Source organism: Lytechinus pictus, chromosome 11 (genome assembly GCF_037042905.1).
Source record: "Lytechinus pictus isolate F3 Inbred chromosome 11, Lp3.0, whole genome shotgun sequence".
NCBI lineage: Eukaryota > Metazoa > Echinodermata > Echinoidea > Temnopleuroida > Toxopneustidae > Lytechinus > Lytechinus pictus.
Window position 1 is genome coordinate 4,559,445 of NC_087255.1, and position 72,089 is coordinate 4,631,533.

Genomic DNA, 72,089 nt, shown 5'->3' on the forward strand with positions numbered 1-72,089 from the left:
AGTCTTGGCTTTCACATTCATTATCACGAATGTTTATAAATCGCATACATTCGTAACTCCGAAGCTTCGTAATTCCGAAGCTTCGTAATTCCGAAGGTTCGTATTTCCGAAGGTCCGTTATTCCGAAGGTATGTATTTCCTAAGGTTCGTTAATCCGAAAACGAAATAAGGTTCGTAATTCCGAAGGTCCGTTAGTCCGAAAACGAATTGAGGTTCATAATTCCGAAGGTTCGTCAGTCCGAAAACGAAATGAGGTTCGTAATTCCGAAGGTTCGTTAATCCGAAAACCAAAAAATTAGATAAAGTTCATATTTCCGAAAATGAAATTAATTCATTTTGGCAACAAAAACGGTGTTGTCATTACAAGATAACACGATATTATGCAATAATATTAATAGCATATTATTGCCCTTTTTGGCTTTCCCCCCCCCCCCCCAAAAGGAAAATACGTTCCACCGCCCCTGGTTGAAACATGCATCGTCTTCATGGCTAACTGCAAAAAGTCCTTAACATGTCCTTTTTCGATCAGGTCAGAGCTTATATTTCAAATGTCCGTTTGCGCTTCTTGCTCGCAGTTATTATCTAGTTACATAGGCATCTCGTTTTGAAGATCACAAACATATTGCCCATCATATCAAAAATTAAAAAAATGTAGCTCGCGCTTCGCGCTCGCATTATTTAAAAAGGGCTTATGGTGTTATTACATATTTACTTTATTTTATATAGGAATAAAGCTAATTATTGACTGTTAGGACTTCCCTTTCAAAGAAACAAACAAAAATCAACTTTGAGCTGCCGATCAGGGAAATATGGGTGAAAAAAAATTCGCCCCCCCCCTATTAGCGAAAGTTGGATCCGCCGGGGGGGGGGGGGCAGGGGGCACTTGTACCCCAAAAAGAAAAAAAAACAGGGAGAATGCTATTTTTCCAAAATGGGAAATTCCCTTTTTCCAAAAAAAAAACGTGCCGTTTTTTCGAAATAAAATACTCTTTTTAAAGTACTAGTATACATTTTAGATTAGTTTTCAGGCTGGAATATTACAAATTTTCAGCTCGCGCTTCGCACTCTCAATTATTATGCGAATGGTCAAATATGTATCCTAAAGAGGTCACTAAATGCATTCTTTAACAGGTTCCTTTTCTGGTCAGTATATTTAAGCTCGCGTTTTGCGCTCGTGTTAATTGTTTAGTTAGATGCACATCTTTTTATTGACAGCAGAATTTTCATTTCTTATTGAAATGCCCTAAAGTTTTAGCTTGTGATTCACGCTCGCGCAACACCTCGCAATAATGCAATTTTAATAATAATTGACACTAAAAAACGAGTTTTACAACTTCAGCTTTGAATTTTTTTCCAAGCCGCTCGCTCATTAGAGAACATGAGCAACTATCGCCCGATATCCAACCTCAGCTTCTTGAGCAAGACACTGGAGCGCGTCGTGATAAACCAGTTGAGTTCCTACATCACAGATAATTCTCTCCATGATACATTCCAGTCTGCCTATCGTGCCAATCATAGTGTCGAGACAGCAATCCTCAGAGTCCAGAATGATCCACTTTCCGGCATGAATCAAAAGAAGATATCGCTTCTAGTCCTACTGGACCTTTCAGTAGCATTCGACACTGTCGACCATGACATTCTTCTCCATCGACTTAGTGACCTATATGGAATCAGCGGAGTCGCACTACAGTGGTTTCGATCGTACCTGACAGGAAGGACGAGCTATGTTTCCGTCGACGGTGCCAGATCCGACTCATCAACGCTGAAGTATGGCGTTCCTCAAGGCTCTGTCCTCGGCCCGCAGTTGTTCAGCATGTACATTTCGCCCATATCTCACATCATCAAGAGGCACGGACTCCAGTATCACCGATATGCAGATGATACACAGATTTACTGTACCGTCAACTCATCTCAAAGTGAGGTCAATTTAGGACTTCAGCGCATTGAATCCTGTGTAGCTGACCTCCAGGAATGGCTGTCTAATAACTATCTTAAGATGAATAAGGACAAGACGGAATTCCTTGTTGTGGGATCTCGTCAACAACGAGCCAAAGTTACAATAAACCATCTAAGAATTGGCAACTCTTTAATCAAGCCTTCTGATCAAGTGAGAAACCTTGGAGTAGTGTTTGATTCCTCACTTACAATAGAGCAGCATGTCACAGGCACTTCCAAGGCTGCCTGTATCTCTATCCGTAATCTTGGAAGGATCCGCAAGCATGTAACTAAGAAAGTTGCTGAACTCCTTGTTCATGCCTTTGTAACAACCCGACTGGACATTTGCAACTCAATTTTGACTGGTTTGACTCAACATCAACTGCACAGACTTCAGCGTCTGCAGAACATGGCCGCACGTCTTGTGTCCCTTCAAAGAAAGAGAGTCCACATTACTCCAATTCTGCATGACCTACATTGGCTGCCTGTCAACCAGAGAATAGCCTATAAACTTGGGGTCTTCGTATTTAAAGCACTTAACGATAAATCTCCACCCTACATATCAGAGCTCTTATCTCAGCATAGACCAACACGCAGTCTCAGATCAGCAGATCAAGCATTGCTGAGAGAATCTCTCAGCCACACAACTTGGGGTGACAGAGCCTTCTACATCTCTGGACCAAAGCTGTGGAATAGCCTTCCCCAATTTATCAGGAGAGCAGAGACCCAATCAACTTTTGAGTCTTACCTGAAGACTTTTCTGTTCCCCACTCCAACATTATTGCAAGAATAACTCAATTTTAGCATTACTAGGACAGTACTTGAACTGAATGATGATCCTAAGCACTGTTTGAAGACATTGAAATTTGTGAGATATTTCCTATTTTTGAGCAAGCGCCATGAGCGCCCAGCTGAGGCGGATACCGGCGCTATACAAGAACCCATCATCATCATCATTATACTCTCTCGCGAAAAAAAGAGCCTAAATATACATCTTTCCATAATCAGAAGTCACTTCGAAAAGGCTTTTCTCTACTTAATTACTATAAAAACACACAATGACTTCACACAGATGATAATCTCGAGGTGAAAATATCACCAAAGTGCCTATTTTGACGTATGAGTTTCATTTTTGGCTTTGCCCCCTTCCCCAAACGAAAATTCGTTCGGCCGCCCTTGCCTTCCCATCTTCATAACAATTGAACAGCAACGGTGTTTCTCCCCCCCCCCCCCCCCCCCACTTGCCTCTGCTTTCCCCGGTTTTCATTTGTTGGATTAACGAACCTTCAGAATAAAGAACCTTATTTTGTTTTCGGATTAACGAACCTTCGGAACAACGAACCTTATTTTGTTTTCGGATTAACGAACCTTCGGAACAACGAACCTTATTTTGTTTTCGGATTAACGAACCTTCGGAACAACGAACCTTATTTCGTTTTCGGATTAACGAACCTTCAAAACAACGAACCTTATTTCGTTTTCGGATTAATGAACCTTCGGAACAACGAACCTTATTTCGTTTTCGGATTATCGAACCTTCGAACAACGAACCTTATTTCGTTTTCGGATTATCGAACCTTCGGAATAACGAACCTTCGGAATAACGCCACAAACGTTCGGATTAACGCACCCTTTTTCGTTTTCGGATTAACGAACATCGAGGTATAGGCAATTTACGTGTTTCGGAATTACGAACCTTCGGAATAAAGAACCTTCGGAATTACAAACCTTCGGAATTACGAAGTGTAACATTATATATATATAGAGAGAGAGAGAGAAGGGAGGGAGAGAGAGAGGGAGGGGGGGGGGAGAAAAGAGATAAAGAGTACATCTTTGCGAGATAATACAGACCGAAACTAACAGTGAAACTGACTAATAGTAAATGTATTACCTACATAGTACAACAATGTCAGTTGTATGCATATTCATTCACCTTTTGACAACTTAGTATTTTTCTTTAAAAAATCTCAAATTAACGGGCTTATATATGTTTCCGTGTACTTTCCATAGGCCTCAAGACCGTAACGTCAGGTTGTAAGTTGTGTTAGAAGCGTTTTTATTTCATAGATTTGTACGCTAAAAACTGGGTGATTTTTTCTGCTTTTCAGAATATAAACTCGATTTTTTTTTTGCAGAAGGAAATGGCATTGGAAAAATTATTAAGTGCTCAACATGAATGGAAACCAACAACAGGGCCCTGGGAATTATTTTTTTTACTGGGGGTGTGTTACACCCACAAATGTAATAATCGCCCACAAATGTAATAACGCCCACAAATGTAATAACACTTTACCCACAAATGTAATAACGCCCACAAGTGTAATAACACTTTACCCACAGTGTACTAATTTCATCCACAAGTGTAATAATGCACTTTACCCACAAATGTAATAATTTTTAATCGCCCACAAATGTAATAAATTTGAAGGGATTTTTGGCGAATCCGTTCCAAATAAAATCCTATAGTAATACGTTCATATAGCACAAAAGTGCAAAGTCTTTCCAATACCGGTTGTTTCAAAAATTATAATATAAGTCCAAAGTCTTTTTTCCAGACCCGGTTATTTCAAAAAATTATAATATAAGTCCAAACTAAAATACGATAATGATATTCCAGTGGAATAAAAATGAGATTCGAGCTTAGTCTTTTCTCCAGACCCATTTTTATTAAAACTGGTGGAATTAATGTCTTTGTTGTTGTTTTAACTAATACGGCGCGTAATGTAAATATATGCACTAAGAGTAAATTGAGAATCAAGCATCAAGCATAGTCTTTTCTCCAGACCCGGTAACTAAAAACTAAAACCCTAATAGTAATGCATTCATATAGCACAAAAGTGCAAAGTCTATTTTCCAGACCCGGTTAATTCCAAAAATATAATATAAGTCCAAAGTCTTTTTTGCAGACCCGGTTGTTAAAAAAATTATAATATAAGTCCAAAGTCTTTTTTACAGACCCGGTTACTTCAAAAATTGTAATATAAGTCCAAACTTAGATACGATAATGATATTCAGTGGAATAATATGAGAATCAAGCTTAGTTTTTTCTCCAGACCCAGTTAATTAAGACTGGTGGAATTAATGTCTTTGTTGTTGTTTTAACTTATACTAATAATAATAATAATAATGGTGGCTACTTATATAGCGCACAGGTCCATCTTTCGGTGCTCATGGCGCTTCAAGGAAAATAAACACAAACACAACAACAATAGAAAACAAAAAAGAATAGAATTTGAATTCTCCTGAATAAACACAATATTAAACTGCTAATGGGAGATTAAATAAGTTTTCAACTGGGACTTGAATGCTTCTGTTGATGAAATTTGGCGTAATTGGATAGGCAGTTGATTCCATAGCTTTGGTCCTATAACAGAGAATGCATGGTCCCCCCATTTGTGTTTTGTTCTGGGTGTCTGGAGCAATAGAGAATCAGATGATGAGCGAAGACTTCGTGAAGGCTGATATTTTGAGATAGAGCTGCTGAGATATGTGGGGAAGAGAGAATAAATTGAATGATGTATTAGTGAAAGAATTTTGAAGGTGATTCTTTTACAAACAGGCAGCCAATGTAAGGACTGGAGGATTGGCGAGATGGAGTCATACTTTTTAGTGTAGGTTAGGAGACGGGCAGCAGAGTTTTGTAGACGTTGAAGTTTTGTCAAATCTTTTTGTGGGAGGTTGCAGAACAATGAGTTTGAAAAATCTAAACGGAAGGAAATTAAAGCATGGATAAGTATCTCGGCTGTATGTTTAGACAGTGACTTTCTGATGAAACTCAAATTACGTAGTTGATATCTGACATTTTGTTGGACTTGAGTGATATGGTTGCGAAAAAAGTCATTTCCTGATCAAATATAACCCCAAGATTACGGGCTGTTTTAGACGGAGTGATACAAGAGCTACCAAGATGGACATGACATGACTGAAAGTCAATTTTACTAAGCATAAACTTCTATCCAAGTATTAAGAATTCTGATTTATCGTCATTCAGTTTCAGGCAATTAGATACAAGCCATGTCTTAAGGTCTTGTAGACATGCTTCAAGTTTTGTAATAGCAGAGTTTAGTGACGACATTGAAGGTTGAAAAGACAAATAGAGTTGTATGTCATCGGCATAACAATGGTATTTTATGCCATGTTTACGAAATATCTTGCTGATTGGTTGCATATAGAGGGAATAGAGCAGTGGACCTCCTACAGAGCCCTGGGGTACCCCAAACTTCAGAGTAGTTAAACCTGAGATGGAACTACCGATTCTAACATATTGAGATCGTTCTGATAGATAGGATATGAACCAAGCAAGGGCAGTCCCCTTGATACCTAATGAGTTAAGCCTTTCAATTAGGATAGTGTGATCTACTGTATCAAATGCTGAACTCATATCTACCATAATGAGTGCGGTAATGTTGCCATTATCCATTTCTCTATAAATAGTATCTGTTAAGTTAACTAGTAGTGTTTCTACACTATGACCAGGCTTGTACGCGGATTGATGTGGGCCAAGTAACTCATTATCTTGTAAATATGATGTTAGTTGTGAGAAAACAACTCTTTCCAGTAGTTTACCTAAAAAAGACAGGTTTGATATCGGGCGGTAATTTTTCAAACACTCTTGATCTAAGCCTGACTTTTTCAGCGTCGGATGGATGACAGCTTTTTTACAGACCTGTGGTACAACTCCCGAACTAAGACTTGTATTTACTATTCTAGTAATGACAGGCAACAGAACTGTGGAACATTTCTTAACCAAATCTGTTGGGATTGGGTCAAGTTCACATAGTTTGTTTGGAGAATTTTTTGTATTGTGAATATATGCGCTAAGAGTAAATTGAGAATCAAGCGTAGTCTTTTCTTCAGACCCGGTTACTTAAAACTAAAAGCTAAAACCCTTTACCCACATATGTAATAATTTCACCCACAAATGTAATAATGCACTTTACCCACAAATGTAATAATGACTTTACCCACAAATGTTATAAATTTGAAGGGATTTTTGGCGAATCCGTTCCAAATACAATCCTATAGTAATACGTTCATATAGCACAAAAGTGCAAAGTCTTTTTTCCAAACACGGTTGATTCAAAAATTATAATATAAGTCCAAAGTCTTTTTTCCAGACCCGGTTGTTTCAAAAATTATAATATAAGTCCAGACTCCAGACCCAGTTAATTAAAACTGGTGGAATTAATGTCTTTGTTGTTGTTTTAACCATATGCACTAAGCGTAAATTGAGAATCAAGCATAGTCTTTTCTCCAGACCCGGTAACTAAAAACTAAAACCCTATAGTAATGCATTCATATAGCACAAAAGTGCAAAGTCTTTTTTCCACACCCGGTTAATTCAAAAATTATAATATAAGTCCAAAGTCTTTTTTCCAGACCCGGTTGTTTAAAAAATTATGATATAAGTCCAAAGTCTTTTTTGCAGACCCGGTTGTTTCAAAAATTATAATATAAGTCCAAAGTCTTTTTTCCAGACCCGGTAACTTCAAAAATTGTCATATAAGTCCGAACTAAGATACGATAATGTTATTCCAGTGGAATAATATGAGAATCAAGCTTAGTTTTTCTCCAGACCCAGTTAATCAAAACTGGTGGAATTAATGTCTTTGTTGTTGTTTTAACTTATACGGCGCGTATTGTGAATATATGCGCTAAGAGTAAATTGAGAATCAAGCGTAGTCTTTTTTTCAGAAAATTATGATAAAAAAAAAAACAAAGACCCCACGATCTTATTAATGTTAAACGAAATGTAAATATAGCATAATCTTTCCTCCAGACCCAGTTATAAAAAATTCATTCAAAAACAAAACAACAACAACAACAACAACAACCAAAAACAGACCCCGCAATCTTTTAAACATTGAATAGCTGTTGATGTTGTTGTTGTTGTTTTAGATTATACGGCGCGTATCATTCAGTAGTGAATATTTGCGCCAAATCAGCATCAAAATATGGTTTAGTCTTTGTTCCAGCCCTGGTTATTACAAAATAGCAATTCTTAAAGAACAATATTAACAAAGACCCCACAATCTCATTGATGTTGAATAATTTGAAAATATAGCGTAGTCTTTCCTCCAGACCCAGTTATAAAAATCATTAAAAACACAACAACAACAACAAAACAAAGACCCTGCAATCTTATCAACATTGAATAGCATGGAAATATGATGTAGTCTTTACCAGACCCAGTTATTTCAAAATAGGAAATTATAAGAAACAATAAAAACAAACAATCAATATTAACAAAGACCCCACAATATCATTAATGTAGAATAACGTTGTTGTTGTTCTTATCTTGGGTTTTAAGGCGCGTATCATTCAGATATGAATATTTACGCCTATGAATAATTTGTCGTTTTTGTGGTGTGCGTTTTCACAGGGTTTTTTATAGTTTGGAAGATGCTGGGGTCTAAGTTTTAAGATTATTGTTTCGCTTAATTTGTATTTTTAAGAGAACTGGGCGTGGGGTAAAGACAACACTCTAAACTCAAGCATTTTAACTGGGTTTAATTTTGAAGATTGGTCTTACCTTTGATTTTTTTTTCAATATTTGTTTATCTTTTAAATAACCGGGTCTAGACGAAAGACTAAGCACGATACTCGTGTTTTTCCACAGGAATAAGAATATGACAAAGTCTTGTGTTTTTAAGATTGTTTAAATTAGTTTTTAAATGATTTGGTCTGGAATAAAGACAACGCTCTAAACGTGCTTTTCTACATGGTCTTAATTTGGAGGTTTGTTGGTTCTTAGATTTGTTGTTGGGGTTGGGTTTTATTGCTTTTTTGTTCTTGAAATAACTGTGTCTGGAGGAAAGTCTACAATCGATCTTTATGTTATTCCACAGTAATTAGATTATTGGGTATTCGTTTTAGAAAATTTGTAAAAACTATTTTATTTTTTTAAATAATAACCAAGTCTGGAGAAAGGATGTTTGCTTTTCCCATGCATTATTACAATATTTTGTAGGGGTCTTAGTATTATAAAAAAAAAACTGGGTGTGGTGTTTAGACATATTTTTTTTACTGGGTGTAACTTTTGAAGATTGGTCTTAGATTTGAAGTTTTTTAAATTCATTTTTTGAATAACCGGGTCTGGAGGAAAGAATACGTTTTAAAACTTGTGTTATTCCGCAAGAATAAGAATATGATAAGGTCTTACGTTAGAAGATTTTTTTTCATAATTTGTTTATGATAAGGTCTGGAATAAAGACATTGCTCTAAACCTCTTTTTAAAACAGGTTCTTAGGTTGACGGATTGTTTGGTCTTAGATTTTGAGGTTTTTTTTATTATTACTACTAGCGTTATTTTGAAAAAAAAATAACTGGGTCTAGCTGAAAGACTACGCTTTATGTCCATGTTATCCAGCATTAATAAGATTATGGGGTATTTATACTGTTTTTGATGTTATATTGTTATTTATAATTTTGGAATAACAAGGTTTTGGAGAAAAGACTAAGCTCGATTTTCATTTTTATTCCACTGGAATATCATTATCGTATCTAAGTTTGGACTTATATTATAATTTTTGAAATAACCGGGTCTGGAGAAAAGACTACACTTGATTCTCAATTTACTCTTAGCGCATATATTCACAATACGCGCCGTATAAGTTAAAACAACAACAAAGACATTAATTCCACCAGTTTTAATTAACTGGGTCCGGAGAGAAGACTAAGCTCGATTCTCATTTTTATTCCACTGGAATATCATTGTCGTATCTTAGTTTGGACTTATATCATAATTTTTGAAATTACCGGGCCTGGAAAAAAGACTTTGGACTTTTATTATAATTTTTGAAACAACCGGGTCTGGAAAAAAGATTTTGGCCTTATATTATAATCTTTGAAACAACCGGGTCTGGAAAAAGACTTTGGACTTATATTATAATATTTTAATTAACCGTTTCTGGAAAAAAAGACTTTGCTTTTTGTGCTATATGAACGCATTACTGTAGGATTTTAGTTTAGAACGGATTCGCCAAAAATCTCTTCAAATTTATTACATTTGTGGGTAAAGTCATTGTTACATTTGTGGGCGATCAAAAATTATAACATTTGTGGGTAAATTGCATTATTACATTTGTGGGTGAAATTATTACACTTGTGGGTAAAGTGTTATTACATTTGTGGGCGTTATTACATTTGTGGGTGCAACACCCCCCCCCCCCAAAAAAAAAAAAAAAAATGGCTCAAGCCTTCCCCCCAAAAAAAAAAATCAACCACAAAAAAAAATATATATATGTAGCCCCTTTAAGCATAATGTATTGAATAATGCAGTATTCCATTCATGTCATTGTGCTCTAAAATCAAAGTGTTTTAATATTCAAATCCGAAAATTTTCCGCTCGGTCGCTAAACGCTCCTTCGTAAAATAACCTCTAAATGCAGAAAACATTAACGCTCTCTTAAAGTGCGGGTATAGGAAGTCAATGATCCTCTACAATATAGTAAGCTGCCTTGCAACTTTTTTTCAAATTGACCTCTCTATATACTTCACCCATCACGAAAATAACAATACTAATGCCATAAAATTGACGTTTTAACTCTAAAACCTGTCTTTTGTTTGTCAAAAGCGCTTCAAATATTTGTCATTCTTTAGAACTTTTTTTATAGAAATAGCTCTGCCGCTATATACTCCCTGGGGCCCGTTGCATAAAACTTTTTACCTGAGAAAACTCTGGTAAAAACTGAAAACTAAGATTAGTCTGATTTCTGCCATTGACTTTAACACAGGGCAAAAACTCCGGTAAAAACAACCTTAGTTTTCTCAGGTAAAAGGTTTTATGCAACGGGCCCCTAATTGAGGCTAAACTGTTTTAATCTCAATTTACAAGGGCATGTGTGGTGACCGGGGAGAAAATATTTTGAAGTGAAACTTTGCATTTGGAGCACTTTATGAACTACTATAAGTAAAATAATGTGCATCTGCAACATCATTAAATTACTGAATGGGATATTTAACATGCATATATAGGCGGCAAAAGAAAATTACCCAATGATAAGCCAAGAAGCTATGAAAAATAAGCAACATGGTGAATTTTTTTTATTTTAATTTATGCGAGCTTTACAAAAGTGGATAGCGCTTTAGGCGTATCTTTGGATAATAATCAGTTGCCTGACGATTGCATCTACGCGTTGCGAAACCTCCATGAGTGAGCGAAGCTCCCGGGCGAAGCTTCCAAGGTAGACGTTTAATGTTATACAATTATGGAAAAGATGGAGGAATTTACCGATCACCAGCAGAACCATGATCTGTGTGAAATTGAAATGTGTATTCAGTTCCATTTTTTAAGAATATGAATAAAGTAAATTTTGAGTCAGACTCCGGATTAATATGCCTTTATTTGTTATACCTTACCTACAAAATCATATAAATCATACTTTTTGTAAGAATAAGAAAAATGTATGTGATTTCAATTGCAGGGCCCACCGGGAGAATAGTTCATAAGAACTGAAGCCGATACCATTTGTAGATTGGAATCGTTGTCAAATCAGGATTAAAAAGAAGGAACTAATGTTAGAAGCATAGCTTACAAACCGTCAGTCCCTTGTCGGGTTTGTTTGTTTGTTTATTTAGTTTCAATAAGGAATAAAAAGAAGTTAGACTGTCTTTCAGCAAGTTCGTAGGCCTATATAAAATCATTACAACAAAACACAAAGGCCCGTATTCTGAAGTCGTGTTTAACTTAAACTCAGGTTTAAAGTTGTGGTTTAAGTATGGATAGCCAATTGTTACCTAAATCACTAACAGTAGAGATATAATATTCCAGCTCATTTGGCTCTCAAATCATTCATAATTGTCTAGGAAGTATAAGTAGAAGATTGTCTTCACCATCGATGAATCAGGCAAGAGCATAGTAAACATAAGAAACATACAACTTAAAAAAAAAATTGACACTTTTGGCTTCCCAAAATTTTAGCACTGAGTTAGACCATGGTCTAAGTAAATAAAACCTGACTTCAGAATGCGGGCCAAAGATAACAAGAAATATGTTTTTAAAAAGATATGACTCGAACAAAACATTGGTATAGATAACTAATTGAATACACTGTACAGACGGGCTCTACTCAGGCCTTCCTTCCGAACTTACTCTGACTTAGCATCCTCCGACCGAGCTTCTTCCGACCCTTAATACTCGATCCGACCAAAACTGCCTACGTCTTGGTCGTGATAAGACGACCAACAATTGGAATCTTCATCCATGCATAAGAAAATTACACTCCGACTACCCACGTCTGATCGAGGCTTGCTATGGCCCTGATACGCTTCTGATATAAAAAAATGAATACTCTTGATTATAAGGTAACACGTGAATTACTGAAGTCTATTGATTTAACATACGAAGAGAAAACGACAGCGCACATACAGATAAACCAAGAGTGGAAGCGTTCCATTAAAAGCCTAATTATTCAGTGGAAGCGTTCCATTAAAAGACTAATCATTCAGTGATCTTATTCTTCACACTGCGTAATGTGTTCTAAGCCAATCAGATACAATGATTGCAGTACCTTGTAACAATACTCAGTGGATGCCACTGCTTATTTGTTTCATTACTGCTCTCTAAGATCTAAAAATGAGCATAATTATGGAAGACGAACCACAGGAGAGGATATCAATTTTCTACATTTAGTTAAAGAAGCCCATAGACCACTCCAAGTAAGGTCCTATCTCCTCTAATACCGCACAGAGAGAAGATTTGTATTAATGATATTGAAAATTTATTGCAGGTAAACTAATAAAATGTCTTCATGATTATTTACATGCAACACTGTGTATACAAAAACCATTACCATATTCTTTACTCTTGATTAAAAACACCATCACAATATTGATTTGTTGCTTATTAACAGTTTGACCTAAAAGCCCCCTCACACCTGACCGAATGTAGGCGGACGAAGGGTGACGAAAGGGAAATATGAACGAAATGCACGCGAATTCAACGAATTCAAATAAAATTTCCGTCAAATCATGCAATCAGTAACAATTGTCACATTTTATCAACGAGCGGTACAGCGAAGGATAAATATGTCATGCAAAGGATATCGATTTTTCGGCTCACCTCTTTGAGAAAATTGCGGCCGAAGGCGAGCGAAGGGTTGATATAACCAAATAAGACGAAGGTACAATGAGCAATGGTTTGACATTGCGTGCGATTAGAAACGAAGGCGAGGGAATATATCAGGCAATCTTGTTCGTTGTGTCATCGTGTTGCTTCGTTACGGGTTCTTTCGAGATCGGGCCACTTTGGCAAAAGCGCGAAGAGGGACGATGAGCGACAAAAACACACGAACGATAAACGAACGATTACCGCAGACTATATAAGAGATGCGAATTCAAACAGATGACCAACGATTTTTCAATTCGTCGGGAAATTTTGAACATGATCAAAATTTCCGCGCGAATTTGAATAATCGCAGCTGTTAGTTCAGAAGATGTACGAACCCAAACACGAAGGGTAAATATGATTTACTATCAGTTACCATTGAAAACGATTTTTGAAAAATGCCTTTCGCCAGCCATCGCAAGGCATATTTCAGGCAATTCGGTTAGGTGTGAGGGGGCCTTAAAGCTTACGTACAGTACACCCGGAGGAAATTCTAAACTTTTCAGGTGCCCTCATATCAAATGAGATATCAGATTGATTGGTTTTTGCCATAGAGACATAAAAATATATGCCGTCTCTGTGGTTTTACATATTTCTTTGTCAAAGAAACCAAATGTTAGTATAGGCTGACCATCTGTTTGTTCCTCGAGATCATGTCGATCTCTAACGTCTACAAATATGTTTATGTGTTTCTGTATTATGTGGATGTCTATTTCATATCTCTGAATTATCTCAGTTTCAGTTATTGTATCGTTAATTTATATTTTTGCTCAGTTAATTTAATAATGAATTTCCGTTATTCGCAAATTAGTTTGCATTAACTCTTTATAATACGATTTGATCGAGTATTTTTTTTTTCAAAGTCAAACACGAACACAAACCATTCTACATTTCAAAGGAGCCAAACGAAATTACTCCGCCCCACCATTAGTACTCGCGATTAGATGTGTAGGGAGGGGGCATTGCGGCTCGCATATCCATCGTCGACATGTATTCATGTTCCGTCTGCTTCTTATCTTCCATGCCCGACGTAGCAACTGATGAACCGGAAGGGTTCATCATGTTCATGGGGGAAACCTGGTTGATATTGGATATCTCATTAACAGCAGGGCGCTCGGCTGTGAAAACCTGTTGTTGGGCCCTCACAGTGTAGACGAGTGTTGGGCCAGCAGAAGTCTGGGCGGGGGCCGCCGGAGTTCTTTGGGGCTTGCGCGTCGCACTGTTGGTAGACATAAAGAAATAAAAATTTCTTAAAATGAAATTGAAGAAATGATGCACGACACTGAACTAATTGAAATCAACTTGCTTGTTTTCAACATCTGTCTTTAACCAACGGTAGCCCATACTCCTAAGACAGCAGAAATTCATTTGTAAAACTACTTGACTAGTGTATAATACATTACTGGAGTGCAGATGGGGGGGTGGACTTGGGAGCATAAAATTTCCATGACCAAGAAAAGGGGGGAAGGAAAAAACGTGAGATTATTTATTTGGTGAGGTATGTATATACGAGTCATTGCAAACAGTCCTTAACAGGTTCTAGCTTGTGTAGGTCAGCTATAAGCTAGCGTATCAAAAATTTAATCAGTCGCGCCTCGCCTAATCTCAGTTTAGTTGGATCATCTTGTCCATGATTACAAAAACTGCTCAGAATATTCAATATCGAGGTCGATTAATATGAAATCTCCCAAAATGTGAGCTCGCGCGCCACGCGCTCGCTTGATATAGGCCTTATCATGCTTATCTTGTTTGTAAGAATGAAGCTGAGATGTACCTACTTAAAATACAGTCTGATTATTAACCCCCTAAAAAGTAAATCAGCCAAAAAAAAAAATCGATTTTAATTTTTACAAAGGTCAAAACTTTTAGTAACCCACCCAATGCTGTGCCCCTCTTTCCCCCCCCCCCCCCCCATTATTCCACTTTAACTGCAAACAACTGATAAAAAAAATATCAGCTATCTGTTACAGTATGCTTATTACAGACGCATCAACATGTACAATATCATGATTAAGTGAAAAGCAACTGGATAAGAGCAAGGAGCTTTTGACGCTCCTTGATAAGAGGAAATGTGTGCAAAAGCGATAAAAAAAGAAATATTCAAAAAGCGCAATTCCATGTCCCAAATTATAATGCAGTATTATATTAATCCACTTCCGCCTTTGTTTTGTATTATTTCCTCTCACCTTTTCCTTCATTTTTGCGACTTATAGGAATATTTGTATTTGATAGAGTAAGCGTTCTAGGAATACTTTAGGTATTAATCACTGTTGTTGTACTTACCAGTAGACAATGACGCAAATCAACACCAAGAGCACTACTCCGCCAATAATCCCGCCGATTAATGCAGTCGATGGTCCTAGAACAATAACGATACAGTCAGTATTATTAGCAGTCTTGCGCGCAAAGGATACAACTTCAGAATAAAGGGTAAAAAACCCACCTAAAACAAGTTGACTTATCAATAATTCACAAAAATTAAAGCATCATGAACGAAAAGTTTTAGCAATTTCAAGTTCAAGTTGGCCTTGAATGTGACCCATTTAGAACTCTGATCAGGCACGGGACTGGGAAGATCAATACTTTGCCTTTCTAAAAAAGTTATGTTTTATAAAGAAAAGTGATAATACAACACGAAATGTTGATGCCACACACTCATCATTTTTTTTTGTATTTTAACACTGATTGAATATGACAAAGTTAAGGCATGAAACATCTAAAACAATACAAGGTTTAGGCTTGTACCTCATCACACTGCACGGAGCCAAAAAATAATGAACACTGCAAGTCAGATGCACTGCGCGCAACTGCGCGTCACATGCACTGTGCGTCAGATGAGGAGGAAAGGTCACTGTTACCGTGTTTACACTTATACCGTGTTTACACTTAATAATTAAGTGTAAACACGGTATTAATCGGCATTTGAATCGGCTCGCGGTTCAGAACCAGCAATTTGCACCACCAAAGTAGTAGGTTCTGAACTGCGAGCCGATGCAGAATCGGCTTTTTTACTACGTGTAAACAGAAAGCCGATTCTGCATCGGCAATTTGTGCGCATTTCATTTACTTTACCATTGTGACGTAATTGTAAGCGCACTGATCCAGCGTTGTCTTTATTATGACGTATATTGTTGGTGTGCGTATCATTTCAGGTTTTGCATCGGCTCGCGGTTCTGAACCACGAGCTGTAACAACGTGTAAACGCAAACCAAAAGCCGATTCTGCATCTGAACCAAATGCCGATTAAGTGTAAGCACGGTGAGGTTTTATTATATAGCGTCACTATATTTCTTCACATCAATTATCTAAACTGGAATATCGGTCGGTAATTTGACATAGGGCCTAAATTAGTTGACTGGAATCCAGATGAAAGGATATAGTGAAAACTAGCTATGTATACATGTAGGTACCAGTGCCGCCGGCAATGGTGAAATGATTCACTCATAGAAACCCATGCAAAAGACACCCCCCCCCCCCCCACACACACACATCCACCCAAAATTATATATACAAACACACGCGCGCGCTCCATAGGTAACCGAAGTGACACGACATTTGCTCAGGGCCGTAGCCAGAAGCATTTTGTTGGGGGGTGTACCAGCTAAATTTGCCAACTAAATTTGGCGTGACAGCGCCAACGTGAGCATAGGGGGAGTCTGATGGGGGATGTGCCCCCCCCCCTACAATAATCACGTGCTAAAAGATTTTGATTTTTTAGAATTGAATTGGTGGCATTTGGTGAATACTTTAAAGTAAATTATACAAAGATATACAAAGATATTTGCACTTTAAAAATAAACATTTTGGATCAAAATAGAAAGGCTAGTGTGCCGTAGTTGCTAACTTGCAGTATAATGATATACCCTATGCATTAATAATATCAAAATCAAAGATTTGTTAATTTTTAATTGACCTTCTGTGCAAGATGTCTCAACTAAAATTTCAAGAGTGCTACTGCTAACAGTTGCGTACAGTGGTTCACGGCATTGGGGGGGGGGGCACCAGCAAAAATTTAGAGTCATTAAGAGGGCGCCAGGTATACTGACCTGATAGAGACGTTTTAAGGACTGTGTCATTTAACGGATATGTATCTTAGTGATCAAATAATGCGAGCGCGAAGCGCGAGCTGAAAATGTTTGATATTCAGTCCTAAAACGGGACATTATAAGCAAAGTTTTGTAATCATGATACGTACCTGTCTTACAAAACAAACAATGCGAGCGCGAAGCGCGAGCTGAAATTTTTTGTATAACTTAACCCTAAAAAGGGACATTTTCAGGACTATCTTTTGGAATTTATGAAGTGCGTACGTATCTCATCATAGTCATCTAATGCGAGCGCCAAGCGCTTGCTGATTTTGTTAGAATTACACTGGCACATGAAGCACATTTTGTGTGGTCATTGTAATCATGAACATGATACGTATTTCACTAATGAAATATTGCGGGCGAGAAGCGCGAGCTGACAATTTTAGAAATTCAGACCTGAAGAGGGGCATTCTATGGCTTGTTTGTAGGAATTTACTATTTCACTAAGTAAGTGATGCGAGCGCGAAGCGCGAGCTGAAAATTTGTTATAATTAGATCAGAAAAAGGGACATTTTAAGGACTGTCTTTAGGAATTCGTGCGCTGCAAAAACGCTGGTGTTGATATAACACCAGCCCGGTATCTTTATCGGTCCACACCAATGCGAACGTAAGCACAGACTGGAAATGTTTTATTAAGGCCTTAAAAGGGGGCAATCACTTTAAGTATGTAGTCATGAAAAAAGCATATGTCACTACATAAAACAATGATAACTTGAAGTGCGAGGAGATAGTTTTTTGCATAATCTTTATGGACTTAAAATACAACAGGACTTAGTCAGACAATGCGAGCACCAGGAATGATGCAAGCCCAACCTGCCCCCATCCCCACCCTCAGCACCATCTGACACCATAAATAAAAAAAAAAGTTTAGTAAAAATAACTTAGAACATTTTTGTGTTTGTTGCCAACTGCAAACTTGTAGACAAGTCTACAAGTTGTAGACTTGTCTTCATGAATTTGCCAACTGCAGAGTTACCATTTTTTAAAGTCTTGTGTTCTGTTCTTTTCAGATCTGAAACGGGGCAGTGCCAGTACTTGTACATCACTTTGCTGACTGGTAGAGCGTATAGTGTTCTGCCACTTTAATAGACCCACTTTATAATTTGCCAACTATACTTTGGCTTTGATTATTCAACTTAAACCTTGGAAATTCATCCCACCCAATATTTATGTACCTAGTCTTGCCTCTAATTTTACAAAACTAATGTGTTTGTTAAATCGTCAATAATTGTGGTATAATTTGCAAACTAACAAGCTTGTTCATATTGGGGGAGGACCGGGGGCTTACTTTGTGTGTTATTATAGCTCCATCTGTTTTGTACTTAGTATTTTGCTGACTAGTAGGGCTCTAAGTCTGGCTACATGGACTTGGATTTGCCAATTGGTTGTCTTTACTCTAAAAGTCGTAACCTTCTTCGAAGTTAGTACCCCTATTTTTCTTTCCTTTTCTTTCTTTCTTTCTTTCTTTCTTTCTTTCTTTCTTTCTTTCTTTCTTTCTTTCTTTCTTTCTTTCTTTCTTTCTTTCTTTCTTTCTTTCTTTCTTTCTTTCTTTCTTTCTTTCTTTCTTTCTTTCTTTCTTTCTTTCTTTCTTTCTTTCTTTCTTTCTTTCTTTCTTTCTTTCTTTCTTTCTTTCTTTCTCTCCCCCCTCTCTCTCTCTTTCTTTCTTTCTTTTTCTCCCCTATCCTCCATTTTGCCAACTGGTACATGATTTTGCCGACTGCCACGAATGTTGGGGGGGTGTCACACCCCCCCCCCCCCCCACACCCCCCTCTAGCTACGGCCTTGCATTTGCTCCTGGCTTTATTTCGTCTAAGATGTAGGATTAGGGTTGCCATAGGTTTTTATGTTAGGTTTAAGCTTAGGTTTAGGATAAGGTATAGTCTGTGTTAAACTCAGGGTTGAAGTTGGCGATTCCATAAGTGTGTGTAATTCACAGCGGAGCAATTGTCGCAGGAGCAAATGTCATGGAACCAAAGTTCACATACCCTCTCACCCCCACACACACACACACGCACCTCCCCTCACATTCCCACACACACGCCCAAACCAGTAAGCCTTCACACATTGCCATTTCTTATTCAGATTTCTATCACTCCTAACATATATTCTGTTTGCTGACGATTCTAATATTTTTTTCTCCCATAAGGATCCACGCCATTTGCTTGCCACCATTAATCACGAACTAGTACATGTATCTGAATGGATCAAAGCTAATAAACTATCCCTTAATCTCCAAAAAACAAATTATATGCTCTTTAGTAATATCATAGATGAACTTCCAGGTAATATAATTTTCGAAAATACTAATTTACAAAGAGTTGGCAGTACTAAATTTCTTGGGGTAACCATTGATAATAATCTTTCCTGGAAAGAGCACGTTGATCACATTTGTAAAATTATTTCGAGAAATATTGGTATCATAAACAAAGTAAAATTTTTCTTTCCCACTCATATACTATTTAATTTGTATTCAACTTTGATCCTGCCTCATTTAAACTACGGTATAACAGCATGGGGGAATTGTGCTGACTGCCTCCTGAATAGAATTTTACTTTTACAGAAAAAGGCTATTCGTATTATTTGTCATGCAGATTTTCGTTCACACACTGACGAACTTTTCTATAAATATAATATTTTGAAGATTGGTGACTTGTATCGATACAATCTCGGAAAACTCATGTATAGTTTAGATAAAAATGAACTTCCAAATATTTTTTATTCCATGTTTACAAAAAATGTCGATATTCATCATTATCCTACTAGGTCCGCCGGGCTCTTTCATCCACCAAGAGCTAGAACCATCCTTTTAAATAAAACATTTATTTTTACAGGTATCAAACTTTGGAACTCCCTTATAGAATCATTACGTAACAAGCCAACACATTTAAGTTTCAGTCGAGGGTTAAAGAAAATTCTTATCCTTGGGTATAAACCCCAGAACTTAAACATTTCTGTATAAGCAGCTACCACCTCTTGTTCTTCTTCCCTTCTTATTTTCTTCCTTCTTCTCTTTCCCCCTCCCTCTCACATTTCTTTTTTTTCTCTCTCTCTCTTCCTATCACCTTAATGTCTAGTTCTATTGCTTTTCTTATTTTCCTGTTTGTCTATATTTCATAGTTTGTTTTGTTTTGTTTCTTTTCCTTTTTTTCTGTCTTGTCCTGTTTTGTTTTTGTTTGTGTGCCTTTTTTGTTTTTGTCTTTGTTTTGCTTTTAGTATCTGTCCTGTCTTGTCCAAGTGATTGTCTGTTCACACACTCCTGAACTCATGTATTTTTTTTTATACAGCAGGGGTATATATGATATAATATTTTTTGTTAATTGTAACATAGTAGGCATAAAAAGCTTGACCCCACTAGTATTCTTTTTCATTGTACAAACCTTTTTAATTTACGATTTGAATTTCATTGATCAAAGATATACTTTAATTAACTATTTATTGCAGGGAACCCATACTAACAAGCTTTGCTTTCCAGTGGGTTCCCTTTTTCATTTCTGTATATTATACTTTTGTGTTTTGCTATACATTGTAACTTTTGTTAAATTTTGGAATGAAAAAAAATAAATGCAATCAATCAAACATTTCGACATCTAATATTTTTCTCTTGTAAGTGCACACTATTATTATTAACATCTGTATCGTTATTTAATATGATGATGATAATTATGATTATCATTATTATGGTTATTATTATTTATTATTGCTATCCTAATTTTGAGTTTTAGTTTTGTATTAAGATTTGCGATACCTGCTGCTTCTGGAGAGCTGCAATCGATTGGTTCACGATCAAAATCCCCCGTATAACCGTTACAGATCCACTCAACTTGGTCATTGCCATTGTCACACACGACTGTCACTGTAGTACTTGATGAGTAGCTGTCGCTAGGGTTGACGAATGAGGCCATTGACGGGGGGTCTGGCAGGGTACACGTAACACCTGAAAATAGGGGCATGAAATATAATCAATATAATTATCTTTGGTGTTAAAAAAAACATTACCTAAGATGATAACTATATAGCATACACTTGCTTATACGCTAATTACTCACTTTATCAGAATTATCTAAGAGATCTACAACGATGCATCATTAACCTGGCTTTAGTAGTGCACCTGCACGCTTTGCGTTTAAAGGAATAGATTCTTGCCAGGTACCGATTTATTCATCACTTGTTTTGAGTGGAGCACAATTTCAGTAAATTTATAGCTGGAGAAAAATACACCATACACGCGAAAATCCAGACCCACCACGAAGTAGACTATTTTTTCTAATGCGGGCCATATAAGACCATGATTGCTAAATCGCATCGCATGTACGATAGTGATCCCCCCCCCCTCGATAGGGTTTCGAGAAAGAAACTACCGCATTATTACATTACCTGATCAGGGGTATCTCGAGAGAAACTACTGTAGTTACAATCCCCTGATCGGGTTTCTATAGAGAAACTAAGGCGCTTTTTGGAACCCTATACCTAATCAGAGATATCTCGAAAGATTGAACTATACCGCACATGAAATAGCTATACCTAATCAGGAGTTTTAGAGAGAAACTAACGCATGCGCGATCGGATCGTTGGAAGACCAGAGAATTTTCGAGAGACACTACCGCACATGAAGTAGATGAAACTATACCTGATCAGGGATTTCTAGAGAGAAACTAACGCACGGGGGATCTTTGGAACTCTACCTGATCAGTGATATCTCGAGAAACTGAAACTACCGCACATGCCATAGTTGGAACTACACCTGATCAGGGATTTCTAGAGAGAAACTAACGCACGCGGAATCGTTGGAACTCTACCTGATCAGAGAAACCTCGAGAGACAGAAACTACCGCACGTACATGCAATAGTTGGAAAAATACCTGATCAGGGATTTCTAGAGAGAAACTATACGCACGAGCGATCATTGGAATTAACTCTACTGATCAGGGATATCTCGAGAGACAGAAACTACCGCACATGCAATAGATGGAACAATACCTGATCAGGGTGTCTACAGAAAATGATAATAACGTACGCGCGATAGTTGAAACTCTTCCTGATCAGTGATATCTCGATAAACGGAAACAACAGCTCATGTAATAGTTGGAACTAAACCTGATCAGGATTTTCTAGAGATAGATCCCGCACGTGCGCATGTTAAGACCACCTGATCAGATGTTTCTAGATGTCGAGAATTCTTGCAAGTGCTCTTTAGCTAGGGCACCTATTAAAGGTTTCAGGGTAGTCAGGCCTGGCTCATTTGGATGTTTTGAACTGTACCACTACTATATACGATGCAAGTTTCATCATGAAGTCCTTCCCTAGCTAAGCCATGTTATCAAGTGTTTTGATAAGCACGGTTGCCGCACACGATTGAACTGCAATGAATCCATGCACTTACGTGTGAGACAGTTGAACCCCTCCCATCCAACTATGCAAACGCATTCTGGAGTATCATACGCGATCAACTGACATCGACTGTTACCAATGCAGGGTGTATCACAGGTTAAGTCTGGAGAGAGAGGGGGGAGGTGAGCAACAATAAATCATGTCAATGGGAGAGAAAAAGATACGTCGATCTTAATTGAAGTTATAGCCTATATACAACCAGAAGAATCATGTCTGATCTTCTTTTTTAATTCCCTGTTCATTGTAATGCCGATAGTCTCACTGATATCCTGGAAAATGATTATCGGTTAAAAAAGACCCGACCCACTCCCCCGTCCTTGTAATTGGGGAGCTATAAGCAAATAGTGATTTTTCATCGTTGACTATTGTTATAAGCTACCGAAAACCTTGCTCCTTAATGGCTGAGGCTACATAAAACACCCCCCTTTTCTCACCTGCATAGATCTTGACATGTGTAGGTGACCCTTCTGTAAATCCAGTAACCTCCCTGATATCCTCAACCCCGATTTCAGACGCATGAAGACCTCGCGACGAGAAGTCGGTAAAGTAGATTGAGTTGAAATAGAGTGAGATGCCAAAGAGGGTTAAGTCCCCACTTACGGCGTAAACGTGATCTCTCCGGTCGGATAAGTCATCGAGATCGATCGACTCTATGACATCATGAAAACCTTCCGTCCAGTACAAGCGTTGTTCTGTATACGAGAAGAGGTTTACATTATACCGGAGTTGGCAGAGGGTCTACGATTTAATTCAATTAATTTTTATTCAATCATTTAAAAATGAATATGCAAACCAAAATATATACAAATCATACATGAATGTACAAAATAGTTTGAATGATTAGGGTGCCCCTGGATAAGGGACCCTAGATATTAAGATGGTGCTGCTGGGTATGCAGTATGAGGAGATTGAAAACCGTGATTGAATCCAAATGCTCTAGCCAACACGGAATCAACGCAATTTTGTATGAATAATAAACTTTTAGGACAGAATTCCCACTCGCAGAAGGACTTTGAGATGCGGAAAATACTGTCTCCAAAAGCGTTGGCAAATCGTAAGCTCTCTTTAAATAATAATAAAATATGCGGAAGGAGGTTAGAGCCCAATGACATAATGTTTGACGTTGATAAGAAATTGGAAACGTTGGTTTCTAGTACATGTAGTTAATTTCAATAATAATAATTATAATAGGCATTTGTTTAGCACCATCTACCTAGAAACAATGTATTCCGAGGCGCATTGATATTAATGTCATTATTACCCTTGCTTTAGTTCGAGCTGCCTTTCAGCGCTCGTGCATTCAGACAATTATTCCTGCCGGGTCGGTTGCGAATTTCTTGCTGAAGGAAAACGCGCCATGGCTGGGATTCGAACCCACGACCCTGTGTTTGAAAGGCGAGAGTCAGATCCACTGGACCACGACGCGCCCACATTACTGTTCCTGGTCAGTCTTTAAAAGGCATGTCCTTTTGAATAACCATTATTAAGAAATCCTGAAACGTTAAGGTGAGGACATAATGAGCTTATAAATCAATTATGTTCATAAGATCACTTTCATTTTCTATCGAAATGTACAAAATGTGTGTAAACGCCTGGCTGGCATGTTCAGGACGTCACATTCCAGTCGGTTACTATTACTTTTGTCTGAATTTTGTTGTGGATGCCTTGCTTTGATGTATGTTTGCAGAGCGTGTTTCTCTTGACATAATCTATCAGTGAACAGAAAACGAGTTTGCTATATTATTCTTTCGCTGAGTTTAAAAGCGTTGGTCTGTTAGTTATTACGTTAAACTCATGTTCTGGAAAATACTTCGTGTTTCAACTCTAAATGCTTAAATGACTTTTAAAAAGCCATTGCATTGTACATGTACCTTGTGAATCAAGGGCCACTCCGTAAGGTTGTGTAAGGGATGCTGTAATCAACTTTCTCCGATCGGAACCATCTTTGTTTGACATTTCAATCTTTCCAGTTGTCAGACCTTCGTCACACCAATACAGTTTTCTTTTAACATTACAAAAAGTGATAGCAATAGTTATGTTTGCATCAGTCAGTAAACGTAAGGAGTCAAAGGATTCACTCGAGATTGCGTGGATTTAAAGTAAATAATTATGAATTGTAGATAGGGACCGATCGAATTCTGGATTTGGTTTTAATGCCCAAAATAACTTTTGAATATTTTGAGATTGAGAATGAATCTTTAACATTAAGACGAAATCCTGTATTCGATTTGTTCCTGACTAAACATCCTAAAATCCACCTGGACTTATTTCAAACTCTGGCAATTTTATGAATGGTGTCCTTGAAACACTAATTCAGGCCTATTCATATCGATGCAGGGTGTTTTTATTTTGCTGTTGAAAGTGTCCAGATAAGTTTTCGTTACGTGGATTTTAAGATATTTTTTAAAAGAATATTTCTCATCGTGCTTATTAAAGTTCCACCCACTTAAAAGAGAGAGTCCCAGACATTATTCTAGCCGTAATATCTGGGGCTCTCTTTTAAGTGGAACAAAATGAACAGTGGTATAAAGCTATGCTAGAGAACTACAGAGAGTATAATATGAGGAGGGGGTTGGGGTAGAAGGAGAGAGGACCTAGTGTGTTTGTGCTTATGCTGACACTTGTTTAATGTAGCATTTTGTACATATTTGTAGTCGATATATCTGTTTATCATGTATTCTCCTTTGTCATTTTATACATTTAGATCTACATCTTATTTAGAGGTATAGGGCCCCACTCACAAGCTGTGCTTCTTCGGGGTCCTAGAAAACCGTTCATATTGTATCATGTATTCTTTTGTACCATCTGATCATTGATTTGTACTCATAATATGTCTGGTTTTTTAATAAATAAATCTTGAATTTGAACTTGAAGAGAGAAAGTGCGACTAGGCTGAATAAGATTTTGCCATGTTTTGTACCCATACCTACCCTCTTTTTTGAGAAATGGTTATGCTCCATGGGAGATAAAGACCACTACTTATAATAGTTCGGCGGTTACTCCCGTCCAGACTAGCACTCGTAATACGTTCTAGCAGTATATCCGTCCAATACAATCGGCTCGCCGCTAGATCTAAGACTATCCCTTCTGGGGCTTAATGGGTAAGAACGAAACGAAAAATCAAGAAATTGTGAATTCGGTGAAAGAACACATCAAGCCAAATTGTAGAGTTTAGACATTTTCTTGAAATAAAGAGCCCATGCAAACCTGTTTTTCGTACGTGCAAAAGATGTATGCCTAAGAGAAATAAAACTTTGCCATCAGATTTTCATGAATAAAACAAAAATAATCATCATCTTCAGTCGTCTCTTTCATTCAATAATCCTTTGAGATAAAGTCTAATCGGCCTCTTATGTTTTGGTCCTGAAAGTTTCCATTTGGGCCTCGATTGCGCGATCACGTTACGGCAGAATAAAATAGAAACATGTCTTTCTAATTCTTGTATCAGGGTTTGGTGGTGTCAAAAATAAGGTATTTACATCATCCCTCTATTTCTTGTTTTTATCCAAATGATGGTGATATTAACGGGGGCAGTGGCAATGGTGCAATTGAATGAAGGTAGTTACGATGAGGGAAAGTTGGGGGAGAAGTCGAACAAAAACTACAATTGAGTCAGTGTGCTGAAAGAATCTTAAGGCTTATTCAACTGAACAAATGTTAAACGAACTGAATAATACCAAGTAATCCACAATTGCTGAATGAACGAATGAACTATTTTTTTTTAGCAGTACTTACTTCCAATGCCTTGGTTTTCGTTAACTATTATTTCTTGCCCCGACCCATCGATGAAAGCCCGACTGATTCTTTTAGTCTCCTCATCAGTCCAATATATCCTGTTGGTTCGATAATCGTAGTCAATGCCTACGGGAGCCTCAACGCCTGCCAGGTCGATTTCCTCGATGTCCTCCCCATAGAAATATGGGCCAGTGTTCTCGCCGACGAAGACCTTGCCATGAATCACGTCTGTTATGAAGATTTTGTCAGCTGGGCGGAAATCGAAGCAGTGTTAACAAATTAACGATAATGATCATATCATAAGAAACAATTCTACAACTAATAATACCACCACTACCACTACTACTACTACTACTACTACTACTACTACCACTACCACTACTACTACTACTACTACTACTACTACTACTACTAAAACTACTACAACTAGAATTACTAAAATGAAACCGCTCTTAGGCCTCAATATCAATACAGGGTGTTTCTTTAAAAAAAGGTAATCGAAGATCAAAGGTCATCTGTATCAAGAATACATGATTTATTCTTGTTATATGCATTCTACCTAATTGAGTAACTCATCAACTTTAATTTGACAACTTGCTTATGTCATGATTGGCACAGGTCACAGAGTTATCGTTCTTCAAATGCGAAGGGTACATAACCAAATTTTTCCAAGTTTTGAGTTTCAATGAACATGTATCCATATTTTAAGATAGAGGCAAAATTATGATTGATTGTCTTTTATTTACAATCCCATTTTTTATTCAAATTTTCCTCCTAATATTCCATTTGATACAGTACACGTATGGGAGAAAGTATACAAATGTGTAAAGTTATACATGTACAACGGCTTTGGCAACTCTTTTATTTAAATATTGTAAAGAAATGGATGAAGAGAACAATGGTATATATATATATATATATATATATATATATATATATATATATATATATATATGCATCAGCTGGATCAAAGCTATTGCTTAAATGCATCACATGTATGGGACACACACACGCGCGCGCACCCTCCACACACACACACACATAATTATATAGCATCCTCTCAATATAAATATATATATATATATATATATATATATATATATATATATATATATATATATATATATATATATATATATATATATATATATATATTTATATTGAGAGGATGCTATATAATTATGTGTGTGTGTGTGTGGAGGGTGCGCGCGCGTGTGTGTGTCCCATACATGTGATGCATTTAAGCAATAGCTTTGATCCAGCTGATGCAGGGCGGCTTGTCATTGTTCAAAACTCACCTACACCCGACAACGGAAAATGTAATTGGTGGTGTCGAAAAATCTGTTATCTGACGGTCAATTGGATCGGGATCGCCCTAGCAACTAACCAGTCTCTGTGTTCTATTGGTTAAGGCACCGGCGTTCAAAGCTGGGGGCCCGGGTTCGATTCCCGGCAAAGACATTTTTCGGCATCACCAATTTTTCCAAAGGGCAGATAACTCTGGGGAACCTTGATTTAAGCTTCGCCTTCCATTGTTCTCTTCATTCATTTCTTTCAAAACAAATTTAAATACAAGAGTTGCCAAAGCTGTTGTACGTGTATAATTTCAAATACCTTATCATTTTAAAGCATATTGCACACTATGTGATCCGATTTCTTAGTAGATCACATTTTACATTAAATGTGAAACTTCCATGAAGTAAAATCATTTCATTTGAAGTGCGGCATAATGTTAGGAATAATAAAATCATAATTTTGCTTTGTGGAAGCCCTGTGGTCGGAGTGATGTCCAGATCGGCTCCAAGTTGCAGCTGATGATGACGTCATTAAATTTTGGATTTGAATTTGCTGTTTTTTCCTACAGGGAGGCTCGAACTAGACTTAATTTTGATGTCAGTAGTCCTATCACAATTCTGAACTCTGATTGCTAAGATTTAATTGGTTGGAATATTCATATCAAAAGTTATTACAATTTCTTTGAAATTCGGATCACAACGAATCGCATAGTGTGAGCCTGGCTTAAGTTTTATATCCCTGAAGAAGACGTGGGGTTGCATCGAAAATTCGGAATATACTGTACATCAATTGGAATTAACTTTTTGTTGAAACTTAATGCATTATCACCGGTGTTGTAGCTGGGGTCCGTGTTCAAATCCTGGCAAAGGCATTTTTGGCCTCAGCATATTTTCGAAAAGGGAGGAGGCCTATACAGCTCTTGCGAATCTTGATTTAAGTTACCCCTATAATTCTTTTCTATTCCCATGTTATCAACAGCACATTTGTCAAAAGTGGATACGCCGTGGAGCGTTATAATTTTCACCCATGGGCATTTTCACGGTAACTTACATTACACGCCACAATGTTTTCACACCTTCCATTGTGTGTATCTCTAAAACAACAAATGATGGGAGCTTGCTTTTGATAGAGTTAATAAAGTGAACCTTGCTGTGTACTCTGATACTAAGTTTTCCTATGTAACCACATTTTTTTACGCATCAGCAAGCAAAAATGTGTCGGTAACTGACATTACGCAAAAGGACATGCAATTTCAGGGTGTTCATTAAAATTGAAATATCTCATGTCCCTGAGTAGATAGAGAAATAATTTGAATATGTAAATATACCTCCGTTACTAGGTTAAGATGTGTCAAAATATTAAACAATTCGTTTTTGTCTTTTGGGGACTATGATAATTTTTCCACAACCATGCTGGTAACTGACATTACGGTAACTGACATTACACTTAATTTGCCATAGAGATAACACATGGAAGTCAAATGTGTGGAATCATTGCATTGTATCTTCTGTGCAGGGCTTCACATGAAAGTGAGCTTGAGGTGGAAGTATACCCGAGTTTTTAGGAACATTTCAATGAAAAAACTTTTTCTTTTTCTTAATTCCTTTCTTTGATTTGAACATTTTTATCATTACTTGTCGGTAACTGACAATACACATTAACATTTACCAGTGCTATATGATTTTCAAAGGCATAATTTTCTTGGTACTTATATGTACGGCTTTTTAAAATCATAAAAGTTTCATAATACTTCACATTTTTAATTATCAAAAGATAAGAAATGTATGTTTTACTTACTCGGGGGGGGGGGGTGGGGTCATAGCAGCTACATGTTTTCCTATAGTAATTTAATATTGCATTGACTGTACACATGGATTTTTCTGACTATACACCCATAATACATAATATATTCATCAGTTTTATATTGACTTTTTAAACCTTTTCCTTCTCCAATCTCCCCCTCCCCTCAAAAAAGGCAAAATGAATAAGGGTCTCCTCCCCTAGGCTACATGTACCCCTCCCCCGAATCTCACGCAGCCATGTAGTTTTATTGATTTCTATTCTGGTCAGTGTAAGCAATGCTTGTTCATATCTGTCGGATTTCAATTCTCTTCATAATTTGTTTAATCATTTTCTTAGCTAATTTCTTTTGTAAGCTGTCAACAAAAAATAAACTCAAGCTTCTAAACTGAAACTGAACTAATTGTAAATTAGAAAAAAAACACTACAGTTTTAGTAGATCCATGCAACATTGATCAGAACTGTCAAATTTCACTTTTCATCTATACTTGCAAACCAAAAAAAAAATTGTATCACACATCCACACTACTAACAGGTATAAAATCCAGGAATTTACTTTTAGCGAGGCAATGCTCAAAAGAATCCTAGAAACTAAAAAAGGGACCCTGGAAATCCCCTTCATCACAATGTTAAGCTTAAAAAATGTTGCAGATTTAGGCAATAGGTTGGGAAAAGTACCCCCTACCCCCCCCCGAAAACCAAATTTAAAATTGTCTGATACAAACAATTAGGTACTTGGTAAGTGCATGTACAAAACAATTTCATAGTAATTTTTTTTTGCACGATGGGAATGCAACTGATTCAGCCCCCCTTTATGATCTCGGCCGTCGATCGCGCGATCGCAACGAAAATTGGCACGCGCGTTACCCATGGCATTATCTACAAAACTATAAAATCAAATTCTGCAAAAAATCTCATTGCTGATTAATTATGCTAATTTATGCGTAAAATCATAAGTTTGATCTAATTAATAAAATAATGACCCTAAAATGCTAATTTTTGTTTCACATATTCTAGATAGGCATCTGATCAAGTTTATTTTCTTATGTATTCTATTGTTTTCTAAATTTCTTATGTATTTCTTTGTTTTTTTACTTTTTTTTAATTGTTTTTTCGATGGAAATTGTCAGGGACTTTATTTTGGCCCTATACAAGATAAAATTAATTGATTTTAGCAGTAAAAGGAAAAATAATGATACACTTTATGAATTTTTGCTGAAAACACTATTTGCATTGGATTTGTACACAAATTCACGTTTTTGAGTAATTTTGGGTCTGCATGCACTTACAAAATGTTGCGTAATTTCGGAACCGTGTACCCGGGGGTCACAATTTTGGTCTCAAAAGTTGCTCGAGACTTGAAGGTAAAAAGTCAGCGAGCGACGCGGTCAAAAACATTTGAGCAGTGGATTTATCGCAAAAAATGTCGAGGGGGGGCTGAATCAGCCCCCCCCCCAGTCTCCTTAGGGTTAAATAACAAGTATACAATATTTCTTCACCATAAAATTGACCACATATTTGCATTTCAATATTGGTAACCAACGTTTTATCATGGTAACTGACATTACATCTCGGTAACTGACATTACATTTTCCACTTGGTAACTGACATTACATATAATTAAAGGTACCCTATGGCTTCATTGTTAATTGGTAATCTTTAATTTTGGTGTAGAAGGGAGGGGTGTTACCTAGAGAGGAAATCTACCAAGTTTCATATAATATATCCTCTTTTCCAGGAAATGAGAAAAAAAAGTTCATGTTTTCGGTAACTGACATTACATACCATATCACATACTTCATCAATGTTTTTTTATCAGATGAATGAATTACTGGTGTTTCTTTCTGTGGGATTTAAAAAAGTGTTATAATAGCAAGCTAAATCACAGGCGAAAACATCATGATCAAACCTGTTCTTTAAAAATCTGTCAAAACAAAATATGTATCAATATACTATTTTCAACACTAATTTGTATCCATACTTTGGCAGCCATTTTGAAATAAAAAATGGCTGCCAGACTCGGAAAAAAATTTTGTCTCAGAAACTTCAGGTCTTGTTTTATTAAAAAACATAAAGCATTTGACATGAATATCAACTTGATTTTTTTGCCTCTGTGTCCATCTGTGGTGAAAATATAGGGCTTTCATGCTAAATGAAATGAAAAATTAAACGAAAATTGAAAATGAGTATCCAGGGTCTTCCCAATCATTGTTATTTGAGTGTATTGATACACCCATTCAGAGCTTAACCAGTATTCTATGAGGCGCCGAATGTACCAATATTATATAGAACAATTATTTGTTATATAATCATTATTTATTAAATAATAACTATTATTTATATATAATTTACATTTTATTTGTAAATAACTACTATTATATAAAATATCCTTTCTAATTATTTATATATAATTCCAAGTAATACTTCATTATTTGTAAATAATAATAGTTCGACATTCCATTATTTATAAATAATGATTATTTGTTTTTCATTATTTATAAATAATGATTATTTGTTTTTCATTATTTATAAATAATGATTATTTGTTTTTCATTATTTATAAATAATGATTATTTGTTTTTCATTATTTATATATAATGATTATTTGTTTTTCATTATTTACAAATAATGATTATTTGTTTTTCATTATTTATAAATAATGATTTTTTTTTTTTCATTATTTATAAATAATGATTATTTGTTTTTCATTATTTATAAATAATGATTATTTGTTTTTCATTATTTACAAATAATGATTATTTGTTTTTCATTATTTATAAATAATGATTATTTGTTTTTCATTATTTATAGATAATTTGTTGAGTTTTCCATTATTTATAAATAATGATTATTTGTTAAATAATGAAAACGTCTACTTCATTAGTTATAAATAATTTTTTCGAGTGCACCATTATTCTCATTATTTATAAATAATCATTATTTAATGTTCGAGTTTTCCATTATTTATAAATAAAGATTATTTGTTAAATAATGAAATATCTACTTCATTATTTATAAATAATAATTTTGTTTCAATATCCCATTATTTATAAATAATCATTATTTATAAACAATTTTTACAGTTTGCCATTATATACAAATAATCATTATTTATATACAAATAACCATTATTTATTAAATAATGCCATTATTTATTAAATAATGCCATTATTTATTAAATAATGGAAAACTCGCTATAACATGCAAATGTGGGACCGCCCATGATATGAATATTCATGATGCGATTTCCTTTTTCGTGATTTTTCTTCACAAATTTTTGTCCATTTCCTCTTCATAATGACATTTCTTGAAGCAATTTTCTAGGGATATGGTCTGATTGTAATATTCTTCATTTTCTATATAACTTCGTCTTCGTAGAAATATCAAAAAGTGTAATTTTATACGATTTTTCCTACAGTTCACAATCCCCGTAGGCGCGCGTGTACGGTAGGGACAACCGGTGAATCGACGGAGTGCTCTTCATCGAAATACTACGTTGGTTGGTCCCCGGAAGTGGCGGGCGGAATTTAGCCCGAATCCTCGATGGAAGTCGATCAAGTGCATATGAGCTGAGAGAGTGAAATATCAGTGTACTTGTACAGGCCCTTCTACTTTTTATAAATATTTCTTGTTGCTTTTTTTGTTAAGTTAATTTTCCTGGTGTAGAGATAAGTTTCAGTTCTAATAATGCACTTCAAATACATTTTGGAGTGTCTGTTTGAGGCGTTTGGGGCGATTTCACCCTGGCCCCAAAATACTCGCAACGACAATACGGGGGCATGATGACCCCTAATTTTTTAAAAACTTATTTTTCTATTGAAAATTATCACAAAATTCACCAAAAGTGTGCACGAAAGCCTTCGTATTTCACTTTTAAAACTCCAAAAAGTGCCCAAATGACAAGCTTGGTCGCTTCGCCGTGTCGCTTTCAACTTGAGAACGTTTACGCGTCTCCTTCCCCCCCCCCCCTCCTCCGAAAGAAATTCTGTATACGGCCATGCTCTAAAGAGCCTGGCACATTGATTTATGTATACTTCATTTTCATTATTTTTATCTCATTATCATCATGGCCTTACGCAGAATTTTTTCCGGGGGGGGGGGGGTGGGGGGAGCAGGACGCGCGTAAACTTTCTCATAAAAATCTTGAGAAAGCGAAGCGACCAAGCTTGTCATTTGAGCTTGGTCGCGTCGCTGTCTCGCTTTCAAGATTTTTTTGAGAAACTTTACGCGCGTCCTAGCTGCCCCCCCCCCCCCGGTAAAAATTCTGTGTAAGGCCATGATGATAATGTGATAAAAATAATGAAAATGAAAAGTACATATAAATCAATGTGCCATATGCTCTTTTGAGCATGGCCGTTCACAGAATTTCTTTCGGGGGGTGGGGGCAGACGCGTGTAAACGTTCTCAAGTTGAAAGCGAGACAGCGAAGCGACCAAGCTTGTCATTTGGGCACTTTTCGGAGTTTTAAAAGTGAAATACGAAGGCTTTCGTGCACACTTTTGGTGAATTTTGGGATAATTTTCAATAGAAAAATAAGTTTTTAAAAATTTAGGGGTCATCATGCCCCCGTATTGTCGTTGCGAGCATTTGGGGGCCAGGGTGAAATCGCCCCAAACGCCTCAAACAGACACTCCAAAATGTATTTGAAGTGCATTATTAGAACTGAAACTTATCTCTACACCAGGAAAATTAACTTAACCAAAAAAGCAACAAGAAATATTTATAAAAAGTAGAAGGGCCTGTACAAGTACACTGATATTTCACTCTCTCAGCTCATATGCACTTGATCGACTTCCATCGAGGATTCGGGCTAAATTCCGCCCGCCACTTCCGGGGACCAACCAACGTAGTATTTCGATGAAGAGCACTCCGTCGATTCACCGGTTGTCCCTACCGTACACGCGCGCCTATGGGGATTGTGAACTGTAGGAAAAATCGTATAAAATTACACTTTTTGATATTTCTACGAAGACGAAGTTATATAGAAAATGAAGAATATTACAATCAGACCATATCCCTAGAAAATTGCTTCAAGAAATGTCATTATGAAGAGGAAATGGACAAAAATTTGTGAAGAAAAATCACGAAAAAGGAAATCGCATCATGAATATTCATATCATGGGCGGTCCCACATTTGCATGTTATAGCGAGTTTTCCATTATTTAATAAATAATGGCATTATTTAATAAATAATGGCATTATTTAATAAATAATGGCATTATTTAATAAATAATGGCATTATTTAATAAATAATGGTTATTTGTATATAAATAATGATTATTTGTATATAATGGCAAACTGTAAAAATTGTTTATAAATAATGATTATTTATAAATAATGGGATATTGAAACAAAATTATTATTTATAAATAATGAAGTAGATATTTCATTATTTAACAAATAATCTTTATTTATAAATAATGGAAAACTCGAACATTAAATAATGATTATTTATAAATAATGAGAATAATGGTGCACTCGAAAAAATTATTTATAAATAATGAAGTAGACGTTTTCATTATTTAACAAATAATCATTATTTATAAATAATGGAAAACTCAACAAATTATTTATAAATAATGAAAAACAAATAATCATTATTTATAAATAATGAAAAACAAATAATCATTATTTGTAAATAATGAAAAACAAATAATCATTATTTATAAATAATGAAAAACAAATAATCATTATTTATAAATAATGAAAAACAAATAATCATTATATATAAATAATGAAAAACAAATAATCATTATTTATAAATAATGAAAAACAAATAATCATTATTTATAAATAATGAAAAACAAATAATCATTATTTGTAAATAATGAAAAACAAATAATCATTATATATAAATAATGAAAAACAAATAATCATTATTTATAAATAATGAAAAACAAATAATCATTATTTATAAATAATGAAAAACAAATAATCATTATTTATAAATAATGAAAAACAAATAATCATTATTTATAAATAATGGAATGTCGAACTATTATTATTTACAAATAATGAAGTATTACTTGGAATTATATATAAATAATTAGAAATGATATTTTATATAATAGTAGTTATTTACAAATAAAATGTAAATTATATATAAATAATAGTTATTATTTAACAAATAATGATTATATAACAAATAATTGTTCTATATAATATTGGTACATTCGGCGCCTCATAGTATTCGAACAAAAGAGATCATGTTAGTATTAGGTATTTGCACGGTTAGCCAAGTTTTGAAAAGTCTATAAAAATTTTTGATTTAAATCATGATGTCTATATTTTGGTGTTAATAGGTGCTCTGAAGTCTTATCTGTTACATGCCATAAAAAAAAATAGTTTCGTTCATGCTTGAGCGAACGGGGAATGTTTTGTCTAGGGATAAAAAGGAGGCTTGCGCCAAAATGGCATAAAATGATAAATATGATGATCGGACTTTTTGCTAATCAGCAGACTTCCTCTTAATCTTTTCATTATCTTTGCCATAATTTTCAAATTATGCGGTCAAAATTCATTTTAAAATCTATTTATTTGCTTGAATTGTTCTGTTTTTTTTTTTATATGTTCTCTTTTAGCTTTGAATATTCCTTCTTCAAGCAAAAACAATATTTTTCAAGTATGGGAGAGCGTGTATTTTTTTCTCAAATCGTCTCATTGTGTGCTACAATGGGTATGGTGCCTTTTGAACAGTGCCATACAGATTGGCAGGGGCCGCCTCCCACACACCCCCGTCAATTAAAAAAAATCATGGAATCATGAAATATTTCCGTTATATTTTACCTCTAAACATGTATTTGCCGTTTCGACCCAACATTTCATTTGAACATTTTGTAGAAAATTTATTGGTGACAGCCCGCGAGACCGAAGGACCCCAATTTATTGGTTTGTTAGCTTGCTTATTTAATAAATAGTGATATTACTATAAAATGATGAATGAACTTTGTCAGAAGTGGACAAAATTGTATCTTAGAAATGAAAGATACTGTATTTTTCTTGTTCGTTAATCCGAAAACGTAAAAGGGTTCGTTAATCCGAACATTTTCGGCGTTATTCCGAAGGTTCGATAATCCGAAAACGATATGAGGTTCGTAATTCCGAAGGTTCGTTAGTCCGAAAACAAAGTGAGGTTCGTAATTCCAAAGGGTCGTTAATCCGAAAACGAAATGAGGTTCGTAATTCCGAAGGTTCGTTAGTCCGAAAACGTAATGATTAACGAACCTTATTTCGTTTTCGGACGAACGAACCTTCGGAACAACGAACCTTATTTCGTTTTCGGATTAACGAACCTTCGGAACGAACCTCACTTTGTTTTCGGACTAACGAACCTTCGGAATTACGAACCTCATATCGTTTTCGGAAATACGAACCTTCGGAATAACGAAGCTTCGGAATTACGAATGTATGCGGCAAATACAATAGACAAATTACCTATTAATGTAAAGCATGGGGTCTCCTCGTTCATTTGAAATAACTTGGATTATTCCTCATTCATGGATGAGTGAGCTAAAACAATTTGAAGAAAGGAAACCAAAAAGTCACTTGGTGGGCGGTATCTTAGTAAAAAGAAAATCACATTTTTGAAAATGTTTAATATCTGCTCTTTAATTTGATACCTGCATTACAAAAAAACGGTCCACGGTCCAATAATTTCATTAAGTGAAAAGCCATGCAGAAAGTCTTTTGTTAACTGTGCGATTGCTTCAGTGGGAAACCGGTGAAAACACGTATGTTTCACGAAATTATGCAAATACAAACATTGTCTCGAAGAAACATAACTTTGTTATTCCTTGACCATTTTCTGCGATATAGCTATCAAATTAAAGATATTGAACTTTTTAGGCATGTGATTTTCTTTTTGAAATTTTGATACCCCCGCCAAATGACTTTTTGCTATCCTTTCTTCATATTGTTTTTACTCACTCATGCGTGGATGCAAAATTTTGTATCTTTACGATGATAGGTCACTTGTTTATTGTATTTGTGATTAAGTTATGATAAATCATCGCTAAACCTCGGTTTCGTTTTTTGAGGGACGCACTGTATAACAAGATTTATGAAACATGCCCCTGGGCCTTTTAGACAAAATGGAAAAGCCATTTGATATCTAAAAATACAACAAATAATATAGGTATGACATACAGGCTGCCTGGGAGCACCCAGCTGGTAGACCGCATGCCTGGGTTGTCAAGTACAGTGTCGCGGTGAGACACGGAGACAATAACGAGTTTTCGCAATTACGACGGGGACTGATTCTAGAACATAGTATATACATTGGAAATGCCCGTCAAATCACAATAAAGTGCTGAAAGACCTTTTTCGGAAATTGGTGAACCGGGACAGCAGACCGTCCATCTAAAAGCCCCCTCACATCTGACAGAATGTGAGCGGACGAAGGGTGACGAATGGGAAAATGCACGAAATGCATGCGATTTCAACGAATTCAAATAGAATTTCCGTATAATCATGCGATCAGTAACTATTGTCAAATTTATCAAAGAACGGTAAGCGAATAATAAATATGACATGCGAAGGATATCGATTTTTCGGTTCTTCTCTTTGAGTAAATTGCAGCCGAAGGCGAGCGAAGAGTTAATCTAACCCAATAAGACGAACGAACAGTGAGCAATGATTTGACATGGCGTGCGATTAGAAACGAAGACGAGGGAATAGATCGGGCGTTCTTGTTCGTTTGTGTCATCGTGGTTCTTTTCGAGATCGGTCCACTTTGGCAAAAGCGCGATGAGGGACTATGCGCGACAATAACAGACGAACGATAAACTAACGATTACTGCAGACTAAATAAGAGACAAAAAACAGATAACCAACGATTTTTTTATTTATTTAAATAATCGCAGCTATTAGTTCAAAAGGTGTACGAACCCAAACACGCAGGGTAAATATGATTTACTATCAATTACCATTGAAAACGATTTTTTTTAAAATGCCTTTCGCCAGCCATCGAAAGGTTTATTTCAGGCAATTCGGTTAGGTGTTAGGGGGACGTTATTAAACGAAGCAACACAATGACAAACAATGAGTTACACCCCGAGGAGCGCACACAAACGTACAAGAACGCCCGATCTGTTCCCTTGTCTTCGTTTCGAATCGCACGCCATATCAAACAATTGCTCAATGTTCGTTCGTCTTATTGGGTTATATCTATCCGTCGCTCGCCTTCGGCTGCAATTTACTCAAAGAGGTGAACCAAAAAATCGATATCCTTCCTATGTCATATTTATCTTTCGTTTACCATTCATTGATAAAATTTGACAATAGTTACTAATCGCAGGATTTGACGGAAATTTTGTGAGGGGGCTTTTAGATTCGGAGCTGACAAATTATTTCAAATAGTTTGTCCAGAGTTACGAACGAAACTGCTCTTTTGATTTGCCAATCTTCTACAAAGACTGCATTATAATGAAGGGCTTTCGATAATGGGTTATCTACGTTCAAAAAGGCGTCTGCGGAGTGATTTGGAAAACTCCCCATCGTCTGCTGGGAAGATGAAGACGTTGTTCTTAACGATACGGCAGTATACCTTTATTCCGCAATCATAGATATCTTGATCGTAATATCTGGCACATGAGGCTTATCAAGTTCTAGCCATTCTTATCTGACCGACAGGAACGCAATAATGAATGCATTTAGCTGCAGATTTATTGATTTTCATTTTTAATCCTGGACAAATGCCCTTATTAATTATCGATAGTAGGGAAAAACTTACTGCACTGAATATCCAAGATACACTGGGATAAAAGCACAATTCCAAAGTTGAAGACAAGAAGCCGAGCCATTTTTTCTTCACAAATCGTAGAATAACGACATGGAGAAATGATTAATTTAGATCTGTGCGATTGGAAAAGTGATATTGAAATAAATGAAACGGGAGAGATACACTTTTGCACACGGGTCTCGACATGAGTAACCAATCACAATGTTTGTTAATCAATAATTGGATATTCATGTTTGAACCTACCCACATTGCAATAACATAAGCACAGGTTATGTGGAAGTGGAGGGGGCGGGTCCAGCCATAAATGGGAATGGTTCTCGATATGAGAGGCCAATCAAAATGTTTGAATAAACCCAAAGTAAATCAACAGGGGAAAAAATGAAATTGTTGACAAGGGGTTGCATCCAAAGCGGTATATTCCATAGGCAAAGTGCAATTGCACATTTCAAATATAGCAGTGGGACTTCATTTTTGGGAGTGTAGTACTGCAGTCAAAATTCCCCTACGGTCACCATACGGCGAGTCGAAAACAGCGGTTTCAAAATGGGTATTTCTGGGTGCAAAACAACACTGTAAAAAGCAATGGGTAAACTTTCTTCCACCACGAGGGTACAGGGTCCAACCAATTTTGGGGCAGTATTTTACCCTTTGCGGGAAGAATATTGTCCAGTAAGCATGGTAAGGTTAAAAAATAAGCAGCAATTACTTTAGAATAGGCACAATTGTATCAGCTACATAAGGATGGTTTATATAAATTAGATAAAACCGCTGTTTTCGACTCGCCGTACGGCGACCGTAGGGGAATTGTGACTGCAGCATAATTTTGGCCACTTTGGCAATTAGCTACATTTTACACCATCTTTGAGCGCAGAGTTACACATTTTTTAAGGGAAGGTGCAAAGTCACACATTTGGAACGGAAACATGAATGCACCCAAGAGGCGTAACTTTCACAATGGGTATTTCTGGGTGCAAAATAACAGAAACAGGGAGGTTTATTTCCCTAACTTTAGATGTAATTTGTATATTGAATCTTGGTTTTCTTTTATTGATTAAATTAATGAGTTGATGTCACGCAGTTATTAATCTTCATATATATCCGACCGTTAAATCTTAAGTTATGTTGAGTATCAAACAAATGTTAGTTTCTTTGGTAACAGTATTATCATTTTTTATCTAATTGATCTATGATTTTAAGAATTTCTATTGAAAATTGAAATAGTATAGAATGGATAACCAAAGGCAACCAATAAACCCAAATCCCGGAAAAACAACGGTCTAGAAAAATTGGAAAAACGTGATCGAATGCGAGACGAATTTTTAGCCAAAGTGGAGGAATTCTTCCGTACAAGTAACTGGAATTTATCTGTACCCCCCTAACGTTCAAGAAAAGAAAAAGAACTGCATAAAATTAAAAATCCTAATCCTATTTACATCAAGTTTGAATTTAAATATCCGATATCGATTGAGATTCGATACGGTGCTGCGTATTTCTCTTATATAGTTTCTTCTTTTTTTAATCGGTAGAGCCTTTGCACTCGGCGCCCCCTCAATATTGCTATCTCTATATTCCATTTAGATTCACACACACTTTATGTTCATTACTACAATTGTTAGGGGGTCATAATGAGTGATCGCTAGTCAACATTTCATTATAGTCTTAAAGGTCGATTCCACCCCAGAAAAATGATAATATGAATTAATAGAAAAAAATCAAACTGGCAAAACGCAAAAAATTTCGTCAGAATCGGATGTAAAATAAGAAAGTTATGACATTTTAAAGTTTCGCTAATTTTTTCACAAAGCAGTTATGTGCACATCTTACTGACATGTAAATGAGACAGTCGATGATGTCCTTCTCTATTTCTTTTTTAAAAATTGTTTTAATTATATAATAGTTATTTTTTTACAGATTCGACAAGAGCCAACTTGACTGAACCTTATTATGTTAAACAATGGTAATTCTACATAAAAGGGAGAAATAAACCTTTTTTACACATGACAATGAGGAGAAAATTAATTAGAAATATAATAAAATACAAAAGAAATAGTAAGTGGATGACATCATCAGTCTGCTCAATTGCATACCGACCAGGATGTGCATATAACTGTTTTGTGAAATTGTGCGAAACTTTAAAATGTCATAACTTTCTTACTTAAATTTATATTTGATTTTGATGCAAATTTTCCGTGTTGTGCTTGTTGGATTTTTCTCATTTTATTTAAATCAACTTTTGTTGGGGTGGCCTTGTACTTTACAAACCATAAGGTAACTGCAAGGGGGATTCCCTACATTTCACCCAATACGATCGGATTTTGATTGCATTCGACATGTTAGACAGTCTTCAATTGCTATGTTTGATGTTAAATATTGGCATTATCAAATGTTGCCATGGCAGTTTTGATGTTCTTTGTTCAGAAGTGTTTTTAATCCTTTTCTTTTCGTCAATGACCAAATATTGATATATCGCAGGATTGCGAACAAAGTGTAGTGCCATCACGGGTGATATCAGTGCATTTTGACAGGGGGGGGCGGTAACAGGAGGGGTGACCTAAAGGAAAAGTGAGAGAACTGGCAGTATCATTTAGAAGTTTGCCCCGTCTCCATTCTCTATTTCCTTTTCTTATCCTCCCCCAATTTACAATTTTTTTGTTTAGTGACTCTGAAAGATGGTACATTTCTGCCTGACCCCCACCATGGCGGTACCCCTAGTGTACCCCAACCGGTGTACATTTTTGTGCTTGCATTATGTTATTATGATCATGGATCCATATGACTGAAGAAAAATGCATTACTTGTTGTTGACTATAATGTGAAGGAATTCGAAACTATTCAAAATTGGATTACGAGTATTTGGTCAAGGTTGGGAAATAGATTGCTGTAGTCGAATTTCAGCTTTTCCTGACGTGACTAAATTTGTATCGATTAATGTTTCATAAGAATTATTTCTCTGAAAGTGTGTAATGTATAAAATTATATCCAATGTATGTACTATGTTCTATAATTATGGTGGGTCTGGGCCCCGTCGTAAAAAGAGTTACGATTGATCCAATCAACGTTTATGGAAATCCACTAATGTCGAAACTTTCACTACAGGAAATTTGCACAATGTCCCTTGTAAACCAACAGAAGCACACTGCCTATATGAATATAACGCATACATTTGTATTTTGAAAATGATTTGAATAAACGTGTATTTCACATGTTGACTTTTAGGCTTTACTTAGTTGTGGTTGATTGGATCAATAATTAGAACTCTTTGTAAGGCAGGGCCCTGTAATTGGTTTCGTTAGTATGGCTGTGGCCTTGGGCATGTGTTTGAGCAACTGTGTGGCTCTCAGTTTGTTGAACTATGGAACCATTTCCTTGTTGACTGTTCAGCTCCGTTGACACATTGAAGGACAAAACAACCACATCATGTGGGAGCCCTAAAAAGACATATAAAACATATTATGTATAATTTCCATCCATTATCCGAGTTAACAAATTTACAAAATTAATGAAAAATTCATCTCGAAGTCAAAGTATAAAACGCTATTGGCAAATAATAATAATAATAATAGTACATTTCTTAAAAACGCATAACACCTACAGGTCTCTATGCGCGATTGACTAAATCAAACATTCTGAAAGAGGTGGGTTTTTAATTGAACTTTGAATTTCTCAAGCTGGGTAATATTTCTTAATGTCGGTGGTAGAGAATTCCATAGTGCTGGTGCAGCTTTCTGGAAAGCCCGATCCCCATATGATTTGGTCTTGACAGTAATTACAGAGAGAAGATTTTGTGAGCCAGAACGGAGATTACGCTTGGGTTTATGAATCTGGACAAGTTCTTGAAGATAAGCAGGGGAAATACCATGAATACATTTGAATGTTAATATGAGAAGTTTATATTTAATCCTTGATCGAATGGGAAGCCAGTGAAGGTCAGATAAGATAGGGGTGATGTGTTCAAATTTTCCTTTTCGAGTTATAAGTCTTGCAGCAGAATTTTGGATGTGTTGTAATTTATCAAGAAGCGATTCCTGTATTCCGAATAGTAAACTATTATTATTATCTAAGTGACTTAAGATGAAGGCATGTACTAACTTTTCTGTTGTTTTCTTATCAAGATATTTTCTCATTTTCCCAATTTTGTGTAACCCAATTGCAGCAGCCCTACAAATATTGTTAACATGGGACTTCATTCCTAGTTCATTCTCGACAATTACCCCTAGATCCCGTGCCTTGGAGACTGGCTGAATGATAGAACCAGCAACATTCAGAGCTGAGACATCATATGAGTTCCTGTGACGAGACGTTATGTGCAAGATCTCAGTTTTCTCAGAATTCAACTTCAAACTATTCGTAATTGACCATTTCATAATTCCATCTAAACACGACTCTATCCTAGGGATAATTGAACTACGGTCCCTATCTGAGAACATCATATATAACTGGGTATCATCTGCTTATACAATTCTATTTATACCTTGCTCCTCAATAATGGATTCTAGAGAAGCAGTATACATTATATAACACAACGGTCCCATTACAGAACCCTGAGGTACACCATCTGACAACGAAACTGGTGCAGATGACACACAATCAATTACTACACTCTGAGAACGATTTCTAATATATGAGTTGAACCAATTCAGCCTGTATTACAAATCTTTCGAATATACACAACAAAAAAGTAAGTCCCCCCTAAATCAAATTGCTGTAACTTTTGAACAGAGTTATTTTGAGATATGATATTTCGTAGGTGGTTTTCTACACTCATTAAGCAACTCCTGGAGAAAAATGAGATTGATCGGTTGAGTCATGCATGAGTAATTAAAGATTGAATTAAAAATTACCATTTTTGAAAGTCACAAGAGTCGTTTTTCAGATTGTGCAAATAGAAAGTTGGGCAAAAGTTGTTTTTAGGTGCATTTTATGGTGTTATGCTGTTTTAATATCCATCATTTAGCCACTCCACACACAATTTTGATATCGTATGTTCATGGTTGAGTGAGCACAATATCGCTGGGGCCGCGGAAGCGGGGTGGGGGGCCCACTTTTTTTCCAAAAGCATGTACAAAAATGTAAAAATGACCATACGATTGTGATTTTTTGCATGGTCAGCGCCCCCCCCCCCCACTTTTGGCTCAGCCCCTCCCCCACACTTTGAAAACCGTTCCGCGGCCCCTGTATTGTGACGTATCATCATAGGGGGTTTTGGTAGTATCCTCTACAACTTGTTAGGTCATATTAAAATTTGAAAATGTTGGTGGCTCCCCCGATTATAGGCCCCTCCCCCATTTTTAAATTCTGGATCCACCACTGATTTGTCCATAAATTAAACTGATCATGAGATATTGTTAGGAATATAATACATTTATGCAGTATAAAGAGTATTCATTCCTAAGTTTTCGAATGTGCTCGCTCAACCATGAAACTGTTAAAAGTTTGGAAAGTGTGTGGTGATAGAAATGATAGATGATAAAAACAACAGCAATTAAAGTCACATTTGAAACCGAATTTGCCCCCAATATTCACCTTATTACCCTTTAAAATGAGTTTGTGACATTGAAAATACCCATTTTCCCACTTTGATGCGTGCTCACTCATCCGTAAATAAACAAATCGATTTCATTTTTGCACAGAATTCTGCCCATAGGTTGGTAAACATTACTGCCAAATGACATTGCTAAAGATAGCCTTGAAAAAAAGTTCCACCATATTAAATAAGGGGTCACTTATTCTTAAACATATGCACCCATAATGTACACAAGTCTATGAGAGAGGAAGTCAAAATTTTAACAAATATGAAATAAGGGGTTTGTTTCATGGACGGATTTCGTTACTTCTGCCAACAGTTATTTCATGAAACTTCGCACATCGCTTCAGAGTAACACTATCCAAAAGGCGCGCACACTAAAATAACAATTCGATACGGCACAGAGTGGGGCCAAGGCCTTGAACTTTCTTCTCATTTGCATAATTTTCGAATATTGTGTGCACACTGATGCATTGAACATCGGGATTCTCATAAAAATCAAATCAAATGAACCATACAAGGAGGTTTGTGACAGATATCCATAGTTACAAATTGCATTTTTTCCAATAACGTAAAAAAGAGCTAATCACATTCCACATGTTCATTCAAGCGTGAATGTTTAATTAAACGCCGTTGAATCATTGAAGCATGTTAATTGGACATGAACATAACGAAAAAGTTGATAAAATATAAGTTTCAGTTACCAAAATGAAACAATACTTGCCTATGATATTTGAAAATCGTATTTTTTGTTTTCAATAAATGTTCATTGAACCGTGAAACGATGAATATTGTTGAAGATACTCTTCCCAAAAATAACTGTCATCATATTCTATCATTTTTATTGATGAAAATGTGTAAAAAATCCAATTATAGCAAATTTGGACTTGTGTTTATTCAACCGTGAAATTTAGCCAAAAAATTGTATCGTCTTTTACAAGCCTTCTGACTATATTTGAAGATGAGAATGTGGAATCAGTTCCAATAAAATGGAATCAAAGTCATGATTTTTGGCTTGTGACTTTTGAAAAGTGACATTTTTGCCTTCTGACGGTGCTCACTGAAGTATGACGTAAAATACGTCCATAACATTCACTCAGATGGTAGCTTATAAAATTACCTACACGCTCATGTAAAAATATATCAAAAACTCGCATTGGTTCGGAAATTATTGATGTTTGTTCAAGGGGGGACTTACTTTTTTTGTTGTGTATATTAACATGACGTGTAATGATAGTCACACCAATGAAACGGACTCTTAACCGACCGATGGTACACACACACACACACAGATAGCTTTGATCAGTGGCCTAACTACGGGGGGGCATGGGGGGGGGCACGTGCCCCCCAATCGGCTGGCCAAAAAAAAAAAAAAAACGGGGAAAAGGAGAAAAAGAGGGAGAAAGGGAAAGAAACGTAGTGGGGAAAGAAGAAATTATTGTTAATTATAATGTTATATTATGTTATAATTATGTTATGTTATATTACATTTAAAAAAAATTATAACTTTATGAAACATAATTTGCGCAGGGCCTATGTCTTCATTGTTCCTGGTGCTCGCATTGTATGTTTAACAAGATATATAATCCTGTTGTACTAAAACCTCCCGTTTTCAAGTCAATATACACCAAATATATTTCCTCGCACTTCGAATTATTATTGTTTATGTAGTGACATATGCTTCTATTTCATGACTACTTAAAGTGATTGCCCCATTTTAAGGTCTTAATATAAACCATTTCCTGTCCGTGCTTACGTTCGCATTCGTGGATTGGTGAGATATGTCTGTTCTTCATGAATTCCCAAAATCAGTCGTTAAAATGTCCCTTTTTCTGATCTGAATATCAAAAATTTTCAGCTTGCGCTTCGCGCTCGCATCATTTGGTAAGTGAGATGCGTATATGATAATGACTACAAAAAGTGCTTCATGTGTCATTTACATGTAATTCTAACAAGATCAGCATGCGTTTGGCACTCGCATTAGATGACTATGGTGAGATATGTACTCTAAATGGATTCCTTAAAAAAATAGTCCTTATATCCCTGTTTTGGGTCAATGGTATGCAAAAATTTAAGCTTGCACTTCGCGCTCACATATTTTTGTTAGTGAAATATGTATGATCTTCGTGAATTCCTGCAAACAAGCCTTAAAATGTCCCTCTTCAGGTCTGAATTTCCTAAATTTTCAGCTCGCGCTTCGCGCTCGCAATATTTGATTAGTGAGATGTGTATGTTAACCATGATTACAATGATTACAAAAAGTGCTTCATGTGTTTAGATGTATATTATTCTAACAAAATCAGCAAGAGATTGGCACTCACAATAGATGACTATGGTGAGATATGTATACTCTTAATGGATTCCTAAAATATAGTCCTTAAAATGTCCCTGTTTGGGGTCAATATATACGAAAATTTCAGCTCGCGCTTCGCGCTCGCATGGTTTGTTTAGCGAGACAGGTATGTATTATGATTACAAGAATTTGCTTATAATGTCCTTTTTAGGTCTGAATTTCAAAAAAATTAAGCTCGCGCTTCGCGCTCGCATTATGTGATCAGTGAGATACATATCCGTTTAATGACACTGTCCTAAAAATGTCTCTATTATGTCAGTATACCTGGCAACTGAGCGCACTTCGCGCGCTCTTTAAGTGACTCAAAATTTTGCTGGTGCCCCCCCCCCCCCCCATGCCGTGATCCACGGTACGCCACTGGCTTTGATCCAGCTGAGGCATGGCGGCTTGTCATTGTTCAAAACCCACCTACACCCGACAAAGGAAATTATAATTGGTATGGTGTCGAAAATCTGTCTATCTGACGGTCAATCGGATCGGGGTCGCCCTAGCCACCAACCCGTCTCTGTGGTCTAGTGGTTAAGGCACCGGCGTTCAAAGCTGGGGGCCCGGGTTCGATTCCCGGCAGAGGCATTTTTTCGGCATCACCAATTTTTCCAAAGGGCAGATAACTCTGGGGAACCTTGATTTAAGCTACGCCTACCATTATATATATATCTATATATATATATATATATATATATATATATATATATGTATATATCTATATATAAATATATACATATGTGTGTGTGGTATTTTATTAGAAATTATATTTCACATATAAAAAAATTATCTCTACGATATCAAGTTCCTAATGATTTATAACATGAATTTTTTTTAATGTAGCAAAGAAATTTAAAAATATTGTCAATTTCAAGGATAGAACTTGGTATATGTTTTCACTCAGTGGTACAAAGCGTGCCAATATCATGCATACTTACACATAGAGAGAAAAGCTGCAGCAGAATGACTTTGTTTGTTTTATTTCCGTCACAAGAATACATAACAATATATACATGTTGTCACGTGAGAAGTGACTTTTTTTTAATTATTTACCTACTGCTGCTTGACGCCAAATAAGGAATACGTAAAACTGACGATTACAGTTTGTAAAAGATTTAATCAAAGCTCTTAAATCATTATGTGGTCTCCTTTGATTTCTTTTACAATTATTCACATGAAAATATACATGGATATGAATAACAAAACATAACTTAACTTAATGATAATAGTTGATGTGAGCCCCCATCATCTCATCAGGCCTGACATGCCCCACTTGGCCCTGGTGGTCGGTCCAGTTCCTGGCCTCCGCAGCTTGCGATGTCTCTTCCACTCGGCCTCGGCCTCCGCAGACTGTTGCCCCTCGATGAGTAGCCCCCAGATCAGAGATGTGGCTTCAACGAATTAGTGGACGAGATCGAGCCCCCAATAATGACATGAGTTTTGACGAATCATGTCGGTGGAGAACCGGCGGCAGCTGGTGTCGTTATCTCGTCACCGACGTAGTCCCTCAGTTCTAACTTCGACTCCGGGGGGGGGGGGGCACTTCCATTGACAAGTGGATAACATGCGCAACCATGGGGTCTCGAAAAGCACCCTAAACACGTAATTTCCATATTCTGAAAATGCACCCCTTAACAAGTATTGGCGTGTGAAACCCTACCCTTAACAAGTATTGGGAACAAAACGATACTCTTGGCAAATATTCCCTGAAATGAGCCCCTAAACCAGTACAGGAATATTTTTTTTGTTATGTCACGGGTCCTTTGGTTGTCAGTTTTCATTTGGTTTAGTACGACCCCACCTTCCACACCTCGCGCAAAGCGGACTCGAAACACGTAGTGTTGGGGCAAAAAGGACATCCTTTATACAACATTTTAATTTTGTTTTATCATCCCCTCAAATTTGACCCTAAACACGTAACTTTCCTAGCAACATAGATACCCTTTTTTCATTATTTTTGTGTTTTTGACACCCTTATCACGTTACGTACGTAACGTGCCCTATCTTGAAAAAGACACCCTTTTTACGTGTTTTTTTGGTCGCGCATGGTATCCACTCGTCAATGTAAGTGCCCCCCCCCCCCCCCCGGGCTTCGACCGGGCAAAATCCAATATGGCCGCCAAAATTATGCAAATTGCCCATGAAAATCATAAAATTGCCCACACATTAACTATAAAATGCATGTAGTTATTGTGCAGAAGTGAAATACTCGTTGTAAAAACGATATTTGACAAAATATCTAGGAGCTGACTCCTGATCGTTTGTATACATAATACAGTCAATGTCTTTGGCGGCCATTTTGAGAGTCAAAATACAATATTTTACACAAACATGAAACCCGAATAATATATTTCGTTAAAAATTGTATTTTAAGGCAGTATTCCGCTAATTTACCACAAAAACATGCATTTTAGCGCTCAATACACAATACTTTTAGGGCCTTTGGCGGCCAATTTAGATATCAAAATACAGGATTTATCACATGCATGGCATGTTAAATAATAAATTTCGTCGTTAACAATATGTTTTTAGTCAGTATTCCATTCGTTTATCTTAACAAAATGCATTTCAGTGTTCACTCTTGTGATTTGTTGGTACCCATCCACATTGTACATAATAGTGGTGGGTGTTTGGAGGCCATTTTGAATATCAAAATACAGGTTTTATCACATACATGACATCACAAAATCATTAGCAATCATGTTTTCAGACATTTCACTCATAGATCATTATTACTTGCAATTAAGTGCTCACTTTTGTGAAAATTAATTTCCCCCATTCATTTTGTACAGGGGTCTATGGCGGCCATTTTGAATATCAAGAAAATAAATATTTTGTCAATAATCATTTTTCAGAGAGTATTTCACTCCGGCAGCACAATTGCATGTACTTTATAGCTAATGTGTGGACAATTTTATGATTTTCATGGGTAATATGAATATTTTGGCGGCCATATTGGATTTTGCCAATTTGCAGAAAATGCTCAAGGTTACACGAGTGGCATCATTCAGATTCGGAATCAGCACCCTCGAATTGACAACAAACCATTAATAAACATTGTATATCTAAAAAAACAAGGTTCAACCCCTTTTATCCTGGACTACTAGACGTGGCGTGTTTTCCTTCAGCGAGAAATTTATCCACACTGTGCTGCACTCAACCCAGGTGAGGTAAATGGGTACCGGCAGGAAACAATTTTTCGATCAAAAAGATGTGTTCACCTAAATCGGTAGCCTAGCTTAGCCGGGTAAAAATAATAGCAGGGCCCGCTGGGAGAACAGTTTTCGGAACTGAAGTGGCTACCCTGGGTAAATATGCCGTTGTTGTTATTATTATTATTATTTTTATCATTATTATTATTATCATCATCATCATTATTATAAACTGGGATTTTTCTCACTTTTCACAATTGATGGTGCGACTGCTTACAACCGTTGCGATTCTGTGCAACATATATTGTGACCAGGTGATCGCAAACAATCGCACAAGCAATTGTGAAAGCCCCTTAATAAATCGCATTTTGTATTAATTGTGACAGCTCCAAGAAGAAGAATTATTTCATTTCGAGTTCGGCATAAGTTTAGGAATAATAAAATCATAAGTTTGCTTTGCGGCAAGCCCTGTAATCGGAGTAAAGTAAAAATCGGCTTCAAGTCGTAGCTGATATGGTGATGACGTCATCACGATTTGGATTGGAATTCAACAGGGAGATTCGAACTGGAATCACTTTCTGATTTCAGTAGTCCTACCACTATTCTGAAATTTTATTGGTTGGAATGTTCATGTTAAATGTTATTATAATTTCTTTGAATTCAGATCGCAATGAAACGCATATAGTGTGCGTCGGGCTTGACTCGCTACCCCTGCGAGTATATGGTGTCGTCACACTGTAAAAACTGTGGTGTTAAAACTGACACCAGTTGGTGTTAATAGAGGACCACACCCTTAAGTGTTAAAATGACACCCGAGAGATTGAACATAACACCAAAGAGTGTAAATGTAACAACCAAATGTGTTGTAATAACACCTATAGGTGTTAAACTAACACCATCGATTTAACACCGGAGTAAAATAACTGGTGTGGTCCTCTATGTACACCGGTTAACACCACAGTTTTTGCTGTGTACCAAAGTGTGAACAGTCACGTGTTCGCGTTTAATCACAGTGTGGCTGTATGTCATATATGTGGTGTGTTGCCACGCCTTGACACATTCGTGGGCGCGAATCATATACCCATATTGATTGCTGTATATAAATCAGTAATGGCTAATTATTAACATAAAAATTGGATGTGCTAATACATGAGAAAGGACATACGTTGAGAGTGGGCATGCCATGTTTGGATTATCGGGGTAATAATAATTACTGCAATGTAAATCGCCTAGAAAAATAATGTATTTAATGTATAATGGTATCTACTTTATTATCATATTTTAATGTTTAAATCTATCATAAAATTTGATTTTGTATTACATGTACAAAGGTCAGTTCGCTCGCTCACATCTTTTATAAATTTTGCCCCGTATGCCATGTCTGCCCCCCGAGCATTGTTAGCTTATTATTTCGTACATTGTAAGTTTGAAATGCCTTGGCCTTGAGGTTTTCAGGTCTTGGCCTGGGCCTTGGCGTTGGGGTTTGAGCCTTGACTACAACACTATTAGAAAATATATTTCCATGAAAACAACAATGCCCATTTACTTTTTTCCTCAAAATATGAAAAGGAATTTATAATGCATATTTAATTGATATATACCAAATATTTCATCACACTGTGATCAGATTGTATGGAACAAATGCCACACAGTGGTAACTTTTTTCACAGTATGATCACAATGTGTCCATATTTTCATTAAAAAGTCATTTTCACGAATTGCCTGCCGTAGCAATATCAAGTTTAACAACAGAGATTATGCATGGTTGATAGTCAATAAAACGATGTATTGAGGGAGTCCGATCATGATTTTGAAAATAGAGCACTGTTTTAAAAAAACGGAACTTTTTTACTCTTTAATTTTTTTTTAATGGGGTATCAAATTAAAGCGCAGACATTGAACTTTTGAAACATGTAAATTTCATTTTTGAAGTTTGGATACCGTTCACTAAACGAGTTTTGTATCATTTCTTCAAAATGATTTTAATCTCTCATGCGTGTAAAGTATTATTTATTTATTTATTTATTTATTTTGTTTTATTTATTTTATACTGCAGGGTAGGCCTGTTCAGTTCTTAAAACTGCTTTACAAAGGCGCCCTGCAGTTTAAAATACATGTCAAGATAACTATGAACAACAACAACAAACAACATCAAAAATACAAAATACAAAATATCTAACATCAGAAACAATTAACACCAAAATATAGAGTGGGAAGTGACAATTTAAACATACATAGCATTGTAAATCAATGGAATATCATTTCGCTCTTTATCAATTCGTATGAAAGGCTTTGCATAATTTTTTAAAAACTAACAAGGAGGTACAAACTTGTAAATTTGAAGGAAGTGCATTAAATAATTTGGGTCCGACATATGCGAAAGATTTTCTTTTATGTTCAATTCTAGCTTTGGGAAGCTGAAGGGGGCATCGTAAAGAATACCGTGTCCTGTATTTCACGGGCCGTTTACATACTAAAGGTTTTAAATAATTTGGAACTAAATCATTCATTATTTTATATACAAGAACACAATACTGATATTTTATACGCTGATCTACTGATTGCCACTTCAGTGACTGCAACAAAGAAATTTGTGATGTATTATAATCTTTTTTCAAAAGCATTCTGGCATATTTATTTTGAAGTTTTTGTATCTTATCTAAATGTATTTTTGCACTGCTTCCCCAAGATGTAATACAGTAATCAATGTAAGGTAAAATCATAGAAAAGTACAGCTTCTTCATAATATCAAAGGACAGTAAGTGCTTAATCCGCCTTACACAACCTATTGCCCGAGATATTTTACAAACGATATTAGTAATATGTTCGCACCAAGTCAAGCCCGGATCGAGCATGACACCTAAGTATTTAATCTTTTTTACATTTTCTAATTGTATGTTCCTGAATTTCACTGACAAATGAGCACCCCTCAACTTTTTCTTTTGACCAAATACCATGGCTTTTGTTTTTTGCGGGTGTAAATGCATATTATTTAAGTCTAGCCATTTACTTATTGAATCAAAATCATCTTGCAAATACTTTTGTACCTCCTTAATTGATTCACCGTGATTAAAAATGGCGGTATCATCAGCATAAAGAGACATTTTAGAATGTACATGCAATTTCAAATTACACATGTCATTAATAAAAATACAAAATATCAATGATTTTATCTTCAAAAATTCACTGCGACAACCGTTAATCATTACAAATTGCTTTCTGTCTGTTAAATACGATTCCATCCAGTTGTATTCATTGCCAGTAATACCATAGTACTTAAGTTTTGCAAGTATAAAATTGTGAGGAATAACATCAAAAGCTTTGCGTAAGTCCAAGAAAATACCACCAGTAACATGTTTTCGGTCCATTTTATCATACAAAAAGTCTGTAATCTCAGTTAGACAAGTGGCAGTAGAATAAGACGGTCTGAAGCCAGACTGACAATTTGCAAGTAGATCATTTACATTTAAGTACTTATACAATTGATCATGTATTGCTCTCTCTAGTATTTTGGACAGGACTGGAAGCACAGAAATTGGTCTATAATTGTCAATATCAAATGATCCTCCCTTATGTACAGGAGTAATTCTTGCTGTTTTAAAATCTTCTGGAATAACACTAGTTTGTAAAGTTGCATTAAATAAATGGGTTAAAGGGCCAGCTATACTCTCTGCTGCCAGCTTAAGAAATTTAGGGTGAATGCCATCTACTCCGACCGCTTTCGAACAATCAATATATAATAGTTCTTTCAAAACATACTCCTTTTTGATTGCATAAAATTTAAATTCACAATCTGGAATAAACAGAGTTTGTAAATTGTTTAATAAATCTTTCGAGAAATTACCCGAAGCGGCTTGCAACCTTGAGCCGACTTCATTAAAGGCTTTGTTTAGAACGTGAGCTATTTCATTGTTAGGTATTTGATCATTATCAATTGTTAATTTGACATCATGACTCGTGGTTTTATTTTTCTTAGGTATAAGCTTCGATAAAATGTTCCAGTTCTTTTTTATGTCATTTTCGCAGTCCTTAAATTTGTCCTGATAATACTTCTTTTTCAAATTTTTAATCAAGTTATTAGCTCTGTTACGGGAAAACTGAAATTTATTCCACCAATAAATTAATCTTGTTTTTCTAAATTGCTTTCGATAATAATCCCTTTCGCGTGCTAACACCAAAAAATCATCATTTATCCAAGGTACCCCTCTTTGTTTTTGCCGCACTGATATCACGGGGGCATGCCTGTCACAAATGTCCAGGAGTGTGTTTTTAAAGTAGTGCCACAATTTTTCAACGTCAGTCCCACAGGAATAAAACTCATGCCAATCAACTTTCCTTACATCATCTTTAAATTTCTCACTGTCAGAGTACTTGAATGAACGACATTTAGTTATTTTCGGAGAAAGGGATTGATGTTTCCCTTTAATTGCAGTAAAAATCACAGAGTGATCACTAAGTCCAGCTGACTGCACTCCTGACTTAATAATATTGTCAACAAGTGCATCAGAAATACATACCAAATCGATTACTGACTGGCTATGTGGTGAAATTCTAGTGGGTTCAGATATAACCTGTGTCATTTGCATTGTAGTAAGGAGACTGGAAACTTTTTTAGAAAGATTATTTATGGTTTGCATATTACAGTTAAAATCACCAAGAAGAATTAATTATGATAATTATGACCCCCGCTTCATGATAGAAGAAACTCTATGGCCCATATTCTGAAGTCGGGTTTAAGTTAAACTCAGGTTTAAAGTTGTGGTTTAAGTATGGGAAGCCAAAAGTATCAAATTTGTTATTAAGTTGTATGTTTCTTATGTTTACTGTGCTCTTTCCTGATTTATCGATGGTGAAGCCAATAATCTTTTGAAACTTCCTAGACAATTATGAATGATTTGAGAGCCAAATGAGCTGAAGTATGATATCTCTACTGTTAGTGATTTATGTAACAATTGGCTCGCCATACTTAAACCACAACTTTAACCCTGAGTTTAAGTTAAACCCGACTTCAGAATACGGGCCCATAAGCTTCAATGATCATTAATTTGTCAAACAATTTTGTTACTGATGTATGATAGAGCATCGGTACTTTTATATATTTTGGATGAGCTACCAGATGCAAATTTTCTTATCGAAATTCCTCTTTCTCCACAAAATTAATAATATTGTGCTTTTATTGTGTTAGTGTGACTTGAGGAATCAGCCAAGCGCGCAGGGCAACAGACCCCCACCCTCTTAACCCTGCCACTCGATCCCGGTCGGAATCTGGGCCCGTATACCATAAACGAGATAAGCATGCTTAAGTAAAAAAAAATGTAAGCATTTTGTCTTATTTTCCGTCTAAGACAAAATTCTTAGTTTCAAGGCAATTTTGGCCCACGCCTTCTCTTTATCCTGAAACGTGATAATTAATCTTGGGTCTCAAGATCTCCTTCTCTCTCCTTCAGTGAAATTGGCCTTCCTTTTTTTCTCATCCTCCATCTTGATATTTGTTATGATGCGATTTTTGCTTTAACACATAAAACTTTTTTTTTTTTACCGCGGAGCAGCTGTTACGTTCGCGACAAAAGTTGCGTGACGTTGCAATTTTCTCATGACGTCATAGAATTTGAGACTTTGGCTTAGCCATATCGTCTGACTTGAGACAAATGTCTTAAAGTTTATTGAATATAGTTAGGGAAGATTTCTTAGACAAGCAAAATGCTCAAACTTAAGCAAGCAGCTTATCTCGTTAATGGAATACAGGTCCTGGTCCCTATTTTAATGAGCAAATAGGCCAGACTCGTCCAAATCCTCTCGTGGCTGAATCCTCCTCCCTGCAAATTCTCGTGAATCATGAGATTTTCTTTCTCTAAGAATTTACCTACTTTATCATCAAGTAAAATACCATTGCACCATTGGACAAAGTACATGTTTCTCTTTCATATTGGTCTTCTATTTTTTATTGACTATTTTGATAAGTGAACCCGATTAAGCAATTCTATTTTGAAACATATAATATTTTAAAGCTTACATAATATATCATGATATAAAAATCATTTGGGCTCAAACGAAAATAAAATTTTTAAATAACAACTTTTGTCAGGTGAAAATAATTATTTTCTAGCATGTTTTAGATCGAAAGTTTCACCTACTTTACATTTTTTTAAAAATAAATTTAAACACATAACCTAAAAGCACGATTCTTCTTCTTTACAATGATACCAAAATTATGAATTGATGTATATTTAGAGCTGCAATAATCGAATTAATAGAGATGTTTTGATCGCATCAAGCTCATTAAATATACAAACCATTCTAGTCATGAATATTACTTAGATGAAATAAGCTACTTTTTGAGGACCTACCTACTGACTGTATTTCCGTTGCCCCTTGAATGTACAAGCATTTATGCTTTCTTATACAGCTTCAAGTATACACCCGAAGAATCAAAAGTATTTTATAATGACTTTATGTGGTCATCATTGTAAAGGGGAAGCAGTATTACTAATCAGATATATAACTTCACTTTTCAAAATAGTGATCAGAGTTTGCAGAAATCAGCTCTAAAAATGATTTATTTTCATGCCATATTTCTGCCTTCCACCGGTCCTCTTGCGAGCTCCAGCTGAGTGACGTCACACAATGAGCAATGAGCAGCTGAGCTGACAGCAGCCCATTGGAGACGATCTTTCCAATCAGCGTTTTTGCTCTTAGAATTGTTTATTCCTCTTAAGATTGGTCTTGTTATAAAGATAAAAGTTTGAATTTACTGAACAGTGAAAAAAGGTGCACATTTAACGTATTTTGGTAACCGATATTTAGCTTAGATTTTCAAGTTCTTAATTAGATTATTTCTACTCTTATTTGGGATGGGAGGGGTAGAGTTTAAAGTCAAGTCCACATCAACTAAAAATTATTTGAATAGAGTAATTTCCCTTGTTGTTTTTACTCAAAACAGTCATATACACAAAACAATGATATGCAAAATTAGAGTTGTCACTCACATCACATTCGTTTCTATTTTTTGTGGCATTTTGTTTTTTATTCTTTGCAGATTTGACGATAGGAAACTCTTCATCTGATCACAATAGGTTATATTTACGGAACTGTTAATATAGTAATTATATAAATTTGAATCAAAGTTTTTATGAAATTTCCTGCAATATCTTGTTATTTTTCTTTAAATTCAAATGAATTTTTGATTGCGTGGACTTCTCCTTTACTCTTAATGTAGGGAATGCATAGCAAACTTTATCCAGAAACAAAATTGTCTTAGAATATGCAAATCAGTAATTGGACACATGATCACTTTTCTTTCATCCAGGCCACTTTCTCACATCCACCACAGGGGCCGCGGAACCGGGGGGGCTGGGGGGCTTCAGCCCCCCCCCCCCCCCCACTTTTTTCCAAAACCGTGTACAAAAACGTAAAAATGACCATATGATTGTGATTTTTAGCATGGTCAGCCCCCCCCCCCCCCCACTTTAAAAACCGTTCCGCGGCCCCTGACCAGGCTTTCAGTCTTATAACAAAAATGATGAACCATCACACAACAGCACACAACATTCACAGTGCTTCACAATAAATATTTCACTTCTGTTCATACATGCAATAAATATTGTGGAAAACAAATAAAAGGCGTACCCATATTCAAATACCGTTTAAAAGGACAAATATATTATACCTTTCGAGAAAAATCAGCACGTTAAATATCTGATAACAAAACATAATTATGGGGCACTGCAAGAAACTTATGTTCAATTGCAAATCAAGCGTAAGTCTTAAATTCAAATTCAAGCGTAATAAGGTCGAGTTGCAATCGCAATTCAACTACATGTTTAATCAAAGGACTTACCCTTGATTTGGGACGTGTGATTGAGTATAACATTTCTCGCAAAATGCCCTAGTAACATTAAAATTGTTCTTTCGTTTTAAATTGTGTGTTATTATTTTTGACAAGCTGTATTCCTGTCCAAGTCAAATTTCTTAGTTCTCTCCAAAACTGTGCTCAAAATTGTTTCCAAGATTGATAAAGAAAATTTTTCTTTTGTATCATTATCAGTCCACAACTTGCAAACCGTAGGTCCTGGAAAGAGTGAAGAAAAAAATGGCTATATCCAAATCATAGTAAAAGGACATGATGGAATCTCCCAGATTGAGGTAGCAAGCAGAGACCAGAAGTCACCAGAGTCAGCAAGTGTGCAGATCTGTGTGTAGAAGAGAGAAAAAAGAAATAGTTTAAATAATCAAATCAAAGTATGAATTTAATTATCGTGATGATTGATGACGTGCGGTGGCATGTAATTCCCGGTCAACGACAAATGATAGTAGGTTTAGACACCTGAAAAGTTCCACTCAGAACACTGGTGCTCTACCTCAAGTGATGTTTGTGTAGGCCCCACTCCACTTCATTACCGCTACACTACCGTACATGTACGCCACACCTACCCGGGTAGGTGTGTAGCGTAGTGTAGGCTGTAGCAGTAGTGAAGTGGAGACTACACGAACATCACTTGAGGTACGGTGCTCTCTGAGTCTCTGTGTCATTACAAAGATTGCATTTATCTTCATTGTTGAAGGCATTCTAATCAGAAAGAAACACCAGACTCAAATTTTGGCCCACCCAAGGGTTCATTACATGCCGCCGCGCACAGAAAATTCAAGCCATAGAAGTCGTGTGTTGTGGACCCAAGAAGTGAGATCCCAGCACGCGCGACCCACTAGTTAGAAATCCACTGCCAAACGCGGTTCGTGGTGCGAGGTTAGTATACTAATACTAACCTCGCAATACGTGTGAGTGATTTTGGCCAGGAATCAGGGTAATCACTGCTGAAAATTTGTCTGGCTTCATGGCATCGGCATCATGGTGATATAATTCTGTGTATAATAAAAACTTAAACATTCCTCTGAAACAGCAGATTTTCAGCCATGGTCCATACCAGTGCTCCTAAATAATTTAATCGCCTGCCTGAGTCCTGACCAGTTTTAGAAATCTGAAGAAAAAATCTGCTGGAATTGTGCAAAAACATTATTTCTAAAATAAAGACTTTTTAATTTTAATAGTAGTTATGCCAAAATGCATGATTCTAAACTTATATCAGATCTGTATCTGTCATCTGACCTGAATGCATCGTCAGAACAAGTACAGTTTCCAAACATGCTTACCTTGACTTTTGACTGGATCAACATGCATCGGGAGCAAGTGAATGGGACCGTGCAGCTTGGAGTTTTTCAATAGTTAGTAGAGCAACACAACGAAGACTGTCGAGTGGACAAAATCGATCTTTCCAGTTCACAATTCAATAAAAAACGGGCAAAATAACACAGTTCTGGTTCCCTTATAGTCTGAAGTTGTCGAAAACAGAATTCGGATATCACAATACATGAAGAAAACGGTAAATTCGAAGAAAAATAGAGACCAGGAAGGTGAATCAGCTATCAGTGTACTGCTGGCTTGCACAGAGAGCTCAGTGAGTCGATCATGTGACTTCATTATTCTCGACTGTTTTTGATCGCGTGATTGTCTGTCTGGGGGCGGCTGGGGGGCTGAGAAGGGTACCTAATAATTTCATTTCTTGCATTTCCACGACATCAATAAGACTTTTTAGTGACATATTTGTGTATAAAAAGACAAGACCTTTCCATTCATATATAATTTGTCTATAATCATCACTTTCGTGAATTTTCTTTGGATGTATACTTTCAGCAAAAAAAGTATCACCACCACCTTTGGCTGTACCTGTTTGAAAACGTTATTCATTATCATTATTTTTATATACTGTATAGTCGTGTTTATACTACCCTGCTTGACTCTATTGTGGGTGTACATTGTCATATAATAAAAATGAATTACAGTCACTCAGTGGCGTATTGGGCAAAATTTATATAACGTTGCGAGTAAAGCGAGCGAGCAAAAATGTTGATACATTTATTACAAAAATCCAATTTTTTAATAGATTTTTGACAAAATATTCAGAAAATAATATCCTATTCCTCCCTCCTCTCTTTTTTTTTCTTTCATTTTCATTTTCTTTTTTTTTCATTGTAGAAAATTTAGCCCCCCCCCCCCCATATTTACGCCACATACCGTCACTTGCCTTAATGGTATTGTCCCATCATTTTTTTTTTACTTGCTTAGAAATTTATACTTGCCTTGCCATTATTTTGTAAAAGCAGTTTCCCTTCAAATTTCTACCAAATGGAAAAATATATATATTCTAAATTCCGTTCAGGAGCACTCTGTTCACTTTAGGTTCTGTGGTATCTACCAGTACGAAGACATAATTTTATTGTTGCCCTCTAACAGTGCACGTGCGTTGCGTGCCATATCCTTTTTTAGATGGCGCTCTTGAGTCTATATACGGACAGAGACATTGACTAAAAGAGAGCAGGCAATTTAGGAGAGAGATAGATACAAGACATTTTATTTCGTCTTTGCTACATGATAGTCATAAAGAAATTTATATTTCACTTGTATATAGTGAAAAAATAGCCATACCTGAACAAAACGTGTTGATGTGTGTGTCCTCAGTGTGAAATTATCTTCATATACATGTAGTGTTAAATTTGATCACACCAATACATTGACCACACTCTCAATGTAGAGGTGTGTGTCCTCAGTGTGAAATTAAGTGCACTATATGTGAACTCTCACACTGTTGAAGTGTGTGTCCTCAGTGTGAAATTAACTTCATACAGGGTTAAATTTTATAACACCATTACATATTGTCCACATGTGAACACTTTCACAGTTGAAGCGTGTGTCCTCAGTGTGAAATGAACTTCATATATTGTTAAATTTGATCACACCATTATATTGTGCACTATGTGAACACTTTCGCAGTTGAAGTATTTGTCCTCAGTGTGAAATTAACTTCATACAGTGTTAAATTTGATCACACCATTATATTGTGCACTATGTGAACACTTTCGCAGTTGAAGTATTTGTCCTCAGTGTGAAATTATCTTCACACAGTGTTAAATTTGATCACACGATTTCATATTATCCACTATATGAGCATTCACACTGTTGAAGTGTGTGTCCTCAGTGTGAAATTATCTTCACACAGTGTTAAATTTGATCACACCATTATATTGTGCACTATGTGAACACTCACACTGTTGAAGTGTGTGTCCACAATGTGAAATTAACTTCATACAGTGTTAAATTTGATCACACCATTACATATTGTCCACTATGTGAACACTTTCACAGTTGAAGCGTGTGTCCTCAGTGTAAAAGGAACTCCATACAGTGTTTAATTTGATCACACCATTACATATTGTCCACTATGTGAACACTAGCTTTCACAGTTGAAGCGTGTGTCCTTAGTGTAAAATGAACTTCATACAGTGTTAAATTTGATCACACCATTACATTGTCCACTATGTGAACACTTTCACAGTTGAAGCGTGTGTCCTCAGTGTGAAATGAACTTCATGCAGTGTTAAATTTGATCACACCATTACATTGTCCACTATGTGAACACTTTCACAGTTGAAGCGTGTGTCCTCAGTGTGAAATGAACTTCACACAGTGTTAAATTTATACCACTATTACATTGTCCACTATGTTAACAATCACACTGTTGAGATGTGTGTCCCCAGTGTCAAATTATCCTCACACGGTGTCAAATTTGAGCATGATGATAGTGTGAATCACCTTTTCACACCAGTGGCATAAGAGCCAAACACATTCGAGGGGGCATCACATGGCGTGCGTGACAAATGTCTTAAAAGTTCCGATAAAAACTGTTGAACTTTTGAACTGATAAAAATCTAATTTCGTGATAGATTTTGACAAGAGTAAAAAAAAATGACATCATATCTTACTTAATTGTTCTTTCCCTTTCCTGTTGTCCCTATTCCATTGTTTTCTATTACTTTTCTTTGACGTGGATTTTTTTTAAGGGTATGGCTCTAAAATTCTCCACATCTACACACCAGTACTTCACACTATTTAGCACACCGTGTGACCTTGTGATTCGAATTCGGCGCAGGACTAACTTTGAATTCGTTGTACTCAGAGCACTCGATTTTCCAACATATTTCACAATTTTTACGTGTTATTTATTGCGAACATCACTTTAAAGGCAACAAATATCAATTTAACTCTCTGAATCAAACAATTATTTGCCATTTCAACTTAACGATTAGAGCTACGAAAATACCACATTTCTTTGTTATGAAATTATTAGGCCTGTGATTTTATATAATAGTTCCTCCCATTTATAACACCCCTTTTCACAAAAGATTTCTTAATGCAGTCGTTAAAGGCAATTCTATACATCGCGGTTGAGTGATCTGATTGAGAAAAATGCAAATGTCTGTGATGTTACTAAATTCAAAGACATAACACGTTATTAGATATTTTCTAGAAAAAATTTAAAATCATTAATTGAACAGGAGTGGAAATACTCGAAATACATGCACATTATGGGGAATGGGTTGAGATGAGGGAGGGTGCGGGGGCTGACATGCCTACGTCAGGTTTTATTGTGTATTTACCTCGATCGATCTACCAAGACAGTGACTTGGAAAACCGCAATTGTATTTATTTTTGCTCGGCTGGTATACAAACAGTTCGCTTTGACATTGGGAGTACGTATTCACACTCTATTCTCGAATAACACCACAATAATGGTCTAATACGTACAGTGCGTCCCAGAAAAAAGGAACCCATTTTTCAGGGAGATGATTTCCTATTTTTAATGAATAAGTTATTGTTTCACTTTATAGAAGGAATAATATTTTTTCTGTGATAATTATGAAACAGAATCAAGGTCGATGTACCCTAACAAATTACATGGATCACTTGTTTTGTGTAAATTGGTTTGACACTGAAATTAAAATATTTTTGTATCCACTTCAGGTATCAAAAGGGAGGTGTTTTTTTATATTACTAAAAAATGCTTTTGTTGGGTCACGTATTTTACAAGTTCTGTCCATTGAAGGGTACAAGATCTCGCTTTGGATTTGAAAGAATATAGATCTTTGGCAGTGCACGTCTCCGGTATAGATGGGGGTAGACAAAATATATAATAAAATCATTTGCATAAGCTGATAAATCACAATGTCTTCTTTTTTCTGGGACGCTCTGTAGTAGCCTATACGGCCTCCACTGGGAAGCGAAGTGGGCAAAAGGCAAGGAAGTCCTCGAAAACTGTTCATTTTGGCATCCGCTGTTTACAATAATAGCCACGATTGGGGATCCATGCTTACATACACTTCCTCTCAGAATATCTAACAAAGTTCAACATTTTGCAGGAAAGTACAGACTTTGACTAGTTTGTCTTTGTCTACACATTTAGGCATCATTTCCAGTAAGCCACAGGCCAACATCTCTTTTAGTCTCGATCTCGGTAAGTACGAAATCTATCTTTTTTATGTGTTTTATATGGAGTTTTTAATGCATTGATCCATCCGTAATGCATCCACTGTCGAATCTTTCAAAACACTCCTCAAATCTTACCTCATTAAGCAGTCCTCTTAATTCCATATCCTGTTCTCTTTCACTGTATTTTGCTACCTCTTTTTTCTCTTTCCAATGCGCTTAGAAACTGTTGTATTAAGCGCTATATAAATGTTAATTATTATTATTATTATTATTGTTTAACTCACTCATGAGCTAGTTTAGGCCTATTCGTTCTGGCCTCATGCGTCTGGCAGGATACCAATATATATGTATGATATATTTCATAATTTCTTGAAGTAAATGTATATGTGGAGCGTTGTGGCCCAGTGGATTAGTCTCCGGACTTCGAAACAGAGGGTTGTGTGTTCAGATCCCAGCCATGGCGTAGTTTCCTTCAGCAAGAAACGTATCCACATTGTGCTGTACTCAACCCAGGTGCTGCACTCAACCCAGGTGAGGTGAATGGGTACCTGGCAGGAATTTATTCCTTGAAATGCTGAGCGCTGGAAAGGCTGCTTGAGCTACAGCCGGGGTAATAATATCCAAGTCCTTTGGAAGCGCATAGAGACGTTATTCATAATGTGTTATGCGCTATATACAAGAACTGACTATTGTTATGATATTATATACATTGTGTGGTAGGACCGGCAGTAAACTGGACCATGATAAATGTAAACAACTGTTTTGTACCTTTATATTTACCATGATGATACTATGATCTCGTGAATAAACAATGTCTGTGTACTGAACACCGGGATTATAATGATGACGATGTTCACTCACATGCTAACACAAGCACACAAATACAAAAAGTATTATTGGGTAGGCCTACCTATTTGCTATTCATATATCTTACTGTATAATAACTTATTACACTCTTAAATGACTGTGGCCAATATTATCAGATATATATAGAAAATTAGAAAATAGTATCAACAAACATACTTGCAATAAGAACTTATGAATATGCCTATATAGAATAGCATATCTATTGCCTAAATAGTAATTATATATAGGGATCCTAGTGAAAATTCGTGGGTTGTGCACCCCCACCCCCACTTGTAAAGGGTGTAACGCACACGGTTTATCCGGTATAGGATAGATGCATGGAATGGATTTCAGAGTGTTTGTCACGAATGGGTAAAAATATATTCTAATAATAATAACTCTTTGCTGAGAGCATATATGATTAAGGTGAATAATTTCTCTATGCATTTTTCTGAAATATACCACATATAACCACCTCGAAAATTGTTGCAAAACTGTCGAAAAAAAATGAATTGATTCAAACGTTCTATATAAAGCAAAATATAGTTTAATGTTTGGTGGTTATAGGCCTAAAGTGGCGTAAAAATGTTACTTATAATTAAAATTATTCAGGATGTGTGCCATTATGACAAACACTCTTCATTACTTTTATGCGTTGAAAATGGGTGAAAATAATATGCTAATAACTCTTTGTTAAATAATTTCTCTATGATGAATTGGTGAAATATACCACATAATCCACTTCGAAAATTGTTGCGGAAGTCTAAAAATCGAGTTACAATCATACCCCATTTACCATACCTGCTTACATTGATTGGTCATGATATCAACCATGGGCCAAGGTTTGAGATGGATTGTAAATGATATATGAAAGAGCAATTCTGATAGGTTCCTTATTAATGAACATATAACAATGATCTTGATAGGTCAATGTCATTTAGCGATTGGTTGCAAATATTTGTTTTACGGAGCCCTTGGCATTGAATTCAAACTCGAATTGCGATTGATCTTAACTTCATTTCTCTTAACTACACACATTAAGATCAATTTCGAAATGGGATTGGTTCGAATCTGTCGCAACTGGGCGTTGTGGCATGCGCCTGTAATCCAAGCTATGTGGGGAAGTTACAAATTGATGCAAAGGTTCGAGCCCTGGTCACGTTTTTCGGATGGTGACGTTAAAGGTCGGTCCCAGACGTAAATAATCATATCTGATTGATACACGTCTGACAAAACTCAAATACACACACGCAACTCCTTTAGAAACGGGTCCTGGGGCCTGTTAAACAATGCTTAGCATTCGCAATGACTTAGCATTGACTATAATGTATACAATTAATTTTGAAAATCAAGCGTACGATTAATCGCTAACCCTTGTCTTACGGGACCCTGGAGTATGATTCATCCCAATGCATCGTACTGGCAATCTTTAGTCACTAAATTACGAATCATACAATCCCTTTGTAACAAGAAAGCCAATGACCAATTTAGATTTCATAAAGAGAAAATTTTGATTGTTCCATCTTTTTCAGTCAAAAGAAGTTTCACATTCAACCCAGGTCCATGGCTCATAACAATAATAACAATATACGTGTGCCATTGTACAAAGACAATACATATACATGACACATAATAGCATACAAAGAGACATAATATATACAATAAGAAAATGAAACTTATTAAGACTTAAATTTGAATAAGAGAGGAGTGGGTACTATTCAAAAGACGGGGAAATATTTCTATGTTGTAATAAATTATGACATAAATTGTCTTCAAGGCGACGAACCAGCGGTGTACATAATTGAATGGATTGAAATTAAATACTGTAGAAACTGTAGCCGATATTTACAAAGATTATAGATCTTGAGCATTTATCAATTCCCCCCCCCCCCCCCTTTCCCCTTCTCTGTATCCTCCTTTTTTTCGTTGTCTTGGAACTTTTAGGGAGCCAGAGCCCTCAAGCGCCCCCCCCCCCCAGAAAAAAAACATATCACGAGGGCAATTCCGAGCTAGACTCACATCAAGGAAATTCCATTTGTCATTCATATACCACAGTCATGACAGTGACTGCACCTTTTTCAGTATATTCAATAACGCTCGATTGTGACATTGTGTATAGGGTAATAACTTCAACAACAGCCTGACTTGAATAGGAACATTAGTTTCACATGATCGAAACGAGTTTGATATGTTCTGGGAAAGAAATTTTCATGGTGACGGCTCGTCAAAATATTATGCTTTCGTTTTAAAAACAAGCGTGTCAGATTTTCAAGGTGTTGTTTCGAATCTTTTTCACACCATATTGCTTGATGAGGAATTATGTTTGATATTAACTAACTTTAGTTTGAAGAAGAGGAAATTAAATAAAAGGTTATGCATTTATAATTTACAAATAAAACTATCGCAGACTCATAAGTAAGATATATATTTTTAAGGGTTCCTGTGTGGATATTTTACATTCTGTTCCTTCTTACTGTTACGAGAAGTGCGTACAACTCAGATCTTTTGAAATAACCAGGGTAAACAAATTTAGATGAAATGCATACCTCTTTCGCGATCATTTTTTTTCTTTATTTTCTAGTTTCCTACTTGTACTTGTATTCTGATTATGTATTTGGTTGCTTATTTGTACCCAATGGGATATATTGAACGAAATGCGTACTAAATGCTGGGTCCCGTCTTACAAAGAGTTGCGATTGATCCGATCAAGAACAACTATGGACGGCCAGCAACATCTAAAATCTATGTTAGTTCAAAATATTTTCTAGATATGATGTATATGCATACATTCATCATTCTCTTTAAAATTCATTGTGATTCTTTTTGTTTACTAAGGATATTGTTCAAATTTCTTGTCGAAAATATTATGGTATGGATGGATTTCCATACAGTTGACACTGATTGGATCAATCGTAACTCTTTGTTAGATGGGGCCCTGGGGTCCGTTGCAGAAAGAGTTGCGTTTAAACGCAAGTCAAAATATCAATCGCAAGTCCTAAATGCGCGCTGTTGATTGGTTGTATATCAAGTTGCGCATTATTTTTTGAAGTTGCGTTTGATTGCAACTCTTTCTGCAACGGGCCCCTGGTTTGATCCGACGACATTTTTACGTCATAAAGGGGAAGTTTGCCCTGACGATAAGCTGGTTGTAACAAAAATAGAAAATTATAATGGAGACGGTTTGATGAAAATATGTCACAGAATAACAAAGTTATGAATATTTAAAGTTTTTATTTTGTGACGTCATAGATGAGCAGCCCCCCCCCCCCATACGCCCTGTGATATTGATGGAAAATGTCTTTTTTATAATTTCATACCCCGTTCTACAAGAAAAAAACATTATTTACCATGTTCCGTTAAAAAAAAATGTATATACACTCTAAAAACAGTTTTCCAAATACTAGGTAAAATGGGAACATGCATTCTTGCTGGGTTGGTTGGTTGTTTTTTATTCACGATTAAAAATGCATAAATATAAACAAAATAGGCATTACATGATCAAATAATTAAAAATAATATAACAATGTAACAAAAATCAAACTTAACAATTCATGTAATACAAAATCGTAGGGATTTTAATAGCCAACCTGTTCTTCCCCGGAGTAAAATTATACCAAATACTTTGTAAATTTTACGCAATGTTGCGTTGAAATTTACCCTTTAAACTTGCATTTTACCCAATATGAGGGAAAAAATACGCAACAAAGATGCTTCGTCCCTTTCTTCCCAGTATTGGGTACATTTTACTCAATCTTTTTTTAAAGTGTATGATATAATGGGGAGCTGCTCGCTAAATGACGTCGCAAATTAAGAACTTTAAGCACTCATAGGCCTAATTAACTTTCTTATCCTTTGCTGAATTTTCATCAGACCTTCACCAATATTTTTTTTCTGCTTTTCTTTAAACCAACTTTTTATCAGGGTGAACTAACTCTTTAATGCACTATTAAAAATGTTGGGCAACATACTGTCCACACAACAAATGGTTAAAACTTTATCAAATTCTGGGTAGTTTTAAACAAATAATGTGTGCTTTGTTTGAAAACTACGCAGTATTGGTTGAAAACTACCCTGAGTTGGATAATTTTTTAACCAATTGTTGTGTGGACAGTATGCTGCCCAACATTTTAAGAGTGTGGATGGTCAACTATGAGCAACTCGTATGTCTACTACCCATCCTTGCTCACTTCCCTCACTCGCAAATGAATAGTCGGCTTTTGTTACCTTGCAGATGACAGAGATTGAACGACAGTTTCAATTTTTGTATTCATCTTGTAGCATGGCATGTTCAGATGGGTCATGAATGATTATATTAATGTCACATAACGATATCCTATTTCTAATGGTGTCAGCTTTTTTGCTCCCAAAATGCCCCTCTACTTTTAAAAGACGCTCTGCAGCGTGCTACCCGTAATATAATTAGTAGAAACTAACTTGTGTGAAAAAAAGTAAATCTTTGAAATGAAATAGAATCAGTTTCAATGAGTTTGACACCAATATCAATAATGATGAAATATTGGTAGAGCGTCCGTCTCACAACCGGGAGGTCGTGGGTTCAAACCCCGGCCGCGTCAGACCAAAAGACGTTAAAAGATGGGAGTTGCTGTTACCCTGTTTGGCGTTCAACGATTTAAAGGGATAGAACCTCGTCGATCTGGCGCTGCACAGCGGCTGTCGGGCCCACGATCAATTGGGCAAAGCAAATTTTCGGATTTCATTTCATGTCTTTTTCGAACAATAAAATATGGATTTTCATTTTTTAATCTTTTTTTTTTCATTTTTCCTTTCATTTTTTTTTTCATTTTTAATTTTCTTACAAAAAAGGTGCGAATTGGAACCCTATAATTGTCCCTTATTTGGAACGTTCGAGAAATAGAGTTCCAAAAAAGTTCTTTACGTGCTTAAGAGAATGTGTTTTATAAAGAACCTTAAAAGGTTCTAAAGTGGCTGTTTAAGGTAATTTGAAACCTTTTAGGGAACCTTTAAACGGTTCAAATACGGGCCAAGCACAGAACCTCTAAGAACCTTTTTTTTCTTACAGTGTGTCATTGTGATTTTGTTTCATTTGCTGATCATGGATTTACAGACTTTTAAAGAATGAATGTTGTGAATTCCCATCGTAAAAGTTCGGGATGTTGTGCCTAAATTGCACATTTTTCACAGTGTTTTTCGTTTTTTCGTTGGTTATTGGGTGAAACCCATTGTTATTTCTGTCTAGACCGTTGGATATTCTATTCTTGTGAGGCCATACAAATAAGGTGAATAGCAAGGGCAAAATACACAATGTTTATTCAAAGTTTGGATAATAACAAACGTACTTTATAGACTGCCAATGGCTGAGTCACCCTTTATTGGCGGGAAGGGAGGTGTATACTGGGAGGAATTTCAAATTTATTATTACTCAGTTTTGAATTACTGAGCGGATCACAGTTCTTTTTGTGCGTGATATTGTATTTCCCAGCTTAATCAATGTCCCTCAAAATCCCTGTTTTGTAGACCGAGGAAACCTACCATTTCCTTCGCTTCCGTACTTTTCTTTTTACCGGATTTCCTCAAGTTTGCTGTCAAAACATTCCAAATGAGCCAAAATTGTTTATATAATACTGATCAATGTTTAAGAAAATGATGGAAATTAGAAAGTTATTTTCGTTTAACGCTTCTCCTCGATAACAAAGTATTAGTATGAGGACTTCGACCTTTTCCAAACTTTGAAAAGTTCATTTAATTTCTGATTGTAGAGCTGTCAATCGGATCAGGCCCTATATAGGTAAAGTTCCTACTGCCGGTTTGAAAACCTTTTGTAAGAAAAAAATATTATTGTTTCTAGCTGGTCAGTGTTTTGGACATAGTCTGCACGTAATAATGATCTTGATTGGTCACTTCGATTAATTTGAAATCTTTGTTTTGCAGTGCGCCGACCAAGGGCGCCCTCGAACAAATTTACTCGAATTTCAATAAGCCTACCTTGAATTTGAATTGAATTGAATTTATTTGTTCCACTTTTAAACAATATGTATGTATACATAACCAGTATATTCTTAAGCATAGTGGCCCGTATTCTGAACTCAGGTTTAAATCAAACCCTGGTTTAAAGTTGTGATTTAACTATGGAGAGCCAATCGGGGCACAAATCCCTAATAGTAGTAGTCATCCAATTTTTTAACTCATTATGACACTCAAATTGTTCATAATTGTCTGGGAATGATGACTGAAATATTATTCTTCATTATGAAAGCAAAAGGAAACAAAATAGTAAACATAAGAAATATACAATAAAACAGCTTTTTGAAAAATGTTGGCTCCCATAATTTTAGTACAGAATTAGACCGTGGTCTAAGTTAAACCGGACTTCAGGATACGGGCCAGTGTATCACGATTAAATTAACTATTGAACATAAGTATTTAACATAAGGTACACTACCGAATGTTATAAAAGCGAGGAGCCTAAATGAAAAGCAGAGCTTGTTGAAAATTAGGCTCCCAACATGCCCAATGAGGGAAAGCATCAGTTGTTACGATGGGCGACATGAATGTGAAACGGAATATTCATTAATAAATTTTATACAGAAAATACATAAAATAGGCTACATGAAAAGGCACCTAATGATCAAAGCGTAAGATTCTTAATGATAATTTTTCAAAAAGGGTAAAAAACACATTTCATTCTAAAAATAAGAAGAATCTATTCACATTTTAGATTTCAAAATTAAGTATATTCTCTTTAAAAAGGGCTAAGTTTGATCGGTCTCACTCGGTCAATCCCTCATCGTGATCATGATTAGCGATGTCGATCGACTTCATCGATCTTGGGCACGTCTCATAAAGACTTAAAATATTTTTCTTTCACAATATATTATGGTTACTTTTTTGCTTGAAAATCTGTATTTTAATTGGCTGCTAAGACTTGTTACCATGATGGCATCCTTACCATATTATTTCATGAATCGCGCACAAACTTTGACCATAAGGAGGCGGGATAGCTCAGTCGGTAGAGCGGGGGATTCGTATTCCGGTGACCCGGGTTCGATTCCCACTTGGTGCGCTAGTGCCCTTTGGTAAGGCATATAATCCTCATTAACAGGTCCTTCGGAGAGGACCTTAATCCGTCGGTCCTCTGGTTGCTTGCTTACAAGCATTCATGCTTTCTTAGCAATCAGATAGGTTCGAAATATTTGTGTTTATACACGGGTATTTTTAACCTGTCAATCCGACAGTGAACAAATTCAGGTATTGAATTGAATTAAAAACTAGTTGTCTCCCGATTCATACAATAACTTTTGGCAAGTTGACGTTCGAAGAAAGGTTTGTAGATAATTTTCTATTGGTGATCTACATATTCTTACATTGCAAAATTGATCCAGATATTTCCTCTTGTTGTATTATGAAATAAACATTATTTTATTCCTTTTCTTTTTGTCTTTTTTTTATTCAGGAGTATAAAGTTAGCTCTCGGGATCTGATGAAATTTTACAAAGTGGGTAACCAGCCTCAAGGATCAGCACTTGCAGAACAGACGGCGAGTTTTCCATCTTTTACCCGACCTTCACCTCATGGAGGATGCTTTTTATGGACATCGCAGAAGGATGGATGATGCGGTAAAACCCATTGCCATTATTGATCCAATGACTGTGCATGATGTACAGTGTACCAACTTTGAGCAAGGGTGTCAAACAGAACAGACTGAGCAGTTGAAAGAGAGCACCAGGCCAATCAGCAGCGGCGTTGAAGTGGGATGTCAGACAGAAAGACATCGTAGCTCTTCATCTCGGCGGAGATCTGAAGATAGCTCTTCTAGCAGGCGGAAGCTGATTACTGCAAGCATC

General features: G+C 36.1%; 2 protein-coding genes across 4 annotated transcripts in view; one reads left to right on the forward strand and one right to left on the reverse strand.

Moving 5' to 3' along the window:
- Positions 1–10,987: 10,987 nt before the first annotated feature.
- Positions 10,988–39,291, reverse strand: LOC129271311 (low-density lipoprotein receptor-related protein 4-like). Of its 3 annotated transcripts, none has more exons than XR_010295085.1 (10): positions 39,080–39,291; positions 26,254–26,502; positions 25,449–25,611; positions 24,390–24,520; positions 22,953–23,210; positions 22,511–22,621; positions 20,876–21,064; positions 15,326–15,401; positions 13,501–14,261; positions 10,995–12,794 (listed from the first exon to the last, which is right to left on the reverse strand). XR_010295085.1 is itself a non-coding variant. In XM_064106526.1 (9 exons), exons 1-9 carry the CDS (start codon positions 39,147–39,149, stop codon positions 13,970–13,972), a joined length of 1,539 nt encoding a protein of 512 aa, XP_063962596.1. In that variant the 5' UTR covers positions 39,150–39,221; the 3' UTR covers positions 10,988–13,969. The 3 variants fall into 3 exon arrangements, 1 of the variants encoding a protein (XP_063962596.1); XR_010295086.1 differs by having other exon boundaries at positions 11,262–12,805; positions 13,553–14,261; positions 39,080–39,221; XM_064106526.1 differs by having other exon boundaries at positions 10,988–14,261; positions 39,080–39,221.
- Positions 39,292–63,227: 23,936 nt separating this feature from the next.
- Positions 63,228–72,089, forward strand: part of LOC129271403 (uncharacterized) — a 12,179-nt gene continuing 3,317 nt past the window's right edge. The window contains exons 1-2 of the mRNA XM_064106661.1: positions 63,228–63,445; positions 71,699–72,089. The exon at positions 71,699–72,089 is cut by the window's right edge and continues 3,317 nt beyond it. Coding sequence (XP_063962731.1) covers positions 71,817–72,089 — 273 coding nt within the window. The 5' untranslated portion in view covers positions 63,228–63,445; positions 71,699–71,816. The remainder of the gene's footprint in view (positions 63,446–71,698) is intronic.

Bases quoted from the DNA above. Each gene is read 5' to 3' on its own strand.
- LOC129271311 (XM_064106526.1), bottom strand. From the start codon at position 39,149: ATGGCTCGGCTTCTTGTCTTCAACTTTGGAATTGTGCTTTTATCCCAG. The intron at 24,521-25,448 runs GTAGGTATGGGT...TAATGTTAAAAG, and splicing joins ACCATTTCTCAAAAAAGAGG to AAAACTGTATTGGTGTGACG. The intron at 14,262-15,325 runs GTAAGTACAACA...GTCTACCAACAG, and splicing joins ATTTGCGTCATTGTCTACTG to TGCGACGCGCAAGCCCCAAA.